At 45.0% G+C, this 72,089-nt stretch overlaps 2 protein-coding genes across 2 annotated transcripts in view; one reads left to right on the top strand and one right to left on the bottom strand.

Moving 5' to 3' along the window:
* Positions 1–25,088: 25,088 nt before the first annotated feature.
* On the top strand, positions 25,089–58,205 carry LOC311111869 (ubiquitin carboxyl-terminal hydrolase 8-like). Its single transcript, XM_084154777.1, has 19 exons — positions 25,089–25,284; positions 28,883–29,059; positions 31,268–31,412; positions 32,065–32,150; positions 32,436–32,565; positions 33,106–33,145; positions 34,013–34,184; positions 34,373–34,535; positions 34,773–34,914; positions 35,736–36,034; positions 36,445–36,906; positions 44,680–44,754; positions 44,999–45,291; positions 45,947–46,168; positions 46,773–46,983; positions 51,515–51,751; positions 52,573–52,715; positions 54,314–54,446; positions 56,149–58,205. The coding sequence occupies exons 2-19, from the start codon at positions 28,956–28,958 to the stop codon at positions 56,305–56,307; spliced, it is 3,216 nt and encodes a 1,071-aa protein (XP_084010903.1). The 5' UTR covers positions 25,089–25,284; positions 28,883–28,955; the 3' UTR covers positions 56,308–58,205.
* A 7,243-nt stretch (positions 58,206–65,448) lies between these two features.
* The window catches only part of LOC311111767 (ubiquitin carboxyl-terminal hydrolase 50-like), a gene marked incomplete at both ends in the record, with an annotated part of 9,054 nt that continues 2,413 nt past the window's right edge, over positions 65,449–72,089 (bottom strand). Inside the window, 4 exons of the mRNA XM_084154590.1 lie at positions 65,449–65,637; positions 66,141–66,273; positions 70,521–70,663; positions 71,213–71,440. Of these exons, the coding sequence (XP_084010716.1) occupies positions 65,449–65,637; positions 66,141–66,273; positions 70,521–70,663; positions 71,213–71,440 (693 nt within the window). The remainder of the gene's footprint in view (positions 65,638–66,140; positions 66,274–70,520; positions 70,664–71,212; positions 71,441–72,089) is intronic.

Below are 72,089 nucleotides of genomic sequence, written 5' to 3'. Positions count from 1 at the left end.
ACCACTCATTTCTCTTGGGAGGTCGTGGATTGGACAGAAACCAATCATTTCTCTCAGGAGGTCACAGATTGGACAGAAACCAATCATTTCTCTAGGGAGTTCATTGATTGGACAGAAACCAATCATTTCCCTAGGGAGGTCATTGACAGGACAGAAACCAATCATTTCTCTAGGGAGGTCATTGATTAGACAGAAACCAATCATTTCTCTCAGTAGGCAATTGATTGGACAGAAACCAATCATTTCTCTAGGGAGGTCATTGATGGGACAGAAACCAATCATTTCTCTAGGGAGGTCATTGATGGGACAGAAACCAATAATTTCTCTTAGGAGGCGATTGATTGGACAGAAACCAATCATTTCCCTAGGGAGGACATTGATTGGACAGAAACCAATCATTTCTCTAGGGAGGTCATTGATGGGACAGAAACTAATAATTTCTCTCTGGAGTTCATTGATGGGACAGAAACCAATCATTTCTCTCATGAGGCGATTGATTAGACAGAAACCAATCATTTCCCTAGGGAGGACATTGATTGGACAGAAACCAATCATTTCTCTAGGGAGGTCATTGATTGGACAGAAACCAATCATTTCTCTAGGGAGGACAATGATTGGACAGAAACCAATCATTTCTCTAGGGAGGTCATTGATGGGACAGAATCCAATCATTTCTCTCAGGAGGTCATTGATTGGACAGAAACCAATCATTTCTCTAGGGAGGTCATTGATTGGACAGCAACCAATCATTTATCTAGGGAGGTCATTGAAGGGACAGAAACCAATCATTTCTCTAGGGAGGTCATTGATTGGACAGAAACCAATCATTTCTCTAGGGAGGTCATTGATTGGACAGAAACCAATCATTTCTCTAGGGAGGTCATTGATGGGACAGAAACCAATTATTTCTCTAGGGAGGTCATTGATTGGACAGAAACCAATCATTCCTCTAGGGAGGTCATTGATGGGACAGAAACCAATCATTCCTCTAGGGAGGTCATTGATGGGACAGAAACCAATCATTCCTCTAGGGAGGTCATTGATGGGACAGAAACCAATCATTTCTCTAGGGAGGTCATTGATGGGACAGAAACCAGTCATTTATCTCGGGAGTTCATTGATGGGACAGAAACCAATCATTTCTCTCAAGAGGCGATTTATTGGACAGAAACCAACCATTTCTCTCGGGAGGCGATTTATGGGACAGAAACCAATCATTCCTCTAGGGAGGTCATTGAAGGGACAGAAACCAATCATTTCTCTAGGGAGGTCATTGATTGGACAGAAACCAATCATTTCTCTAGGGAGGTCATTGATTGGACAGAAACCAATCATTTCTCTAGGGAGGTCATTGATTGGACAGAAACCAATCATTTCCCTAGGGAGGTCATTGACAGGACAGAAACCAATCATTTCTCTAGGGAGGTCATTGATTAGACAGAAACCAATCATTTCTCTCAGTAGGCAATTGATTGGACAGAAACCAATCATTTCTCTAGGGAGGTCATTGATGGGACAGAAACCAATCATTTCTCTAGGGAGGTCATTGATGGGACAGAAACCAATAATTTCTCTTAGGAGGCGATTGATTGGACAGAAACCAATCATTTCCCTAGGGAGGACATTGATTGGACAGAAACCAATCATTTCTCTAGGGAGGTCATTGATGGGACAGAAACTAATAATTTCTCTCTGGAGTTCATTGATGGGACAGAAACCAATCATTTCTCTCAGGAGGCGATTGATTAGACAGAAACCAATCATTTCCCTAGGGAGGACATTGATTGGACAGAAACCAATCATTTCTCTAGGGAGGTCATTGATGGGACAGAAACCAATTATTTCTCTAGGGAGATCATTGATTGGACAGAAACCAATCATTTCTCTAGGGAGGTCATTGAAGGGACAGAAACCAATCATTTCTCTAGGGAGGTCATTGATTGGACAGAAACCAATCATTTCTCTAGGGAGGACAATGATTGGACAGAAACCAATCATTTCTCTAGGGAGGTCATTGATGGGACAGAATCCAATCATTTCTCTCGGGAGGTCATTGATTGGACAGAAACCAATCATTTCTCTAGGGAGGTCATTGATTGGACAGCAACCAATCATTTATCTAGGGAGGTCATTGAAGGGACAGAAACCAATCATTTCTCTAGGGAGGTCATTGATTGGACAGAAACCAATCATTTCTCTAGGGAGGTCATTGATTGGACAGAAACCAATCATTTCTCTAGGGAGGTCATTGATGGGACAGAAACCAATTATTTCTCTAGGGAGGTCATTGATTGGACAGAAACCAATCATTCCTCTAGGGAGGTCATTGATGGGACAGAAACCAATCATTCCTCTAGGGAGGTCATTGATGGGACAGAAACCAATCATTCCTCTAGGGAGGTCATTGATGGGACAGAAACCAATCATTTCTCTAGGGAGGTCATTGATGGGACAGAAACCAGTCATTTATCTCGGGAGTTCATTGATGGGACAGAAACCAATCATTTCTCTCAAGAGGCGATTTATTGGACAGAAACCAACCATTTCTCTCGGGAGGCGATTTATGGGACAGAAACCAATCATTCCTCTAGGGAGGTCATTGATGGGACAGAAACCAATCCATAGTACAAATACACACAGCGAACAGGGTCCCTGAGGATCTGGTCCTGCGTAGACACCTAATAACCCACAGGCAGGGAGACACAAATCACAGATCACTATTTAAAGGCAGGGAGACATATTTCAGAAGGTTATGGATTAAAGGTGCATTCTGTAAGTACAATTTCAGGTCAAAGTGCTGCCCCTGTAAAAAACTTTACACCGTCCTGCGCTCTCATCAGGAAAATTATTATCGTAATTGAGCAAGTTTCAATATCAGGGCGGGATCTCGATCAATCGAATCGAACTTGATCAATTGATTTCGATCAACCAATCAATTGTTCGATCGAAGGAGCAGACGTCTTATTAATCACCCACTCATTAATTTATCAATATAAACAATTAACCAATCTATAAAACTACATCAACATCTAGCATTACTGTCTCAGACAGTTGGGACATTCATTATGCAATAAGGAATTTCCCCTGTACAGCAGGCCTGGTCAATGACGTCAGTGGGTCCCATGCTACATGCTACAGCAGAGCAGAGAGATCAATGGGGCCATTGTCCTGTGTTCCCTGTTCTCTGTCCCCTACAGGGGCCCTACAGTCCCTGGGTGTGTCCCAAATGGCACCCTATTCCCTATTTAGTGCACTACTTTTGCCCAGTGGCCCTATTAGAGAGTAGTCATTCTAGTATTCTACCCTACGGGCCTTGGTTAAAAAGTAGTGCACTATATAGGGGGAAGGGTGGCATTACGAACGCATCCCCTATGACAGTGGATGAGTGTGTAGTTAATAACGGCGTTATCCCGGTGGCCCTATGACAGTGGATGAGTGTTGCTGATGGCAGGAGATCACAGGGGAAGGCTTGGGGCTGTGATGGTAGAAGAAGGACTACTGATCTTCTCTAATGGAGGTCTGAACAGAGCCGTGAGTTTTGGACAGACATCAAAGTCGTCCAGGTGGATCTGAATCGTCACATCTCACAGTCCTTTCTTTCATTCATAACATCATCAATTTATTTTGAATGTCTTGTTGTTTTATGAATGAATTAAACAACTTTGTCATTTGTGACATTTCATATGTAAAGTTGAACATATTAATTAAGAGCATTATAAACTACTGTGTAATTGTTTGCTCCCTTGGAAAAAATAGATTCAAATCTAAATGGGACTCACCTGGTTAGAGAGATAGTTAACCCTGTGGAGGGAGTATCTAAATGGGACTCACCTGGTTAGAGAGATAGTTAACCCTGCGGAGGGAGTACCTTGATCAGGACCTCTACAATGCATGTGTCGTCATGGCTGACCCCTGGCCTCCGTGGTGGAGTACTGACCGTACTGGGCAGACAGGTGGAGGGGGACATCCCCAGCTACACACACAGGTAGAGTACAGAGATCTCAGTCAGACACTCAGTCAATCGATCAATCAGTCAGTCAGTCAAATAATCAGTCATTCAGTCAGGCAATCAATCAATCAATCAGTCAGTCAGTCAGTCAGTCAATCGATCAATCAGTCAGTCAGTCAGTCAGTCAGTCAAATAATCAGTCATTCAGTCAGTCAATCGATCAATCAATCAGTCAGTCAGTCAGTCAAATAATCAGTCATTCACTCAGTCAATCGATCAGTCAGTCAGTCAGTCAAATAATCAGTCATTCAGTCAGGCAATCAATCAATCAATCAGTCAGTCAGTCAGTCAGTCAATCGATCAATCAGTCAGTCAGTCAGTCAGTCAGTCAAATAATCAGTCATTCAGTCAGTCAATCGATCAATCAATCAGTCAGTCAGTCAGTCAAATAATCAGTCATTCACTCAGTCAATCGATCAGTCAGTCAGTCAAATAAGCAGTCATTCAGTCAGGCAATCAATCAATCAGTTAATCAATCAAATGTAAAAGTTTGTCCAGTGACCCAGCCCGCCTGCCCATGTAATCTCAATACTAACCCAGCCCGCCTGCCCATGTAATCTCAATACTAACCCAGCCCGCCTGCCCATGTAATCTCAATACTAACCCAGCCCGCCTGCCCATGTAATCTCAATACTAACCCAGCCCGCCTGCCCATGTAATCTCAATACTAACCCAGCCCGCCTGCCCATGTAATCTCAATACTAACCCAGCCCGCCTGCCCATGTGATCTCAATACTAACCCAGCCCGCCTGCCCATGTAATCTCAATACTAACCCAGCCCGCCTGCCCATGTGATCTCAATACTAACCCAGCCCGCCTGCCCATGTAATCTCAATACTAACCCAGCCCGCCTGCCCATGTGATCTCAATACTAACCCAGCCCGCCTGCCCATGTAATCTCAATACTAACCCAGCCCGCCTGCCCATGTAATCTCAATACTAATGATCTAAAAGGTCCAACTGATCCAAGATCAGCACTTTTAATCTGAGATGCTTTGCTGCGCACCAAATGGCCCTGGTCAAAAGTAGTGCACTAAATAGGGAATAGGGTGACATTTGGGACGCAGCCTTTATGAATAGGGGCCCTGGTGAAGGGAGCTCCGTTTGCCATGAGGATCCCGACCGGACGAGGTCCAGACCTGGCTGCTTCCACTAGCTTCCTCCACAGGTCCACCAGAGACATCTAGTGGTGGGGAGAGAGCATTACAACACACTGCACAGCACACGTCATCATCACTGCCTAACCCTAACCCTGGCTCTGGCGCTGGCTCTGGCCCAAAACCTGACCCTTTATCCCAGGTCCACCAGAGACATCTAGTGGTGGAAGGAGAGCATTACAACACAGCATCACTCTTCATAACCCTAAAGCCTGCAGCATAAACAGCGGAAGACTGGAGGCTGTAATCGCTGCCTAAGGTGCTTCAACAAAGTACTGAGTAGAGGGTCTGAATACTTATGTACAGTAAATGTGATATTGCAGTTTTTTTTTGGGGGGGGGGGGGGGGGGTTTGCAAACATTTCTAAAAACCTGTTTTTGCTTTGTCATTATGGGGTATTGTGTGTAGATTGGTGAGGAAAACAACAACAATTGAATCCATTTTAGAATCAGGCTGTAACTTAACAACATGTGGAAAAAGTAAAGTACTTTCCGAATGCACTGTGTGAGTGCAAAGCTCTCATCAAGGCAAAGGGTGGCTATTTGAAGAATCTCAAATATAACATATATTTTGATTTGTTTAAAAAAAAATTGGTTACTACACGATTCCATATGTGTTATTTCATAGTTTTGATGTCTTCACTATTATTCTACAATGTAAATTTTTTTTTTTACAAATAAAGAAAAACCCTTGAATGAGTAGGTGTGTCCAAACTTTTGACTGGTAGTGTATATATTTACCAAAAAATATGGGGGGTTTAGAAATTATGCAGACAATATAAATACAAATAAATAAATAAACTTTTGCGCATATATTATGACTGAATTTTGTGACGTTTTTGATCGTTTTGGTGTTGGGTTCAGCTGTTATTGCACACAACATTTTTTCTTGAGGCAAATTGAAGTTCGGTAGCCGAAGTCTCTGCCCCTTCATCGGTGATTGGTCAACAGTACCACTCCTAGTAGGAGTGGGAACTATGGCCGAGATTCTTCAGTGAAGTGTTTGTTGTCATTCAATAAGAGACGACTAGTTTTCATGCACATTTTTTCACTTGAGAAATACTGCATCAAACATCTTAGTTAGATGTAAAATTGTGCGACTAAGACCACGGCAAACATTTCTAAATTAACTGCTGATTTGTTTATTTATCTTATCTTTGTTTATTCATTTACGACTATTTTGCAGAAGTTTATACTGGCTATGTTGTTGCTATGGCATCTCAAGAAGGGCAAACAGTAATATTGACACTTTTTTCTTGTTTTTCATGCAAAGGTCTTTTAAGGGAGTATGTGAGGCACAGAGGTTTGCTTTGCCTAGCCAAGTTCTGATAGGAGCAAACTGAACCCAGCGGAGGTGTCATAATACCCATAAAACCTATCGGTCAAACAGGTAAATGGTTCCAATCGTTTTTTCCACAATTCATTTTTCTCATAGGGTTTTTAGAAACACTTAAAATAAGGGCTGTGTTTCGTGTAGGCTTACCCTGGGTTGGCGTTTTGATAACCATGTAAATCTCTCTCAGACAAGGTGACTTTTATCAATATATTTGGCTCTATTTACTCTCAGATTCGATTAGCGTCAAAGTAGACATCATGCAAAACTACAAATCACAGATCTAGCTGATCGTCATCTCTAGTTGATACAATTGCTAACAGGTTGTGTTAATTTAAAACACAAGACAGTTCACAGAATTGTCCATTTAAGTAAATGTAGCCTATTGATTCATTACTACATTTAGCTAACATTAGATAGTTCATCCAGAGATTCTTACCTTTGCCTTGATTCAGCAGTCTCATCCACATCATCATGGCATTGGTAGTTCTTTACGATACCCACATCAGCAGTAATTAGCATTTCATTTTCATTGATAAAAGTCCCCTTTTCCTAGAGAGGTTATCCATGGTTATCAAATCGTCACGTCAGGGTAAACCTACACGAAACACAGCCCTTATTTTAAGTGTTTCTAAAATCCCCTATGTGAAAAATGAATGGTGGGAAAACGATTTGAACCGTTTCCCTGTTTGACCGCTAGGTTTAATAGGTATTATGACTCATACTGTGGTACTGTATGTGGTGCCTTTAGTGGGGAGGCACCCTTAGCAGACTTACCAACAACCGGATGCATCCGGTTTTCAGGGATACAGCTAACAACCGGATGCATCTGGTTTTCAGGTTTACAGCTATCTTCAACCTAGCTTCCTCTACCTCTGAAAACCGGATGTGGGAACTCCGCTCAGGCGTTTCTTTTATGCTTGCTATGTTAGGTTAAGGGGAAGGTGTTGTGGGAGATGATTGGTTGGTAGATTGATTTCGGTATTGGCTAACGAAGGCCAAGTCTGACCCGTTGGTACATCAGACTCTTGGCGCATTTGGGAGGAAGTGTCTGGAAACAAGATTAACCTAACCCTAACCCTAAACCTAAACCTGACCCTAACCCTAACCCTGGCTCTGGCCCTAACCCTGGCTCTGGCTCTGGCCCTAACCCTGGCTCAGGCCCTAACCCTGGCTCTGGCTCTGGCCCTAACCCTGACCCTGGCTCTGGCTCTGGCTCTGGCCCCAACCCCTGGCTCTGACCCTGACCCTGACCCTGACCCTAACCCTAAACCTAACCCTAAGCCTAACCCTGGATCTGGCCCTAAACCTTACCCTTTATACCAGGTTCAAGTGTTTGTCACATTCACCAGTAGGGCCTACAGTGAAATGCTTAACTTGCCAGCCCTACCCAACAGCAGTATTCAATATCAAAATAGTCCAATAAAAACAGGAGAAATAAGAGAGGACGCTAGTCAGGGCTAGTCATAGTCAGGGCCAGTACCACATTTCCAATGTGCAGGGAGGATTGAGCTAGATGAGGACATGTAGGCAGGGATTAGGAGAAAGTGACCGGTAGCAGAATAAATAATAATAATAATAATAATAATAATAATAATAATAGTAGACAGTATGGCAGCAGCATAAGTGGTGGGTGTGTGGTGGTGAGTGTGTGTATGAATGTGTATGTGTCTGTGTGTTTGTGTGTGTGTGTGTGTGTATGTATGTATGTATGTATGTGTGTGTGTGTGTGTGTGTGTGTGTGTGTGTGTGTGTGTGTGTATGTGTGTGTGCGTGCGTGCGTGCGTGTGTGTGTGTTTGTGTGTGTGTGTGTGTGTGTGTGCAAGTGTCAGTGTAGGCATGATAAACGGAAAAGGGCTGAAAAGTGACTGATAACAGGAATATATAAATACTTATGGTAGTTGGGTTGGAGCACGCACGACAGCAGCCATACAGTATGGCGCCATCACCACCAGAGACATCTAGGGGTGGGAGGAGAGCATTACAACCCACCATTACTTTACCTTAACCTTAATTTCGGTTCACCAAGAACTAAAATCGTACATAATTTGGTCGGATGCTCGATTAAGTTCTGGTAACAAACGTGTTAGAAATTGAGATTTCCGCAAAAGGAAACGCTCAGGCAAAGCCCCCCCACTTCCGATAATTTTACATGTGTTTATCACACATGGGCTGGAAATCCCCGCCCCCAGTTTAAGCACCGCCTTTGCCCAATCCTGATTCGTCCAAATAACCAGTGAGGAAAACCAAAACACTGGAACTAATGCTGCTGATTATCGCACACGTCCCACAGCCTGATGACTATGGAGGACTAAAAGTGCCACAATTAAATAAATAAATACACCATTAAATAATTACTTAAATGTGTCATTAATTAATTAAAATTAGAATTAAATACATAAATGTGTTATTAAATGTGTCATTAATTAATTCAAATACCGATTCATTTTATGTAAAATACATATATAATAATTTCACTATTTACATTTACATTTCATGGTCCTGCGTTGGAGTGCTTCCTGAATTACTTAAAACTGTCAAACTGACCCATCAAAAGTTGGTAGGCGGAACCTAACGCCTGATTGGTTACCCTCTGCATCAAGCCAAGACAAATCAATTCCGGATAATGTCAGCAGGTCCTGCTTCTACATCCTCTGCTAAGTTTAAAATGTCTCTAACCAACTCCCTGGAAAGTTCACGGAGATCCTCCATTGTCTCTATCCAGGTTGGCCTACTCTACTTCAGACCAAAGCAATGGATCAGACTAGATTCGCGTTAGCCCCGCCCACTGACTTTGATGGGTCAGTTTGACAGTTTTAAGTAATTCATGAATCACTGCAATGCAGGATCATGAAATGTAAATGTAAATAGTGAAATAATTATATATGTATTTTACATAAAATGAATCGGTATTTGAATTAATTAATGATACATTTAATTACACATTTATGTATTTAATTCTAATTTTAATTAATTAATGACACATTTAAGTAATTATTTAATGGTGTATTTATTTATTTAATTGTGGCACTTTTAGTCCTCCATAGATGACAGACCTACGTCCCACAGCCTGATGACAGACCTACGGTACCATTTACCCTCCTTGTGCCTGTAAGACTGTGAAGAATTATTAGTTCAGTCAGCAACAGTAAAAACAACACTTTTTTTTTGTCACAGAAACCCATGAGAATAAGTACTTTGGTTGTTACCTTTCTGTTTTATTATCATACCAGTAAATACAGACATACTGTAGCTTCCAAAGCAAAAAAAATAAAAAATAAAAAAATAAAAAATAATAAAAACATTGTAAAGTGGTTATCCCACTGGCTATAAGGTGAATGCACCAATGTGTAAGTCGCTCTGGATAAGAGCGTCTGCTAAATGACGTAAATGTAAATGTAAATGTAAGATAATATTGTGGAAACTACAAAAACACACAGATTATGAACTGCAAATACATTAGTTAAAGATTTGATTATATAGACTATAACATCACATCACACTTAAAATGAGACCTCAAAATGTGTAGAGGTTGTTAAAATATGAATATGAATATCACACCACTCCTCCTCTCTCACCAATAAATCCATGCTATAATAACAATCAACATTCCCTTCCTCTCAAGCATTTTATATCCTCCACTGACAGTGTTTGTATGCTTGGTATCAGGGTTGGGTCAATTCGAATTGAAGTCTGTTCATTCATTAAATAAACTGAAATTCGAATTCAATAGCTATTTTCAAAGATTTCTCAATAAACTGAAAAAGAAAATATATTAATTTCAAAAGTTTTTCCATTAGATCTTTTTTTACTCAAATCACTTCCTGAATTGAGTGACTTCAATTTGAATTGACCCCAATCCTTCTTGGTATGTTTAGTCTTTAACTGACTCTTGGAAGATTGTGTTATGATGTGTTAAAAGAGATCCTAACAAACAAACACTTTCAACTTTATTATTGAAATTGGAAATAAAAATGACATTTTAAATGTTATTAAAAATTTGACAATTTATTTAAAACAATACATTATTTAATTAGCAGTAAAGCTTTCCATCCTATTCCATCGAAAATAATTTTACTTATCAATGATAGTGAATTACCGAATCACTCGTAACAGAGGAAGTTCCTCCTCTCCTCACAGTCCCTGGTTCCCCAAAGCTCTCCCTCTCTGCCCAGGGTCCCACAGCGGAGGCGTTGGGCGGGGCAGTGGGGCAGCCTCCCCCCGGACCAGGCCTGGTACTCCAGGGGATCCCCGTTCACCCACAGCCAGAAGCCACTGAAAAAGCGTAGACCGGTCCACACATGGTCCGTCTGGGCCCCCTTTGAATTCATCATTCTCTGGACCTGGAGCTGCTCATTCTCAGACAGCAGGCTGGTGAGGTCAGTGTAGTTCTCCCTGCAGTGCTCCAGAGCCTCCTCCCATGTCTTGTTCTCCTGCACCAGGACCACGTTCAGATCAAAGCACGCGAAAACGTTTATTTGATTGCACAGCCCAGCAGCCATCTCACCCTGCTTCACACTGACACAGTCCTGGTTGACAACAGTTTGGTTTAGCTGGACTTTACTCCAAGACCTGAACGTTGAGTTCCACCCTCCAGACCACTTCCACTCTGTTGAGACATTGGTATCTCTGTACAGACCGATCCAAGCCAAACCAATCCAGTTGAATTTTAAGATGTTGGATAACTGCTCTGCTTCCTCCTGGTCGGTGATGAAGGCCAGGTCAATGTACTTCTCTCTGCAGTACATCTGAGCTTCTTGCCAGGTCAGTTTTTTATCCACATAGTAGAACTGTTTAGTCAGACCAGAGGCTACTGCAAACAGAGCAGTGATGAGGAGGCCAGTGAAGCTGCTCTTCCTCTGCATGATGTCCCAGTACTCAGTCAGTGTGGAGTGGAGCTGAGCTGACCCTGCTGCATCTCTTATGACTGCCAACTACCTGGCGCTTCCTTGGCTCACCTCTAAACACAAAGCAAACCAATCAGAGAGGCTTCATTAACCCACCTGTACCCCCAACCCACCAATCAGAACACTTCCCTAACTCAACTGTAGACACTGGGCTTTCTGCTGCCACTACCCACATATCTGTCTCTGTCTCTCTCTCTCTCTCTCTCTCTCTCTCTCTCTCTCTCTCTCTCTCTCTCTCTCTCTCTCTCTCTTCTCTCTCTCTCTCTCTCTCTCTCTCTCTCTCTCTCTCTCTCTCTCTCTCTCTCTCTCTCTCTCTCTCTCTCTCTCTCTCTCTCTCTCTCTCTCTCTCTCTCTCTCTCTCTCTCTCTCTCTCTCTCTCTCTCTCTCTCTCTCTCTCTCTCTCTCTCTCTCTCTCTCTCTCTCTCTCTCTCTCTCTCTCTCTCTCTCTCTCTCTCTCTCTCTCTCTCTCTCTCTCTCTCTCTCTCTCCCTCTCCCTCTCTTACTGGGTGACGGGCTCATTTGATTTCCATCACTGGATGCCCCCTCCCCTCTCTTTCTTTTTCTCTCTCTGAGTCACTTTCCTTCCCTCTACACTCCTTCTTTAGGTAAATCTCCTCACTGCCTCTCAGTCAAATCTTTCCAGCCATGCAAAGACCCTGGGTTGGGCTGGGTTGGGGTGGTCTGGGCTGGGTTGGTCTGGGTTGGTCTGGGTTGGGCTGGGTTGGTCTGGGTTGGTCTGGGTTGGTCTGGTTGGGTTGGTCTGGGTTGGTCTGGGTTGGGTTGGGTTGGTCTGGGTTGGTCGGTCTGGGTTGGTCTGGATTGGTCTGGGTTGGGTTGGTCTGGGTTGGTATGGGTTGGTCTGGGTTTGGTTGGTCTGGGTTGGTCTGGGTTGGTCTGGGTTGGGTTGGGCTGGGTTGGTCTGGGTTGGTCTGGGTTGGGTTGGTCTGGGTTGGTCTGGGTTGGTATGGTCTGGGTTGGTCTGGGTTGGGCAGCAGAACAACAGAGAGAATTGTCCCCAGTTCATTCCCCCCAGGTCATGGATCAGAGTGACTGTATTGTTTGGTTTGAAATCACCTGAACAGCCAGCCCACCAATCAGAGAGGCTTCCTTAGCTCACCTGTACACCCATCCCACCAATCAGAGAGGCTTTCTTAGCTCACCTGTACAGCCAGCCCACCAATCAGAGAGGCTTCCTTAGCTCACCTGTACAGCCAACCCACCAATCAGAGAGGCTTCCTTAGCTCACCTGTACACCCAACCCACCAATCAGAGAGGCTTCCTTAGCTCAACTGTACACCCAGCCCACCAATCAGAGGCTTCCTTAGCTCATCTGTACACCCAGCCCACCAATCAGAGAGGCTTCCTTTAACAGTGGCATGTATTGAAGGGTAAACATTTACATTTACATTTTCGTCATTTAGCAGACGCTCTTATCCAGAGCGACTTACAAATTGGTGCATTCACCTTATGATAGCCAGTGGGACAACCACTTTACAATATATATATACAGTGAATGAATGGGGCCATGTATCGTAAGATTGAGTGAAAACCTCCTTCCATCAGCAAGGGCATTGAAGATGAAACGTGGCTGGGTCTTTCAGCATGACAATGATCCCAAACACACCGCCCGGGCAACGAAGGAGTGGCTTCGTAAGAAGCATTTCAAGGTCCTGGAGTGGCCTAGCCAGTCTCCAGATCTCAACCCCATAGAAAATCTTTGGAGGGAGTTGAAAGTCCGTGTTGCCCAGCGACAGCCCCAAAACATCACTGCTCTGGAGGAGATCTGCATGGAGGAATGGGCCAAAATACCAGCAACAGTGTGTGAAAACCTTGTGAAGACTTACAGAAAACGTTTGACCTGTGTCATTGCCAACAAAGTGTATATAACAAAGTATTGAGAAACTTTTGTTATTGACCAAATACTTATTTTCCACCATAATTTGCAAATAAATTCATAAAAAATCCTACAATGTGATTTTCTGGATTTTTTTTCTCATTTTGTCTGTCATAGTTGACGTGTACCTATGATGAAATTTACAGGCCTCTCTCATCTTTTTAAGTGGGAGAACTTGCACAATTGGTGGCTGACTAAATACTTTTGTTCCCCACTGTATATCTATTTATATATATTTAAAAAATGTATTTTTAGTTTTTTAGTTTTTTTTTACCAAGAAAAAAGGAAAATGATGTATCTTTCGTCTCTCTGTGTTTCATAATTTTCCTTGAATTCGCAAGAGGCTGAATGTATCTCACCGGAGAACGCATCCCAGTGAACAAAACAGCGCCCCTCTGTCTCCGTATGTGTAGCCCATCTATCTGATGCTGTCTGGTCAGAAAGAGTATGACATTGTTGCCGCATTGAACGTAAGGGAAGCCAGCGAGCATCTGGCCTCCCTTGATAAAATAAAGTATACAATAATAGCCAATCAGCGTTGAGCTAAACTGAGTGAGCCCAACTGTGAATGGTCCTGGTGCACCAAAAAAAATGTGTCAAGGGAAGCCAGTTTGGATTTGGCTTCAGACCAATCACATCACATCAAGCCAAACGTCATTTAGCTAGCTAGCTAAAACTGGCCATTTCTAAATTAGCCATGGATGGAGATAGGGATTTGGACATGGTTTTACTTAATTCTCCGTACTGGCCAATGATTATAACGACGATTCTGATCCAACCATAAATTCCTCTCTGGCCTGAGCTAGATGCATTTTAGCCAGGTAGCCAAGGACAACAAAAACTAAAAGCATGTACTGTATGACAGAGTCATAAACCGTTTCGGCAACATGAAAGAGAGGAGGATGGCATTGGCTTTTCTCTACAAGTAGGGTGAGTCAACATGTTTTTTGTACTTACGCACACACATACACACACACACACACAGAAACCAGTGCCATGGACAACCACATGATACAGTGAGGGAAAAAGTATTTGATCCCCTGCTGATTTTGTACGTTTGCCCACTGACAAAGAAATGATCAGTCTATAATTTTAATGGTAGGTTTATTTGAACAGTGAGAGACAGAATAACAACAAATACATCCAGAAAAACGCATTTCAAAAATGTTATAAATTGATTTGCATTTTAATCTCAATCAGAAAGATTTCTAGCTCCCAGGTGTCTTTTATACAGGTAACGAGCTGAGATTAGGAGCACACTCTTAAAGGGAGTGCTCCTAATCTCAGCTTGTTACCTGTATAAAAGACACCTGTCCACAGAAGCAATCAATCAATCAGATTCCAAACTCTCCACCATGGCCAAGACCAAAGAGCTCTCCAAGGATGTCAGGGACAAGATTGTAGACCTACACAAGGCTGGAATGGGCTACAAGACCATCGCCAAGCAGCTTGGTGAGAAGGTGACAACAGTTGGTGCGATTATTCGCAAATGGAAGAAACACAAAATAACTGTCAAACTCCCTCGGCCTGGGGCTCCATGCAAGATCTCACCTCGTGGAGTTGCAATGATCATGAGAACGGTGAGGAATCAGCCCATAACTACACGGGAGGATCTTGTCAATGATCTCAAGGCAGCTGGGACCATAGTCACCAAGAAAACAATTGGTAACACACTACGCGGTGAAGGACTGAAATCCTGCAGCGCCCGCAAGGTCCCCCTGCTCAAGAAAGCACATATACAGGCCCATCTGAAGTTTGCCAATGAACATCTGAATGATTCAGAGGAGAACTGGGTGAAAGTGTTGTGGTCAGATGAGACCAAAATTGAGCTCTTTGGCATCAACTCAACTCGCCGTGTTTGGAGGAGGAGGAATGCTGCCTATGACCCCAAGAACACCATCCCCACCGTCAAACATGGAGGTGGAAACATTATGCTTTGGCGGTGTTTTTCTGCTAAGGGGACAGGACAACTTCACCACATCAAAGGGACGATGGACGGGGCCATGTACCGTCAAATCTTGGGTGAGAACCTCCTTCCCTCAGCCAGGGCATTGAAAATGGGTCGTGGATGGGTATTCCAGCATGACAGTGGCCTAGCCAGTCTCCAGACCTTAATCCCATAGAAAATCTGTGGAGGGAGCTGAAGGTTCGAGTTGCCAAACGTCAGCCTCGAAACCATAATGACTTGGAGAAGATCTGCAAAGAGGAGTGGGACAAAATCCTTCCTGAGATGTGTGCAAACCTGGTGGCCAACTACAAGAAACGTCTGACCTCTGTGATTGCCAACAAGGGTTTTGCCACCAAGTAGTAAGTCATGTTTTGCAGAGGGGTCAAATACTTATTTCCCTCATTAAAATGCAAATCAACTGATAACATTTTTGACATGCGTTTTTCTGGATTTTTTTGGTTGTTATTCTGTCTCTCACTGTTCAAATAAACCTACCATTAAAATTATAGACTGATCATGTCTTTGTCAGTGGGCAAACGTACAAAATCAGCAGGGGATCAAATACTTTTTTCCCTCACTGTATTTAGCTTATGTTAATTGGACTAAATTGTTTTAGGAATGTTTTAGTTGTCACTGAAATAGACTAAGCATAGGTGATTTGATGATGTTGAAATGTTGAAGTTGAAATGGTGCTGGAATAGTGGAGGCAACGTCTGTTTTCTTTGTGACTTGCGGTAACTCTCTGTGGTTCTAATCAATAGTTTTTTTGTAGTCCAAAAATGTAGGAAACATTAACTTGCGTGACCATGCTGTTGGCTATGTAACTGTTTGTCACATGCAATATGTTTTGTGGACTTCACCAGATAAATGTTGCTCTCCGGTTTTGTGATTAAACAAAGGTTTGGTTGAATTTATTCTGCCACTGTGTCTTCTTATTGTCTCGGCCTTAAGGCCTATATATCACGGTGGCAAGGCATTTGAACTAACAGGTTATAGAGCAAACAACGCAATTATCACAACACATAGATTGTAATATGGCTTTTTTTTTCCTGGCTTGGCTTCCCCAGTGATTTTACCCACGCACCGCTACTGCTTCCTTAGCCCACATGTAGCAAGCTCTGTGTACATAGTAAATGTTGTTCTGGTAAAGTAAACCCACTTGGCAGGGGTTGTTTCCCAATGGCAAAGTCCCTACAGTAGCCTGGGTCTTATAGGAATCTGACGCCATATTTATCCAGATTGATCTCAACTCTGGATGGATATATTGAACTAGCCTGGCTGACGTGACCACACGGCGAGGAAGAGCTGTGACTCACTGGCCTAGAAAGGAGGCAGTTTGTTCATGCAATATTCGCTCAGAAATTTAGCGGACGCATTGATTGGTTCTCTGAAATATATATTTTCCCCTGGTGGGAGACCTCTCATTGTTTGGAAATTTAAAGGAGGACTTCAAGTTTGGTATCAGCCAGACTAATATTAACACTACAACTATATTCTATCAGATTCTCCCCTTACAACACCCTGTAGACACACCCTCTGGCTCCTGCTTCCAAAATATTGTAACCCAACTACATTACTGACAGTAAACACAATACGACAACAGAAAGAGTGAATAAAGACTATGATCCATGACCTTGGGGACATCCTCCCTGTTGTTCTGCTGCCCAACCCAGGCTTGGCTGAAAAGGTCTGAAGGGTTTTTTGCATGGCTGAAAAACATTTGACTGAGAGGCAGAGAGATTTACCTAACGATGGAATGTAGAGGGAAGGGAAGTGACCCTTGATGAAAATGTTTGTCACTTTCACAAAGGTTGGAGTAATAACATGTTCAACTACTTAAGACATTGGCTCGAGTCTACACTGAACAAAAATATAAACGCAACATGCAACAATTTCAACGAGTTTACTGAGTTACAGTTCATATAAGGAAATCAGTCAATTTAAATAAATAAATTGGGCCCTAATCTTTGGATTTCACATGACTGGGCAGGGGCGCAGCGATGGGTAGGCCTGGGAGGGCATAGGCCCACACACTTGGGAGACTGTGGAGCAAGGCCCAGCCAATCAGAATGAGTATTTCCCCCACAAAAGGGCTTTATTACAGACAGAAATACTCCTCAGTTTCATCAGCTGTCCGGGTGGCTGGTCTCAGACGATCCCGCAGGTAAAGAAGCCGGATGTGGAGGTCCTGGGCTGGCTTGGTTACACGTGGTCTGCGGTTGTGAGGCCGGTTGGACGTACTGCCAAATTCTCTAAAGCGGCGATGGAGGCAGCTTATGGTAGACAAATTAACTTAAAATTATCTGGTAACAGCTCTGGTGGACATTCCTGCAGTCAGCATGCCAATTGCACGCTCCCTCAAAACTTGAGACATCTGTGGCATTGTGTTGTTTGAGAAAACAGCACATATTAGAGTGGCCTTTTATTGTCCACAGCACAAGGTGCACCTGTGTAATGATCATGCTTTTTAATCAGCTTCTTGACATGCCACACCCGTCAGGTGGACGGATTATCTTGGCAAATGAGAAATGCTCACTAACAGGGACAGAAATAAGCTTTTTGTGCGTATGGAACATTTCTGGGATATTTTATTTCAGCTCATGAAACATGGGACCAGCACTTTACATGTTGCATTTATATTTTTGTTCAGTATAGGTTGTGCATTTAGATTTCAAGAAGAATTTAGAATAATTCACTTCTCAAACCCCAAACCTGGGCCTGATCTGCGTGTCTGCTTCGCAACCGTTCCCGGAAGTCTGGCGATGCTGCGCCTCTGGATTTATAAACTCTGTGACTGAGGCATCATGCAGAGGAAGAGCAGCTTCACTGGGCTCCTCATCACTGCTCTGTGGATTTGTATTTATTATGGATTAGTTCCTGACAAGGCAGCAGCTACTCTTCCTGGGGTCCAGCAAAATTAAGGCAGTTTATACCGTTTTTAAAACAATACATTCACAGATTTCACAACACAATGTGTGCCCTCAGGCCCCTACTTCACCACTACCACATATCTACAGTACAAAATCCATGTGTACGTGTGTGTATAGTGCGAATGTTATCATGTGTGTGTGTATGCATGTGTCTATGTCTGTGCCTATGTTTGTGTTGCTTCACAGTCCCCGCTGTTCCATAAGGTGTATTTTTATCTGTTTTTTCAATCTGATTTTACTGCTTGCATCAGTTACTTGATGTGGAATAGAGTTCCATGTAGTCATGGCTCTATGTAGTACTGTGCACCTCCCATAGTCAGTTCTGGACTTGGGGACTGTGAAGAGACCTCTTGTGGCATGTCTTGTGGGGTATGAATGGGTGACCGAGCTGTGCACCAGTAGTTCAAACAGACAGATCGGTGCATTCAACATGTCAATACCTCTCATAAATACAAGTAGTGATGAAGTCAATCTCGCCTCCACTTGGAGCCAGAAGAGATTGACATGCATATTATTCATGTTAGCTATCTGTGTACATCCAAGGGCCAGCCGTGCTGCCCTGTTCTGAGTCAATTGCAATTTTCCTAACTCCCTTTTTGTGGCACCTGACCACACAACTGAACAGTAGTCCAGGTGCGACAAAACTAGGACCTGTAGGACCTGCCTTGTTGATAGTGCTGTTAAGAAGGTATTGTAGCGCCTAATTATGGACAGACTTCTCCCCATCTTAGCTACTGTTGTATCAATATGTTTTGACCATGACAGTTTACAATCCAGGGTTACTCCAAGCAGTTTAGTTACCTCAACATGCTCAATTTCCACATTATTTATTACAAGATTTAGTTGAGTTTTAGGGTTTATAGTGAATGATTTGTCCCAAATACAATGCTTTTAGTTTTAGAAATATTTAGGACTAACTTATTCCTTGCCACCCGTTCTGAAAATAACTGCAGCTCCTTGTTAAGTGTTGCAGTCATTTCAGTCACTGTAGTAGCTGACATGTATAGTGTTGAGTCATCCGCATACATAGACACTCTGGCTTTACTCATTAGTAAAGATTGGAAAAAGTAAGGGGCCTAGACAGCTTCCCTGGGGAATTCCTGATTCTACCTGGATTATGTTGGAGAGGCTTCCATTAAAGAACACCCTCTGTGTTCTGTTAGACAGGTAACTCTTTATCCACAATATAGCAGGGGGTGTAAAGCATAACACATAAGTTTTTCCAGCAACAGACTATGATCGATAATGTCAAAAGCCGCACTGAAGTCTAACAAAACAGCCCCCACAATATTTGTATCATCAATTTCTCTCAGCCAATCATCAGTCATTTGTGTAAATGCTGTGCTTGTTGAATGTCCTTCCCTATAAGCATGCTGAAAGTTTGTTGTCAATTTGTTTGCTGTAAATTAGCATTGTATCTGGTCAAACACCATTTTTTCCAAAAGTTTACTAAGGGTTGGTAACAGGCTGATTGGTCGGCTATTTGAGCCAGTTAAGGGGGCTTTACTATTCTTAGGTAGGGGAATAACTTTTGCTTCACTCCAAGCCTGGGGGCACACACTTTCTAGTAGGCTTAAATTGAAGATATGGCAAATAGGAGTGGCAATATCGTCCGTTATTATCCTCAGTAATTTTCCATCCAAGTTGTCAGACCCCGGTGGCTAGTCATTGTTGATAGACAACAATACTTTTTTCACCTCTTCCACACTCAGTGGAAGTAGTTGGCAATATCAGTTGGTTTTGTGTTGAATGAGCCATCTGATTCAATGAATGATGGAGCTGAGTTTGCCTTTTTCCCAAAAATTTCATTTAAGGCGCTCCAAAGCGTTTTACTATAATTCTTTATGTCATTTATCTTTGTTTCATAGTGTAGTTTTCTTTTTCAGTTTAGTCACATGATTTCTCAATTTGCAGTACGTTTGCCAATCGGTTGTGCAGCCAGACTTATTTGCCATTCCTTTTGCCTCATCCCTCTCAACCACACAATTTTTCAATTCCTCATCAATCCACGGGGATTTAACCGTTTTTACATTCATTTTCTTAATGGGTACATGCCTATTAGTAACTGGAATAAGCAATTTCATAAATGTGTCAAGTGCACCGTCTGTTTGCTCCTTATTACACACCACGGACCAACAAATATTCTTTACATTAACAACATAGGAATCACTACAAAACGTATTGTATAACCTCTTATACACAATATTAGGCCCAGCCTTTGGAACTTTGGTTGTCCTAGATATGGCTACTATATTGTGATCAATACATCCGATGGATCTGGATACTGCTTTCAAGCTAATTTCTGCAGCATTAGTAAAGATTTGATCAATACATGTTGATGATTTCATTCCTGTGCTGTTTGTAACTACCCTGGTAGGATGACTGATAACCTGAACCAGGTTGCAGGCACTGGTTACAGTTTGAAGCTTTTTCTTGAGTGGGTAGCTTGATGAAAGCCAGTCAATATTTAAATCACCCAGAAAATATACCTCTCTGTTAATATCACATACATTATCAAGCATTTCACACGTTATCCAGATACTGACTGTTAGCACTTGGTGGGCTATAGCAGCTTCCCACTAGAATGGGCTTTAGGTGAGGCAGATGAACCTGTAGCCATATTACTTCAACAGTATTTAACATGAGATCCTCTCTAATCTTCACAGGAATGTGGTTCTGAATATAAACAGCAACACCTCCACCATTGACATTTCTATATTTTCTGTAAATATTATAACCTTGTATTGCTACCACTGTATCATCAAATGTATTATCTAAGTGAGTTTCAGAGATAGTCAGAATATGAATGTAATCTGTTACTAGCAAATTATTGATTTCATGAACCTTGTTTCTTAAGCTACATATGTTAACGTGGGCTATTTTGAGCACTTTTCTTCTGGGATGCTTACTTGTTTTCATTGCTTTACTGGGAAGCTTAGCAGAAGTAGATATGCTCATGTTATTTATGTTAGTGCAGGGTGAGCTGCACACAGTGAACATCCTCCTAGGGCACACCGGCTCAGTGCTAACAGTATAAATCTGGTTCACAGGCACATGATTACTGCATACAATAGCTGTAGGATCAGCAGAGGCATTCAGGGCAGTTAGAGGGATATACATTAGGTAACTTACATTGTGTCTACCAACGCCCCTGGTGTAATGTACATTTGCTGAAGCATTATGACAACTCTGCGTCACAATGGTAGGGATTAGCTGAGCTGGGCTTGGGTCATTGATAAGTCATTGTCTTAACGCAGCCTTATAATGCTGTGAAAGGATCCAGGAACCCAAATGATTTGGGTGGATCCCATCCTCCTTAGAAAATGTGTTTTGTGTCGAAAAGGTATTGAAATTGTCAACAAAAGTTACACCCATTGAGCTGCAATAATCATGTAGCCAGTTGTGAAGAGAAAGAATCCTGCTAAAGCGTTCAATGCCACGATTCAGAGAGGGCACAGGGCCAGATATGATGGGTATTTTCTTAGTGTCTAGCAGAGAGTCAATCAGCTCTTTAAAATCCAGTTTCAACTGTTCAGAGCTGCCCTTTATAATGTCATTAAAACCCACATGGACTACGATAGAATCGATTTCCATGTCATTTACTCAAGCTCCGGGATAGGACATTGATTTTGCACCAGGAACGGTCACATTTCTTACCACGGAGCTGCCCAAAATCACGGCTGATGAGAAGGACGAGGAAATCCGGCAACTCCCACGCTTCACAGGATTCGGAGAACCCTTTATGGACGGGCGAGAGGCAGGATAACTTGAGCCCGTTGCTCCCGGCGCCTGGTGCAGGCCTCCGACAGATGGAAAAGCCCCACTCGATCCAGAGCAGGGATGGAGGGTTGCCGACGTCAACTTCGAAATCGAAGTAGTAGGCACTGCGGCCTTAGACACTGTTTAGTGGTCTCCTGTGGTCTGATCAAACAGTTCCACTATATAAAATAATACAAGTCCAGAAGCTCAGCAGTACTGCAGAGAGCATTAAACTGACATGGCCTTCATCAGCAACCAGGAGGAAGCAGAGAACTCCTCTAACATATCATCAGTTCCTTTGGCTTGGAACGGTCTGTACAAAGATACCGTTGCGTTGACCCAACAGAGTGGAAGTGGTCTGGAGGGTGGAACTCAACATTCAGGTCTTGGAGTAAAGTCTGTCTAACTAACCATGGCAACGATGACTGTGTCGGTGTGAGGCAGGGTGAGATGGCTGCTGGGCTGTGCAATCAGAAAAATAATTGATTGTGCTTTGATCTGAACGTGGTCCTGGTGCAGGAGAACAAGACATGGGAGGAGGCTCTGGAGCACTGCAGGGAGAACTACACTGACCTCACCAGCCTGCTGTCTGAGAATGAGCAGCTCCAGGTCCAGATAATTATGAATTCAAAGGGGGCCCAGACAGACCATGTGTGGACCGGTCTATGCTTTTTCAGTGGCTTCTGGCCGTGGGTGAACGGGGACCCCTGGAGTACCAGGCCTGGACTGGGAGGAGGCTGGCTCAGGCTGCCCCACCCAACACCTCCGCTGTGGGACCCTGGGCAGAGAGGGAGAGCATTGGGGAACCAGGGACTTTGAGGAGAGGATGAACTTCCTTTGTTACTAGTGATTTGGTAATTCAATGTAATAGTCTTATTGGAATAACATAGGACACAATGTTATGTTTGTCAATTTAAAAAAAGTTCACATGAATTTGTTTAAAAGCCAAAGATGTTGTTACATAAAGAATGATCAGTGGAAAAGACAGCACAGCAGGCACCCGGGTTGTGAAGGAGTGGATGGGATATTTATTAATATACTAGCAGTGATGGAACTTAAAAAGGGATACTTTGGGATTTTGAGGCCCTTTATGTACTTTCCCAGAGTCAGATGAACTTGTGGATACCATATTTATGTGTCTGTGTCCAGTATGAAGGAAAGTTAGAGGTAGTTTCGCGAGCCGATGCTAACTAGCGTTAGCACAATGACTGCTAGCAGATAACAATAAACTTCCAGTCATTGCGATAACGCTAAAAATCCTGAACTATCCCTATAAGGATTTTGTGCACTACAAAAGCTGTTATATATTTTTACATTTTAGTAATTTAGCAGACGCTCTTATCCAGAGCGACTTACAGTTAGTGAGTATACATTTTCATACTGGCCCCCCCGTGGGAATCGAACCCACAACCCTGGCATTGCAAACGCCATGCTCTACCAACTGAGCTACACAGGACCTATGTTGCAACAAAAATAAATCTGAGAAGGAATAACCAGATGTTGTTCCTTCTTTTTTGTCAATCTTTCTAGCCTAGCTTACTAGGCTTTTATTAGCCTACTGGATAGGAATGTGCAGATAGACTAATATAGAGAATCCACTACAGACAGCACTTCGACAGCAGGAGAGCTTGCATGCAAACCATAATGCAAACCCGCAACTCTGCAGCGCACCGACTGCGCAGGGTGTAGAGACTTCTCCCTCTTGTTCAACCAAGATCCCAGCCACCATTTTATTTTGTTGGGAGTCACGCATGACTATATAATATATTCCTAAAAATGTTTGTGTTCTGACTTATAAAACGGTGGGAAATCATGTCATGTAAACACTTTATCCGTAATTACCAGTAAATCGGGAGCTTTAGTCTTAAGAGGTATAAATTCAACTGCAAAATCATTATACAAAGACATAGCTAGCGCCTTAGCACTTGTTCGTAGTTTTGAAAACCTGTTAACAGGAAATCACAAGAATGATCTAGCTTCCGGGGGAAGTGGAAGCATTTTTTTTTTTACAACCGAAAGAGATCCAACTTCCACATCCAGTGGGGCAAAATAAAGCACCCTACTTCTCTCGTAGAATGGCTGCAGACAGTGTGGGGGGTGTATTTTTACACTAGCCCTGCCACCAGAAAGCGCTATTATTACTTACCTCTTTTGTCATTTGCCATTGGAGTCCTGCATTAAACTGCACAGCCGGTAAAACACTGTGTCCCCCATGACCTACTCATACATAAAACATTCTCAATTCAGGCTGCAAATACATCGGTTTCCTCCTTAACTAGCTTTAATGGTGTGCCGGCGGATTTTGTTTTGGGAAATATGCTATTGTCTTAATAAAACACTATTTTCCGCGTTCCGCCAAGCAGGTTACAGCAGTCTGTTGTTTACCCGTGACTGAACGCTCACCCCAACATCAGGAAGTAGCAAATAATATATATTTCCCCCATTTCTGTTTAGCAGCATGGCAGTAAAGCCAGTTAAGTAAGAAACCGATGCCATTGCAGCCTGAGTGGAGGATGTTTTATGTATGAGCAGAGCTTGAGTGTATTACTGGCTGTGCAGCTTAAAGGGATACTTCGGGATTTTGGTAATGAGGTCCCTTATCTACTTCCACAGAGTCAGATGAACTCGTGGATGCCATTTGTATGTCTGTGTCCAGTATGAGGGAAGTTAGAGGTAGCCATAGCATATGTGATAGCACGGGCATCTCCATTTTCTTCTTCAATGGCTGATTGCTCCCAGCTCATAGGAGTCCCCACCCAGTTCAATATTTAAATGATGCAAGCAATGTCCATGCTAAAACGGGTTAGAGTCCTCTATCTATCTCTTAAGAAAACAAGCTTAACTCTGATAGAAAGTAGTTTTTTTTTTTATAACAAAGTGGCCGAAATCCCGCGTCCACTTACATCAGTGCATTCATAACAACTTAACCATTACGAAACTTCTATTCGATCAAATAAGCCTCACGTAGCAAATGTTTGGTGTTTTCTAGCAGTGTTGTATTTTAATCGTTGATAAAAGCTTGGCCGTTTTGAACAAATACGCCCCCTTGAGTTCTTCCGTGAATCAGGAGTCAGCTGTCTAGGGGCCGTCACTAGTTACCACAGCCACAAAGTCATAAACCCCGCCTGTTTCTAAAATGTATCTTCTTCAAATGTGATTGTAAACCTAACCGTAACCATAACCACACTGCTAACCCTACACCTAACACTAATCTATAATCAAGCCCCAAAAGCACATTTTTGTTTTCATAAACTTTTACGATATAGCCAATTTTGACTTTGTGGCTGTGGTAACTGGCGGAAAACACTGTCTAGAAAAAGCTGAACAAGACAACAGTGCAACGTTATGGTAAGTTGTATTATTTCCTCCTTTCAAACGTATTCACTTGCTATCTCATCATTGCAATAACTGTCGGAGGTTATTCGCCGTTATATTTACGGTTATAATTTCTCTGTCGTTACATAGCTAAACATCCTTGAGCTGACGGAGCCTGTTTGAATAAACAACTACAGTGAAAGCTAGCATAGCTTAGCTAACAAGCTAGCTATCCTGCTAACAAACTAACTTGACAAACGGGGGGTAGGCTAGCTACAGGACTTCCTGGGTAAACATTTGAGAGAAATAAGCTTTTTGTGTGTATGGAAAGCTACCTGGCTTGTTAATTTACAGTTTTGCGAACGTGCTAGCTAGTAGCAAGTCCAATGTCACATATATTATATTTACAATTTCGTCAAAGATATTATCTGTGGTTTCGTTTTTGAAAGCCTTGCTAAATTCGCAGTTCATGTTTACATCTTGCTCGGATGGATTACCCCAGCGGAACTGCCAAAGATAATCACGAGTACACTGGAAATTGACCAGCAGGGATACGAATCACAATACAGTACTTTGCTTGGCCATTCGCTTACAACTGCTTACTAACAAAAACGTCAAAAACCTATTGGACAAGGTTCTACAATAAACAAAAATATAAACGCAACCATTTTTTTTATTTTTTTACTGAATTACAGTTCATATAAGGAAATCAGTCAATTAAAATAAATTCATTAGGCCCTAATCTATGGATTTCACATGACTGGGAATATAGATATGTATCTGTTGGTGTCAGATACCTTTAAAAACAAAAAAAGGTAGGGGCGTGAATCAGAAAACCAGTCAGTATCTGGTCTGACCACCATTTGCCTCATGCAGCACAACACATCTCCTTTGCATAGATTTGATCAGGCTGTTGATTGTGGCCTGTGGAATGTTGTCCCATTCCTCTTCAATGGCTGTGCGAAGTTGTTGCGTATGGGCGGAAACATGCTGTCGTACACGTCGATCCAGAGCATCCCAAACATGCTCAATGAGTAACATGTCTGGTGAGTATGCAGGTCATGGAAGAACTGGGACATTTTCAGCTTCCAGGAATTGTGTAGAGATCCTTGCGACATGGGGCCATGCATTATCATTAGGGCTGTCCCCGACATTTAAAAAAACTTGGTCGACCGAGAGTCGTCTGTTCTTTCAACCAATCGGTTGGTCTACATTTTACGACGTATTTTTCCATATATAGACACATCCTATGTGTTCTAATCAAATCAACCATATGCACTGAGCTTGTCTGATGCTTTAAGCGCACTGTTTGATGAAATAATTAAGACAAACAAATGACTAGAGGGAGTCCGACCGCAATTGATTTGATTGTGCTCAGACTTGCTGTGTTAAAAAAAAAAAGACAGCGAGTGACTGTGTGACTAGCACCCATTGCCTGTCTCTCTCTCCATGCTGCATTGACCACTACAGAACTTAAACAGTGTTTATCACGCTGTCCATGTTGCTGAAGCTGCAACATAATGACAGCCATTTCTGACTGAAAAGTTCTGTTACCTCAACCCTTGCTCTCTTTACGTGACACATGTATGCATCGCATGCACGTGATCAATAGGGCCTGACCTATAGCATATCATAATCACATCAATAAATTGGTTATAACAAACTCCGAACACATGTGACATTAAAATTGATGCAGAGGACATGACAAATAAACTGGAAACAGGGTAATGTTTACTGGTTGCTCAGGAGGTAAAGGGGAAGTCAGATGTGTGGAATACATTTGACTAGTTGTGGAAAATACTGGAGATCAAGAAAAAGAAGGTAAGGAGTAAGCGCTGCGTGCAAATTATGTGGACCAAACAGGTGCTGTTAGATTACAATATTTTTCTGACCGTTTGGAACCATGTAACACAACACTAAATCAATTATAAGCATACCAGAGAGTCTGTTGTAATGTTTTTTGTAAAGCCTTTGTTACAGCAAAGACTAAAAACATTCTCATTGGCCGGGGGGGCTTTTCTTGGCTCATCGTGCTCTAGCAACTCGTTGTTCATCAGTTGAATGGTGTTACCTTCGACACATTGGTGCGGCTTGCTTCCGGGTTAAGCGGGCGGGTGTTAAGAAGCACGGTTTGGCGGGTCATGTTTCGGAGGACGCATGACTCGACCTTCGCCCCCCCGAGCCCGTTGGGGGAGTTGCAGCGATGAGACAAGATCGAAATTGGGGAGAAAAAGGGGGTAGAAAAACAAACAAAATACAATAAGCAGGATCAGTCTTATTTCTGTAGATATGGAGGATTTATAAATTCTCTGGCAACAGGTCTGGTGGACATTCCTGCAGTCAGCATGCCAATTGCACACTCCCTCAAAACTGCACATTTTAGTGGCCTTTTATTGTCCCCAGCGCAAGGTGCACCTGTGTAATGATCATGCTGTTTAATCCGCTTCTTGATAATCCACACCTGTCAGGTGGATGGATTATCTTGGCAAAGGAGAAATGTTCACCAATAGGGATGTAAACAAATTTGTGCACAACATTTTAGAGAAAAAGCTTTTTGTGTGTATGGAACATTTCTGGGATCTTTTATTTCAGCTCATGTAACATGGGACCAACACTTTACATGTTGCATTTATTTGTTTGTTCAGTATAATATGACTAACTAATCCGTTTTGCTCTATGACCCCCACAAGAGTCATGGGACTCATCTGAAGTTGGTACCGCTGATCTGCCAACTTCTGTCTGTAGCGTCCGAACAGTTTAGGCTACACACACATGACTCCACCATTGAAACGCGTACATGTCGGTTGTTTTGCTCTAGGATGCCCACAAGCCTCACAAGACGTTTCTGTTGGCAGCCCGGTACCAGTTAAAACATGAATGGAAGTACTTTAGTGCAAAAAAAAAAGACCCAAAAAGTCCAGATCGTACTTATGTCTCTCAGACACAGACACTTCAAAACAACATACTTCCATTTGATTATTTTTCGAATATCTGTTTTGCCATTTATTAATCTGTTATTCAATGTGTTTCTATGGGCTAATAGCAGTAAGGCCAAATTCAATGTTTCATCAAATCATTTTTGGGGTACTTACAGGGGTCCTGAAATTCAAAATCAAATAGCTAAATGATCCTTGGCATGACCATCTTTTAAAAAAATCCATATGTTAGTTTAGTAGAAACCCAGCCCAGGACCACCAGGTTCATCACAGTTGCAACCAACAGATTTTTCAGTTACAACATGTTTCTGGTGGCGTTCGTCCATCATACACAGGTTACACAGGTTCTGAGCATGCTAGATAGGTAATTAGCACAGGTGGTCGCCTCTGTCTTCTGGAAACATGCGCTGTAACATGGAGAAATGGCCGAGTGGGAACCCAAACTCTTTAAAAGTGTGTACTAATTTAACCTTTTTTGTTTTTTTAAAATATTTTTTTTTCCACTGATATGAAAAATATATGTTCCTTAAGTTTCCAAAAGTGTACCACAAGCGATGCATGTTACCGTTCAGACCGAACGTCTGGGCTCTTCATCAATAGGAGCTAAAGGTAGTTGGCGTCTACGACTGGGGTAGACAAGGGGTTAGTAATAATAATAATAAAAGCTATTTGATTAAATTTTTTTGTCTTTCCAGAGATGTGAGGACTGGAATATGTGAACGTTGTACAGTGCTGGTGATCTTTTGATATATAACCCACCATTTGAAGATGCCTGCAGTGTCCAGTGGGGTGAAGGGCTTGTACCTCTCTACTAATCTGGGGGACCTCAACAAGAAAGCTGAAGTCAAGCCTGACAAAATCAACACCAGGAGGTAGGCTATTGTTCTGACATGGATGTCATTCAAATGGCAGTTTTGTTTTAAAATAATGACCTGAAAACTGGTGGTCTAAATAAGGGTTTCCCTAACTCGTTCTATTCTGTGTTGCAGCTATGTCCAGAGTGTATGTAAGATGTTCTATTCTGTGTTGCAGCTATGTCCAGAGGGCCTGTAAGATGTTCTATTCTGTGTTGCAGCTATGTCCAGAGTGCCTGTAAGATGTTGTATTCTGTGTTGCAGCTATGTCCAGAGGGCCTGTGAGATGTTCTATTCTGTGTTGCAGCTATGTCCAGAGGGCCTGTGAGATGTTCTATTCTGTGTTGCAGCTATGTCCAAGAGTGTATGTAAGATGTTCTATTCTGTGTTGCAGCTATGTCCAGAGTGTATGTAAGATGTTCTATTCTGTGTTGCAGCTATGTCCAAGAGTGTATGTAAGATGTTCTATTCTGTGTTGCAGCTATGTCCAGAGGGCCTGTGAGATGTTCTATTCTGTGTTGCAGCTATGTCCAGAGGGCCTGTAAGATGTTCTATTCTGTGTTGCAGCTATGTCCAGAGGGCCTGTAAGATGTTCTATTCTGTGTTGCAGCTATGTCCAGAGGGCCTGTGAGATGTTCTATTCTGTGTTGCAGCTATGTCCAAGAGTGTATGTAAGATGTTCTATTCTGTGTTGCAGCTATGTCCAAGAGTGTATGTAAGATGTTCTATTCTGTGTTGCAGCTATGTCCAGAGTGTATGTAAGATGTTCTATTCTGTGTTGCAGCTATGTCCAAGAGTGTATGTAAGATGTTCTATTCTGTGTTGCAGCTATGTCCAAGAGTGTATGTAAGATGTTCTATTCTGTGTTGCAGCTATGTCCAGAGGGCCTGTGAGATGTTCTATTCTGTGTTGCAGCTATGTCCAGAGGGCCTGTAAGATGTTCTATTCTGTGTTGCAGCTATGTCCAAGAGTGTATGTAAGATGTTCTATTCTGTGTTGCAGCTATGTCCAAGAGTGTATGTAAGATGTTCTATTCTGTGTTGCAGCTATGTCCAAGAGTGTATGTAAGATGTTCTATTCTGTGTTGCAGCTATGTCCAAGAGTGTATGTAAGATGTTCTATTCTGTGTTGCAGCTATGTCCAGAGGGCCTGTGAGATGTTCTATTCTGTGTTGCAGCTATGTCCAAGAGTGTATGTAAGATGTTCTATTCTGTGTTGCAGCTATGTCCAGAGGGCCTGTAAGATGTTCTATTCTGTGTTGCAGCTATGTCCAAGAGTGCCTGTAAGATGTTCTATTCTGTGTTGCAGCTATGTCCAAGAGTGTATGTAAGATGTTCTATTCTGTGTTGCAGCTATGTCTAGAGGGCCTGTAAGATGTTCTATTCTGTGTTGCAGCTAAGTCCAAGAGTGTATGTAAGATGTTCTATTCTGTGTTGCAGCTATGTCCAAGAGTGTATGTAAGATGTTCTATTCTGTGTTGCAGCTATGTACAAGAGTGTATGTAAGATGTTCTATTCTGTGTTGCAGCTATGTCCAAGAGTGCCTGTAAGATGTTCTATTCTGTGTTGCAGCTATGTCCAAGAGTGTATGTAAGATGTTCTATTCTGTGTTGCAGCTATGTCCAGAGGGCCTGTAAGATGTTCTATTCTGTGTTGCAGCTATGTCCAGAGGGCCTGTGAGATGTTCTATTCTGTGTTGCAGCTATGTCCAAGAGTGTATGTAAGATGTTCTATTCTGTGTTGCAGCTATGTCCAAGAGTGTATGTAAGATGTTCTATTCTGTGTTGCAGCTATGTCCAAGAGTGTATGTAAGATGTTCTATTCTGTGTTGCAGCTATGTACAAGAGTGTATGTAAGATGTTCTATTCTGTGTTGCAGCTATGTCCAAGAGTGTATGTAAGATGTTCTATTCTGTGTTGCAGCTATGTCCAAGAGTGTATGTAAGATGTTCTATTCTGTGTTGCAGCTATGTACAAGAGTGTATGTAAGATGTTTTATTCTGTGTTGCAGCTATGTCCAAGAGTGTATGTAAGATGTTCTATTCTGTGTTGCAGCTATGTCCAGAGGGCCTGTAAGATGTTCTATTCTGTGTTGCAGCTATGTCCAGAGGGCCTGTGAGATGTTCTATTCTGTGTTGCAGCTATGTCCAGAGGGCCTGTAAGATGTTCTATTCTGTGTTGCAGCTATGTACAAGAGTGTATGTAAGATGTTCTATTCTGTGTTGCAGCTATGTCCAGAGTGCCTGTAAGATTTTCAAGGCTGCGGAGGAGTGTCGTCTGGATGGAGACGAGGAGAAGTCCTACGTTCTCTACATGAAATACCTGACAGTCTATGATCTCATCAAGAAGAGGCCCGACTTCAAGCAGCAACAGGTACCAACCATGGCCCATTAGCGCACACCGCACCAAGATGTAGCTAAACCAATACAAACCTTTCTTATTAGACACGTTCAGGTTAGACCCTCCCTGTTCTTCCATTTTGTGCCTAGTGAACACCACCCATGTGTTGCTACTCAGACCACCAAGAGGGTTCAAGCCATGCAATGTATTTTAAAGGAGACTGGGAGCTCCGATCTCCCCACGTATTTAATGATTTTTTCAGACAGTAGGAATGTAATGGGGGACACAGCAGGTGGAGGGGAGAACAGGGAGTAGTGGGTGAGGAGGGATTCGACCCTGTGCCGACATGGGCTATGTGCTAAGGAGACTGCAGAACTAGTTATGCGCAACACTCTCACACGGGACTGTTATGATACTGGCCATAGTGAGGGTTCAAACCATACAAAGAATAAACTTACTGCACTGACTATTGATTTTCCGACGGGTGATAGAATTGTACTCTCTTAGTTGAGGTGGATGTTGCAAGTGACACGTTAACGATCAATAAGTAAATGTACTTGATTTCACTGACTTGTGAAATGTCATTCTGTTTGGCAATGACACGATGTATTGATTTAGGCTAGCCTGCTTCTGTTGTTCTTGAGAATGCTTCCATCCAAAGCACCTTTTCTCTCTGTTGTCCAAGGAGTTTTTCCTGTCCATGCTGGGGCCCACCAGCTTTAAAAAAGCCATAGAAGAAGCCGAGAAGCTCTCTGAAAGCCTTAAACTCAGGTTGGTGCCCTGCCCTCTGTGTTGATGTCATTCATTCACAGACATTACATTCACTTTGTGCACTTTGTAACTGAATGTCACCTAAATCAACTGGTATTCTGATGGCATAGGTTTTTAGCTGAACTTCAATACCCCGTGAATGGTTGAAGAAGACCATTTGACTTTTGCCGAAGACGGAGATACGTTGATTTTGAAGCTATAGAATCTCTCCATCAAGCCTAATGTTTCTACGGGTCACGGTTTCTGTTTTCCTGTGTGTGTGTGTGTGTGTGTGTGTGTGTTAAGGTACGAGGAAGTCGAGGTTCGCAAAAAACTTGAGGAGAAAGAGAGACAAGAGGAGAGGAAAAGGAGGGAGGACAGGACGGAGAAAGGAGGAGGGCGGGCGTCTCCAAAAGGAGGGAAAGAGAACAAGAAGGTAGGTGCCTGAATGATGAATGATGACGAGGACAGAAAAGCTTCTGACCCAAGGCTGAGAGGCCGATACAGAAGCAAGTGGTACTGGGAAACGGGGTGTCCTGGTTGATCTTTTCTGTTAATTCATGATCTCATAATTCCCACGTACCTGAAGTGAGTATGTTCACACGTGTGTGTGTGTGTGTGTGTGTGAGTGCTTTTCCTGTGCGGATGACACAGATGAAAGTGGATCAATTTATTCCTTTTAAAAACAATGTTTGGATCCAAAGGTTAATGTTTATTACACTGTATTAAATAGATTGTAATCAGCTTGAATTAACTCCAGTAATGTGCTCAGCTGTTGAATATAAATACATTTTAGATGTCACAACTGAAAGACGCCTTAACAGATCACAGTTTAGTGAAAGCCTGGTGAAGCATGTTTCTGTTCTGTGTGTTATTGAGGTGAACGTTTACACCACCCCTGCCAGCACCAGTTATTGTGGTTGAGAGATGGTATTTTAAGACGCTGTGATCTCAGTTGTAATGTTCTGTGTCCCAGGTGAAGGAGCAGAAGGAGTTGAAAAATGGACCTTCAAAAGGTAAAGATGGTGACCAGTAAACTGACTGAAAAACGAGGCTTTTTAAAAAGTAGTTTTTGCGCTGTGAGAATTTGAGGTAATCTGAAGTTTTGACATGCGTATAAGTTGTTTTACACAGCAGATTGGTGCTGATGTTTATTGATTTCTCCATATTTCTCCCTCTCTCCCTACCGCCGTACCTCTCTCCCTCCTTCCCTCTCTCCCTACCTCCCTACCTCCCTCCCTCTCTCCCTCCCTCCCTCCCTCCCTCCCTCCCTCCCTCTCTCCCTACCGCCGTACCTCCCTCCCTCCCTCCCTCCCTCCCTCCCTCCCTCCCTCCCTCCCTCCCTCCCTCCCTCCCTCCCTCCCTCCCTCCCTCTCTCCCTCTCTCCCTACCTCTCTCCCTTCCTCTCTCCCTACCTCCCTCCCTCCCTCTCTCCCTCCCTCCCTCCCTCCCTCCCTCCCTCCCTCCCTCCCTCCCTCCCTCCCTCCCTCCCTCCCTCCCTCTCTCCCTACCGCCGTACCTCTCTCCCTACCGCCGTACCTCCCTCCCTCCCTCCCTCCCTCCCTCCCTCCCTCCCTCCCTCCCTCCCTCCCTACCTCCCTCCCTCCCTCTCTCCCTACCTCCCTCCCTCTCTCCCTACCTCCCTCCCTCTCTCCCTACCTCCCTCCCTCTCTCCCTACCTCCCTCCCTCTCTCCCTACCGTACCTACCTCCCTCTCTCCCTACTGCCGTACCTACCTCCCTCCCTCTCTCCCTACCGTACCTACCTCCCTCCCTCTCCCTACCGCCGTACCGTCCTCCCTCCCTCTCTCCATCCATCCCTCCCTCCCTCCCTCCATCTCTCCATCCCTCTCTCTCTCACTACCTCGCTCCCTCCCTCCCTAGCTGCAGTGCCAGCAGGAGGGATCACAGCAGAGGGGTTGTTCAAGATGATGAAGGACCAGGCCATTACGGTCATTGTGATGGACGCTCGCTGCCTCCAAGACTTCCAGGACTCACAGATCCAGGTCCCCACACAGACTGTCATCAGTGTCCCAGAGGAGGCTATCAACCCTGGGTACGGAGGGAGCGATGGATGGATGGAGGGAGTTGGGGGGAGGGTTGTTACATGTATGGTTGATCCAGGTCTCCACTCTGACCTTGTATATCGGGCTACAAGCTGTCTTCTCTGGGGCCATTCAGCCAGCGGGCTGTGTGTTGTGAACCCCTGCTCAAGGCTAACATGTTGTTATTCTGTTCCCACAGCATCACAGTGAACCAGATAGAGGCCAATCTACCTGATGCATCCAGAGAGACGTGGAAGAGACGGGGGTTTGTAGATTACATCATCCTGCTGGACTGGTTCAGCTCTGTCACTGACCTCAAACTGGGAACCACCTTACAAAGCCTCAAAGATGCACTCTACAAGGTAAATAACATAGGAATGTGTGTTCCCTGCGATGTTTCCTCAGTCGGTGTGTTTTCCATTGAGGTAATGTGTGTTTCCTCAGTCGGTGTGTTTTCCATTGAGGTAATGTGTGTTTCCTCAGTCAGTGTGTTTTCCATTGAGGTAATGTGTGTTTCCTCAGTCAGTGTGTTTTCCATTGAGGTAATGTGTGTTTCCTCAGTCAGTGTGTTATCCATTGAGGTACTGTGTGCTCCACAGTGGGACAGTGCCACTATCCTGCGTAGTGAGCCCATGGTCCTGGAGGGAGGCTATGAGAGCTGGCTCCTCTTCTACCCGATGTACACATCCAACGCCAAAGTCAGACCGCCCCGAACACACAACTACAACACCCTCCCACAGTGTAAGTACCCCTTAACCCTAACCCTCACCCTAACCTTAACCCTCACCTTAACCCTCACCCTAACCTTAACCCTCACCCTAACCCCCCGAACACACAACTACAACACCCTCCCACAGAGTGAGTACCCCTTAACCCTAACCTTAACCCTTACCCTAACCTTAACCCTCACCCTAACCCCCCGAACACACAACTACAACACCCTCCCACAGAGTGAGTACCCCTTAACCCTTACCCTAACCTTAACCCTCACCCTAACCTTAACCCTTACCCTAACCTTAACCCTCACCCCAACCCCCTGAACACACAACTACAACCCCCTCCCACAGAGTACCACAGTCACACATTTCTGTCTGTACCCCAAACACATCACAGTGCCCAAAACACATTATTTTATTTCATTTCTGAACTATTCACCGTTCAAGCAGGCAGAAATACAGCTGGTATGACGCTGCCTGCTTGAACGGTGAATAGCTCAGATACACATGAAAACATGACCCCAGCAATCGATAGAACATCGCTCAGAGATGCACAAATAGGATATAACATTCAAAATGAGTGGATCTTTCCTTGAAGTTGATATGCTACTTCAGCATGGTGCAGTGGGGGTTTGATGGAATTGATCCCACAGGGTGTCGGTTAGCTCTGCTCCGTGTTAGCGTGGTGTTTAACTTTTGAGATCTCATTTTTCTCCTTGTGTAAATGAACCCAGGGTAGGTTTGTAGTCCTCCATTGGACTCGGTTTGAGAGCTAAACCGTAACCTCAGTAGTAGTTAATGTAATAGTTATTGTAACATTACCAGTTCATGTTTTCTGTTGAGCAGTGAACTTCAGCTACCCGTCACTGGAGGAGCCCAAACCTCCATCCCCCCCTCCCCCCGAGCCGGACCCTGAACCCCAGGTTCCCCCTGCCTCCCTGGGTAGCGTACAGGTGAACGGTGCCCCCCCGGAGGACCTGGCCCACTCCCACCCTGAGACCCCCTCCACAGGGATGGAGGCTGACGCCACAGACTCACCCCGCACAGGGCCCACTCAGCCTGGAGTGGGCCACAGCAAGAAGGGCCCTGGATCAGGACCAGGCACAACCAGCCAGCCTGGAGGGACAGCCAAGCACATCCCACAGGTAACTGCATGAGGTCATGTATTTGTTTGTTTTATCATGTACCTCTGTTGTTGTTGTTGTTTTTATCGCACTGCTTTGCTTTATCTTGGCCAGGTCGCAGTTGTAAATGAGAACTTGTTCTCAACTGGCTTACCTGGTTAAATAAAGGTTAAATAAAAAAAATAAAAAAAATCAATAAATATTTATCTTTAAATATATTAAAGGGATAGTTGACCTAAATTACAAACTGACATTGGTTTCCTTCCCCTGTCAACAGTCTATGGACAAGGTAGGACTGCAATCCACAATTAGGTTTTTCCTAGTTGTCATAGTGAAGAAAGACTGTTACTGTCACCACTTCCATTTATTGTTCTTCAAATGTTGAATTAAACCCTTAATCCTCCCCGTCCTCGTCTTCCTCTCTCCCCCAGATCGACCGCACCAAGAAGCCATCAGTCAGGGTCTCAGACGGGTCTAAACCCCCCCTGGATGCCCTCCCAAGGGACCTGCCCCCCTCCTCCCAGAATGGCCTGTTTGTACCCCAACCCAACCGCTCGGTCAAACCGGCCGTTGACCCTTCGGTCCCGCTGACGGATGAGGAACGCAGTCAGATCCACACGGAGACGGCTGCTCTGATGGAGAAGGCCCGGAGAGAGCAGGAACAACGCAAACAGGAACGCCGCACCGAGGAGGAGTGGAGAGAGAGGGAACGGCGGGAAAACCAGGAGAAAGAAGAGCAGGAGAGGCCTGAGGAGGAGGAGGAGAAGAGGAGGAAGGAGAAGGAGAACGGGGTTGGGGAGGAGCGAGAGAAGAAGGGGGAGAGGGAGGATACGCCGACAAAGAGTGCTTCCCTGGACTCGCCAGCTCCCAACCATATCGTCACTGAGATTAAGGTCAGTGTCTCTGTCTGCCTCTCTGTCTGCCTCTCTGCCTGCCTCTCTGCCTGCCTCTCTGTCTGACTCTCTGTCTGCCTCTCTGTCTGCCTCTCTGTCTGCCTCTCTGTCTGCCTCTCTGTCTGGCTCTCTGTCTGTGGCTGCGTTCCGATTCTCTACCCTTCTCATAGAAGTTGTTCCCTCCCCCTCATAGCATTGGATTGGTGCAAGCATGGGAGGAGGGAGTTTCCACCATATCCCACACACCAGTCCATTCCTTTTAAAGCCATGAGAGGGAGTGAACACTATGGGAGAATGGGAATCTAGTCTGTCTGTCTGTGGTAGTGTCACCTTTATTAATACAGGTAAGTCAATTAAGAACAGATTCTTATTTACAATGACGACCTTTCAAACAAATCAATAAACATAAATTACACTATACACATCAATTACACTATACACATCTATATACACATAAATTACACTATACACATCATATACACTATACACAACTATATTCACATCAATTACACTATACAGTGCATTCGGAAAGTATTCAGACCTCTTGACCTTTTCCCATTTTGTTACGTTGCAGCATTATTCTAAAATGGATTAAATAAAAAAAGTCCTCATCAATCTACACACAATACCACATAATGACAAACCGAAAACAGGTTTTTAGAAATACCTTATTTATAGAAGTATTCAGACCCTTTGCTATGAGACTCGAAATTGAGCTCAGGTGCATCCTGTTTCCATTGATCATCCTTGAGATGTTTCTACAACTTGATTGGAGTCCACCTGTGGTAAATTCAATTGATTGGACATGATTTGGAAAGGCACATACATGTCTATATAAGGTCCCACAGTTGACAGTGCATGTCAGAGCAAAAACCACGCCATGAGGTCGAAAGGAATTGTCCGTAGAGCTCCGAGACAGGATTGTGTCGAGGCACAGATCTGGGGAAGGGTACCAAAAAAAATTCTGCAGCATTGAAGGTCCCCAAGAACATAGTGCCTCCGTCATTCTTAAATGGAAGAAGTTTGGAACCACCAAGACTCTTCGTAGAGCTGGCCGCCCAGCCAAACTGAGCAATCGGTGGAGGGCCTTGGTCAGGGAGGTGACCAAGAACCCGATGGCCACTCTGACAGAGCTCCAGAGTTCCTCTGTGGGGATGGGAGAACCTTCCAGAAGGACAACCATCTCTGCAGCACTCCACCAATCAGGCCTTTATGGTGGAGTGGCCAGATGGAAACAACTCCTCAGTAAAAGGCACATGACAACCCGCTTGGAGTTTGCCAAAAGGCACCTAAAGGACTCTCAGACAATGAGAAACAAGATTCTCTGGTCTGATGAAACCAAGATTGAACTCTTTGGAAACCTGGCACCATCCTTACGGTGAAGCATGGTGGTGGCAGCATCATGCTGTGGGGATATTTTTCAGGGGCAGGGACTGGGAGACTAGTCAGGATCGAGGGAAAGATGGACAGAGCAAAGTACAGAGAGATCCTTGAAGAAAACCTGCCCCAGAGCGCTCAGGACCTCAGACTGGGGTGGAGGTTCACCTTCCAACAGGACAACGACCCTAAGCACACAGCCAAGACAACACAGGAGTGGCTTCGGGACAAGTCTCTGAATGTCTTTGAGTGGCCCAGCCAGAGCCCGGACTTGAACCCGATTGAACATCTCTGAAAATAGCTGTGCAGCAACTCTCCCCATCCAACCTGACAGAGCTTGAGAGAATCTGCAGAGAAGAATGGGAGAAACTCCCCAAATACAGGTGTGCCAAGCTTGTAGCGTCATACCCAAGAAATTTGCAAAAATGTCAAAAACCTGTTTTTGCTTTGTCGTTATGGGGCATTGTGTGTAGATTGATGAGGGGAAAAAAACAATTGAATCCATTTTAGAATAAGGCTGTAAAGTAACAAAATGGAAAAAGTCAAGGGGTCTGAATACTTTACGAATGCACTGTACATAAAATCAAACACAAAAAGCAAAACCCAATCGTTTGAGAACACCACATTCTTCAGTTAAAAGGCCCTCTAACATCTGCCTGAATTGCCCTAGAGGCACCAACTCCACCAACTTTAAGGACTTTTGGAGATCAAATCAAATGTTATTTGCCACATGCGCCGGATACAACAGGTGTAGACCTTACAGTGAAATGCTTACTTACAAGCCCTTAACCAACAATGCGGTTTTTAAGAAAAGAAAAACAAAGTGTTAAGTAAAAAATAAAAAATAGCAAATAATTAAAGAGCAGCAGTAAAATAAAGTAATAGTAGGGAGGCTATATACAGGGGGGTACTGGTACAGAGTCAATGTGCGGGGGCACCGGCTAGTCGAGGTAATTGAGGTAATATGTACATGTGGGTAGAGTTAAAGTGACTATGCATAAATAATAAACAGAGTAGCAGCAGCGTAAAAAGAGAGAGAGGGGGGGGAGGGGGGGGCAGTGCAAATTGTCTGGGTAGCCATGATTAGCTGTTCAGGAGTCTTATGGCGTGGGTGTAGAAGCTGTTAAGAAGCCTTTTGGACCTAGACTTGGCGCTCCGGTACCGCTTGCCGTGCGGTAGCAGAGAGAGCAGTCTATGACTAGGGTGGCTGGAGTGTTTGACAATTTTTAGGGCCTTCCTCTGACACCGCCTGGTATAGAGGTCCTGGATGGCAGGAAGCTTGACCCAAGTGATGTACACTGTGGCAGTGTGTGTGTCTGTCTGTCTGTCTGTCTGGCAGTCTGTCTGTGGCAGTCTGTCTGGCATTCTGTCTGTGGCAGTCTGTCTGGCATTCTGTCTGTGGCAGTCTGTCTGGCAGTCTGTCTGGCAGTGTGTCTTTCTGTCTGTCTGTCTGTCTGTGGCAGTGTGTCTGTGTGTTTCTGTGATGCTAAAAAACCGCTAAGCATCTAACCATTTCTCCCAGTCACTACTGTACCTTTTCTCCCAGTCTTAACTGTACCTTTTCTCCCAGTCACTACTGTACCTTTCCAGCCCAACACCAATAAGCCCATATCCAACCCATCTCTTAATATAAACCCCATCCATCCATCCAGAAGTTAATACTATCCATTAGCCATCCATCTGACCCGTCTGATAACATCCAGAAGTAATACTATCCAATAGCCATCCATCTCACCCGTCTGATAATATCCAGAAGTTAATACTATCCAATAGCCATCCATCTCACCCGTCTGATAATATCCAGAAGTTAATACTATCCATTAGCCATCCATCTCACCCGTCTGATAACATCCAGAAGTAATACTATCCATTAGCCATCCATCTCACCCGTCTGATAACATCCAGAAGTAATACTATCCAATAGCCATCCATCTCACCCGTCTGATAATATCCAGAAGTTAATACTATCCATTAGCCATCCATCTCACCCGTCTGATAACATCCAGAAGTAATACTATCCAATAGCCATCCATCTCACCCGTCTGATAATATCCAGAAGTTAATACTATCCATTAGCCATCCACCTCACCCGTCTGATAATATCCAGAAGTTAATACTATCCAATAGCCATCCATCTCACCCGTCTGATAATATCCAGAAGTTAATACTATCCATTAGCCATCCATCTCACCCGTCTGATAACATCCAGAAGTAATACTATCCAATAGCCATCCATCTCACCTGTCTGATAATATCCAGAAGTAATACTATCCAACAGCCATCCATCTCACCCATCTGATAATATCCAGAAGTTAATACTATCCATTAGCCATCCACCTTGTCACGCCCTGGCTCTGGGGACTCTCGTATGTTGAGCCAGGGTGTTTATTTTGTTTAGGTTCTAGTCGTTGTCTATCTATGTTGGCCTGAGTGACTCCCAATCAGAGGCAACGAGTGTCAGCTGGTTGTCTCTAATTGGGAGCCATATTTAACTGTCTGTCTTTCACTTTGTGTGTGTGGTTTCTTGTTCGTGTTGGTGTGTGTTTAACCATAGACGTCACGTTTTTCGTTTGTTGTTTTGATCGTGTGATCATTTAATAAATATAATATGTTCACCCGCAACGCTGCGCCTTGGTCTCTCCATGACGATCGTGACAGAAGAAACCACCTAAACCAGACCAAGCAGCGTGTCCAGGAGCCATCGCTGGCAGATCTCCGTGGCAGCCTCGACTGGGTCAAGCCTAGTGAGGAGCAGAGAGGGTGGACTTGGGACCAGTTGAGGAGGAGCTTCGACTGGGTCAAGCCCATTGAGGAGCTGAATGGCGAGAGTTGGAGACAGAGGAGCGAGAGTTGGGCGAGAACGATGGAGGCCTGGCCCACGGGGAGGAGAGACCCCCAGAAAATTTTTAGGGGGGGGCTCACGACGTCGGGGCAGCAGGAGGCCGCGATAGAGCGGTCCAGCGGGTTGGCAGAGGAGGCCGCCAGGTTACGGGAGTCACTGGTCACCAGGGGGAAGGAGGTTGTAGAGGCACGGCGAGAGGTACTGGCGTGTGTTGCCAGTCCGGTCCGGCCTGTTCCTGATCCCCACGTAGGGCCAGTGGTGTGTGTTCCCAGTACGGTCCGGCCTGTTCCTGCCACTCCCACCAAGTCAGTGGTGCGTTTCGTCAGCCCGGCGCGGCCCGTTCCTGCTCCCCGCACCAAGTCAGTGGTGCGCGTCGTCAGCCCGGTCCGGCCCATTCCTGCTCCCCGCACCAAGTCAGTGGTGCGCGTCGTCAGCCCGGTCCGGCCCATTCCTGCTCCCCGCACCAAGTCAGTGGTGCGCGTCGTCAGCCCGGTCCGGCCCATTCCTGCTCCCCGCACCAAGTCAGGGGTGCGCTTCGTCAGCCCGGTCCGGCCCATTCCTGCTCCCCGCACCAAGTCAGGGGTGCGCTTCGTCAGCCCGGTCCGGCCCATTCCTGCTCCCCGCACCAAGGCAGTGGTGCGCTTCGTCAGCCCGGCTCGGCCCGTTCCTGCGCCCCGCACCAAGTCAGTGGTGTGCTTCGTCAGCCCAGTCCGGCCTGTCCCTGCTCCACGCACCAAGCCTACGGTGTGCGTCGTCAGCCTGGTAAGGCCCGTTCCTCCTCCACGCACCAAGCCAGGGGTGCGCGTCGTCAGTCCAGCACAACCCGTGCCTGGGTCATGTCCGGAGCCGGATCCGCCGCCGAGGCGGAGTGCCCACCCGGTCCCTCCCCTGTTGTGGTTGGTTGGCGCGGTCGGAGTCCGCGCCTTTTGGGGGGGGTACTGTCACGCCCTGGCTCTGGGGACTCTCGTATGTTGAGCCAGGGTGTTTATTTTGTTTAGGTTCTAGTCGTTGTCTATCTATGTTGGCCTGAGTGACTCCCAATCAGAGGCAACGAGTGTCAGCTGGTTGTCTCTGATTGGGAGCCATATTTAACTGTCTGTCTTTCACTTTGTGTGTGTGGTTTCTTGTTCGTGTTGGTGTGTGTTTAACCATAGACGTCACTTTTTTCGTTTGTTGTTTTGATCGTGTGATCATTTAATAAATATAATATGTTCACCCGCAACGCTGCGCCTTGGTCTCTCCATGACGATCGTGACACACCTCACCCGTCTGATAATATCCAGAAGTTAATACTATCCATTAGCCATCCACCTCACCCGTCTGATAACATCCAGAAGTAATACTATCCATTAGCCATCCATCTCACCCGTCTGATAACATCCAGAAGTTAATACTATCCAATAGCCATCCACCTCACCCGTCTGATAACAACCAGAAGTTAATACTATCCATTAGCCATCCATCTCACCCGTCTGATAACATCCAGAAATGTAAGTAATACTATCCATTAGCCATCCACCTCACCCGTCTGATAACAACCAGAAGTTAATACTATCCATTAGCCATCCATCTCACCCGTCTGATAACATCCAGAAGTAATACTATCCATTAGCCATCCATCTCACCCGTCTGATAACATCCAGAAGTAATACTATCCAATAGCCATCCATCTCACCCGTCTGATAATATCCATAAGTTAATACTATCCATTAGCCATCCATCTCACCCGTCTGATAACATCCAGAAGTTAATACTATCCATTAGCCATCCACCTCACCCGTCTGATAATATCCAGAAGTTAATACTATCCATTAGCCATCCACCTCACCCGTCTGATAACATCCAGAAGTAATACTATCCATTAGCCATCCACCTCACCCGTCTGATAACAACCAGAAGTTAATACTATCCATTAGCCACCAGTTAATAAGTCGTCTGTCCCCAATGACCAGCGGACATTTGATAAGCCCATCCCATGTGCAACCCATATCCTACTACATTGGTTCTCAAAACTCTCCTCTGCGACCCCCAGCCGTTCCAAACCTCTCCTCTGCGACCCCCAGCCGTTCCAAACCTCTCCTCTGCGACCCCCAGCCGTTCCAAACCTCTCCTCGGGGACCCCCAGCCGTTCCAAACCTCTCCTCTGCGACCCCCAGCCGTTCCAAACCTCTCCTCTGGGACCCCCAGCCGTTCCAAACCTCTCCTCTGCGACCCCCAGCCGTTCCAAACCTCTCCTCTGCGACCCCCAGCCGTTCCAAACCTCTCCTCTGCGACCCCCAGCCGTTCCATGGATTTGATCTATTCCAGAGCTAGCACACCTGATTCAACTGGTCAACTAATCATCAAGCCCTTGACTAGCTGAATCAATAATTTACATTTTAGTCATTTAGCAGACGCTCTTATCCAGAGCGACTTACAGTTAGTGCATACATTATGTTTTATTCCCTCGTGGGAATCGAACCCACAACCCTGGTGTTGCAAACGCCATGCTCTACCAACTGAGCTACATCCCTGCCGGCCATTCCCTCCCCTACCCTGGACGAATTGTGCGCCACCCCATGGGTCTCCCGGTCGCGGCCAGCTACGACAGAGCCTGGATTTGAACCAGGATCTCTAGTGGCACAGCTAGCACTGTGATGCAGTGTCTTAGACCACTGCGCCACTCGGGAGACATGTCATCAATCATCAAGCCCTTGACTAGGTGAATCAATCATCAAGCCCTTGACTAGGTGAATCAATCATCAAGCCCTTGACTAGGTGAATCAATCATCAAGCCCTTGACTAGGTGAATCAATCATCAAGCCCTTGACTAGGTGAATCAATCATCAAGCCCTTGACTAGGTGAATCGATCATCAAGCCCTTGACTAGGTGAATCAGCTGAGATAGTTCAGGGCTACAATACACTTGTGAAACGTCTGGGGGTTCCTGAGGAGAGGTTGGAGAACGACTGTCCTAATATACAGCCAATTCAATCTCACCGATACCCATATAGCTTGATCTGCGTAGTCAAATGATGTGAGCTGTGTTGTGTCCCTCCCTCCCTCCCAACCCCCAGGCCCCCTCCCCCATGAAGCTTAGTAGTGCTGGAAAGAGGAGGAGCTATCAGACTGGGATATTAAACCACAGAACAGCTGATGACTATGACATACCCAAGGTATATAATCAACACTCAAAACAACCCAACGTGTTGCTCATCATGGCATGTTGTTGTTTTAAAAAAAAGCTTCAGTGGTATTTTTATTTCCGCATCCAGAGTGCATGTTCACGACCGCTTGGAAATTGTGGGACACAAAACGGCACTTGGGACGTTTTGACCCCGAGTTTGCAAGTTCATTTTTTTGTTCTTCTACCATTGCCTGCCCAGAACATTCTAGTGAAGCAACAGAAGAACCCTGCATTGAAATACTACTGCTAGCTACCCCCCCCCTTTGACTGGGCAGAATTCTCCTTACATTGGCTGTACGCTGTTTGTGTAACGTGTATGTAATATGTGTGTGTGTGTGTGTGTGTGTAACGTGTATGTGTTGTGTGTAATGTGTCTGTTGTCCCACAGCGTGAGCTCCTGACCAGAGCCAGGAGTGAGGAGATGGGTAGACGTGTACCAGGCCTGCCTGTCGGCTGGATGAAGGTAAACAAACCAACACTAAACTGACACATCAAACTATTTAACCCATCGTTTCTTGATGTTCAAAGAGAACTGCTAAGTAGCCAGCAAGGGGAAAGCATTGAAGTGGACATATTCTATCAGCGTAAATGGATAACTACATTGCACACAAATACAATGGAGAGTGTTTTCACACACAACCATCATTGTGAAGAAAAAGAAAATTGGAGAAAGGATAAAAAACTCCCCTCTATCCTCTTTCCACCAGTTCTTAGACACGGTAACCGGTACCTACCGTTACTACCATTCCCCAACCAACCGGGTGCACCTCTACCCCCCTGAAGTCAGCGTGCCCCAGACGCCCCCCTCCACCCCCCCTACGGCCAAACACAAGCAGCCCCGCCCCGCTGAGCCAGACAAGACCATGGACCGCGACCAGGAGCAGTCCAAACTGAAACGCTCCTACTCCTCTCCAGACATCACCCAGGACCTGAGGGAGGAGGGGATAAAGAAGGTTACCGCCCCCATAACTGCTGCCCCAACCTTTAACAGGGAGACCAAGTAGGTGACATCATCATCACATGGATGGGCCTCGTCAATATATAGGTTTCACTCACTCAGATTAAGCCTAGTCCTGGACTAAGAAGCTATTTTTCACTAATCTCCACTAAGAATGTTTTTAAATCCTGGGGTGTATTCATTAGTTGGATTCCGTTGCAAAATGTTTTGTCTGTTGCGAAACGTTTCGCAACGGAAACCGTTTACCGTTTACTCTAGGAACCAAACGAAAGCCAACAGAGAAAAAAACGGAACGAAACGGGGGAGGGACCTAGCTGAATTTGTCCAATAGTAACAGTTTCCGTAGCAAAATGTTTTGCAACGAAATCCGACTAATCAATACACCCCTGGACTATCAATACACCCCCTGGACTACACTTCATCTGAGTCTGGGGAAACGTGACTTTAGGATTTACACTCAGATAAAATCAACCCTTGGACTAAATTGCATTTAAATGTATCTAGATAATTTGGATTCATGGATATGATTAAAATACTATTGGATTATGACAGAACTTGATTTAACATGTTTGAAACACGTAAGTATTTAATTCACATTTCTAGATGAAAGTTGATTAAATCACATTAGCTATCTGCTTTATAATACGGTGTATTTGACTGTACTGTTTCTAACTTCTCACTGCCATACCTCTCCCAGACCCCCCACTGCTAACGTCTATGCCAAGGTGGAGATTGCCCGTCCGTCTGCGGCTAAGATCCGTAACCTGAACCCTGTGTTCGGCGGTCTGGGCGCGTCGCTCACCGGCCTGCGTAACCTAGGCAACACCTGCTACATGAACTCCATCCTGCAGTGTCTCTGCAACACCCCGGCCATGGTCGACTACTTCAACAAGAACTACTATCAGGAGGATATCAACAGGTCAGTCATGTAGTGGTAATGATAATGTAGTGATTATAATGTAGTAACACCCCGGCCATGGTCGACTGCTTCAACAATAACTACTATCAGGAGGATATCAACAGATCAGTCATGTAGTGGTAATGATAATGTAGTAATGATAATGTAGTGATTATAATGGAACAACCCGGCCATGGCTGACTACTTCAACAAGAACTACTATCAGGAGGATATCAACAGATCAGTCAGATGATAATGTAGTTCTATTGATAATGTATTAATACCACTTCAACAAAAATGACTACCAAGATAAGATAAGTCCTCTGTAGCTCAATTGGTAGAGCACGGCGCTTGTAACGCCAGGGTAGTGGGTTCGATCCCCGGGACCACCCATACGTAAAAATGTATGCACACATGACTGTAAGTCGCTTTGGATAAAAGCGTCTGCTTAAACATTTTTAATATTTAAAAAGATCTCTCTCTCTGCAACCCTCTCTCTTTCTCTCTCTCTCTCTCTCTCTGCCACCCTCTCTCTCTGCCACCCTCTCTCTCTCTCTCTCTCTGCCACCCTCTCTCTCTCTCTCTCTCTCTCTCTCTCTCTCTGCCACCCTCTCCCCCCCGACAGGGCTAATATCCTGGGTCATAGGGGCGAGGTAGCGGAGGAGTTTGGTGTGATCATGAAGGCTCTGTGGTCGGGCCTGTATAAGTTTATCAGCCCCCGCGACTTTAAGATCACCATAGGGAAGATCAACGAATCGTTCTCTGGCTTTGAACAGCAGGACTCCCAGGAGCTACTGCTGTTCCTAATGGACGGACTGCACGAGGACCTCAACAAGGTAGGGAGACTGGAGAGCGAGCAGGAGAAAAAGGAAGGAAATTGATTGAAAGAAAGAAAATAGTTTTGAAGATTACCTAGTGCCTCCAAAAGTTACGTAATGGTGTAGAATTCTGGAATGGAACAATGAGAACTCCCTCCTGCAAGAGTTGTTAGTCAAATATGCCTAGTTAAAGCTCAGCTGGGGTTGACTACAGTAGTAATTGTACTGCAAAGTGCTCCTCTGTAGCTCAGTTGGGAGAGCATGGCGCTTGCAACGCCAGGATCATAGGTGCGATTCCCGGGACCACCCATACGTACAATTTAATGCACGGATGACTGTAAGTCGCTTTGGATAAAAACGTATGCCAAATGGCATATATAATATTATTAAAGTTAACTTGTAATTTATGGAGATGTCAGTGCAGTTTCTGATCAGTTGGAAATAGAGAAGCACATTCTATCTTTGGATATAAAACACTTTTTGAGCACAGCACTGGTTTAGCTTTAAAATGGTTAAAGGTGAAGGGACTTGTATTGAGGCTAGTTGTATTGATGTTCATTCACTTGACCACATTTTATTATCAATTTCTAATCTCTCTGTTTTTGGGTTTCATTTTGATGGGAAAATTAGAGAGTAAGTACGTCTGTTGTGTCTCGTCTGTCCTGAAGCTGTGTGTGTTGCCTCGTATGTCGGGGGAGGGATGGTGTCGGTTTTGTGTTTGCATCTGTCCAGTTTGATGCTGTGTCAGTCAGAACCCTTTTGCATGTGAACCAGAACATGCTTCATCACCTGTCCTGTTCTGACCCTGTCCTATACCGTCTTCATGGTTTACAGGAGTTAATGTGCTAGAGACAGAAGGACCGGTCCTGTCCTGGTCCTGTACCGTCTTCATGGTCTACAGGTTACAGTGGGGGAAACAGTATTTAGTCAGCCACCAATTGTGCAAGTTCTCCCACTTAAAAAGATGAGAGAGGCCTGTAATTTTCATCATAGGTACACGTCAACTATGACAGACAAATTGAGAGAAAGAAATCCAGAAAATCACATTGTAGGATTTTTAATGAATTTATTTGCAAATTATGGTGGAAAATAAGTATTTTGTCACCTACAAACAAGCAAGATTTCTGGCTCTCACAGACCTGTAACTTCTTCTTTAATAGGCTCCTCTGTCCTCCACTCGTTACCTGTATTAATGGCACCTGTTTGAACTTGTTATCAGTATAAAAGACACCTGTCCACAACCTCAAACAGTCACACTCCAAACTCCACTATGGCCAAGACCAAAGAGCTGTCAAAGGACACCAGAAACAAAATTGTAGACCTGCACCAGGCTGGGAAGACTGAATCTGCAATAGGTAAGCAGTTTGGTTTGAAGAAATCAACTGTGGGAGCAATTATTAGGAAATGGAAGACATACAAGACCACTGATAATCTCCCTCGATCTGGGGCTCCACGCAAGATCTCACCCCGTGGGGTCAAAATGATCACAAGAATGGTGAGCAAAAATCCCAGAACCACACAGGGGGACCTAGTGAATGACCTGCAGAGAGCTGGGACCAAAGTAACAAAGCCTACCATCAGTAACACACTACGCCGCCAGGGACTCAAATCCTGCAGTGCCAGACGTGTCCCCCTGCTTAAGCCAGTACATGTCCAGGCCCGTCTGAAGTTTGCTAGAGTGCATTTGGATGATCCAGAAGAGGATTGGGAGAATGTCATATGGTCAGATGAAACCAAAATAGAACTTTTTTGTAAAAACTCAACTCGTCGTGTTTGGAGGACAAAGAATGCTGAGTTGCATCCAAAGAACACCATACCTACTGTGAAGCATGGGGGTGGAAACATCATGCTTTGGGGCTGTTTTTCTGCAAAGGGACCAGGACGACTGATCCGTGTAAAGGAAAGAATGAATGGGGCCATGTATCGTGAGATTTTGAGTGAAAACCTCCTTCCATCAGCAAGGGCATTGAAGATGAAACGTGGCTGGGTCTTTCAGCATGACAATGATCCCAAACACACCGCCCGGGCAACGAAGGAGTGGCTTCGTAAGAAGCATTTCAAGGTCCTGGAGTGGCCTAGCCAGTCTCCAGATCTCAACCCCATAGAAAATCTTTGGAGGGAGTTGAAAGTCCGTGTTGCCCAGTGACAGCCCCAAAACATCACTGCTCTAGAGGAGATCTGCATGGAGGAATGGGCCAAAATACCAGCAACAGTGTGTGAAAACCTTGTGAAGACTTACAGAAAACGTTTGACCTGTGTCATTGCCAACAAAGGGTATATAACAAAGTATTGAGAAACTTTTGTTATTGACCAAATACTTATTTTCCACCATAATTTGCTAATAAATTCATAAAAAATCCTACAATGTGATTTTCTGGAATTACAGGCCTCTCTCATCTTTTTAAGTGGGAGAACTTGCACAATTGGTGGCTGACTAAATACTTTTTTCCCCCACTGTAATGTGCTAGAGACAGAAGGACCTGTCCTGTCCCTGTCCTGTACCGTCTTCATGGTCTACAGGAGTTAATGTGCTAGAGACAGAAGGACCTGTCCTGGTCCTATACCGTCTTCATGGTCTACAGGAGTTAATGTGCTAGAGACAGAAGGACCTGTCCTGTCCCTGTCCTGTACCGTCTTCATTGTCTACAGCAGTTAATGTGCTAGAGACAGAAGGACCTGTCCTGGTCTTGTACCGTCTTCATGGTCTACAGGAGTTAATGTTCTAGAGACAGAAGGACCTGTCCTGTCCCTGTCCTGTACCGTCTTCATGGTCTACAGCAGTTAATGTTCTAGAGACAGAAGGACCTGTCCTGTCCTGTCCTGGTCCTGTACCGTCTTCATGGTCTATAAGAGTTAATGTTCTAGAGACAGAAGGACCTGTCCTGTCCTGGTCTTGTACCGTCTTCATGGTCTACAGGAGTTAATGTTCTAGAGACAGAAGGACCTGTCCTGTCCCTGTCCTGTACCGTCTTCATGGTCTACAGGAGTTAATGTTCTAGAGACAGAAGGACCTGTCCTGTCCCTGTCCTGTACCGTCTTCATGGTCTACAGGAGTTAATGTTCTAGAGACAGAAGGACCTGTCCTGTCCCTGTCCTGTACCGTCTTCATGGTCTACAGGAGTTAATGTGCTAGAGACAGAAGGACCTGTCCCTGTCCTGTACCGTCTTCATGGTCTACAGGAGTTAATGTTCTAGAGACAGAAGGACCTGTCCCTGTCCTGTACCGTCTTCATGGTCTATAAGAGTTAATGTTCTAGAGACAGAAGGACCTGTCCTGTCCCTGTCCTGTACCGTCTTCATGGTCTACAGGAGTTAATGTGCTAGAGACAGAAGGACCTGTCCCTGTCCTGTACCGTCTTCACGAGTTAATGTTAATGATGGAGGAAAGAAAGATGGATAGAGGGATAAGTGTGGGTAGTGAGAAAATGAGAGCGAAGAAGAGATGGTGTGAGAGAGTGAGAAATAGAGAGGGAGAAGAGGAGCTGGAGTGAGAAATGGAGAGAGAAGAGGAGATGGAGTGAGAAGAGGAGATGGAGTGAGAGAGAAGAGGAGATTTAGTGAGAGAAGAGGAAGGGGGAGGAGACCCCTAGCACCTACCCCCCCCCCCCCCCCCCCTTTCATACTCCAGAAGGGGAAGGGGTTAGGGACTGAATTGGAACAGGGCCCTTTGTAGTGTGCTCATCTCATGACATCATATCCTGCCGTGTGACCTGTGGATGTGTCTGTGACATCATCAGCCTTGCCCAGCCCCAGACCACCCTGAGTGCGTCCCAAATGGTCCCCTATGGGGGCTCTGGTGAAAAGTAGTGCACTATAGCAGGAATAGGGTGCTATTTAGGACGCACACTCCGTCTGTCTCCACATCAACACTAATTAATGTAATATTAATTAGTTAATTAACTCATGTGCCTGTTGAACCTCTCCCCCACCGTACCGTACCGGACATGAGTGAAGCTGATACTCTAGACTTTCTCTCTCTCTGTCTCTCTCTCTCTCTGTCTGTCTCTCTCTCTCTCTCTCTCTCTGTCTCTCTCTGTCTCGCTCTCTCTCTGTCTCGCTCTCTCTGTCTCGCTCTCTCTGTCTCGCTCTCTCTGTCTCGCTCTCTCTGTCTCGCTCTCTCTCTCTCGCTCTCTCTCTCTCTCGCGCTCTCTCTCTCGCGCTCTCTCTCTCTCTCTGTCTGTCTGTCTCTCTGTCTCTGTCTGTCTGTCTCTCTCTCTCTCTCTCTCTCTCTCTCTCTCTCTCTGTATGTCTCTCTCTCTCTCTCTCTCGCTCTCTCTCTGTCTCTCTCTCTCTCTGTCTCGCTCTCTCTCTGTCTCGCTCTCTCTCTGTCTCGCTCTCTCTCTCTCTCGCTCTCTCTCTCTCTCTCTCTGTCTGTCTGTCTTGTCTGTCTGTCTTGTCTGTCTGTCTGTCTGTCTGCCTGTCTGTCTGTCTGTCTGTCTGTCTGTCTGTCTGTCTGTCTGTCTGTCTGTCTCTCTCTCTCTCTGTCTCTGTCTCTCTGTCTCTGTCTCTCTCTGTCTGCATGTTGTATTGACCTGTCCTCCCTCTGAAGGCTGATAACCGTAAGCGCTACACGGAGGAGGACAATGATGATCTGGATGACCAGCGGGCTGCTGACCAGGCCTGGAGCAAACACAAGATGCTCAACGAGTCTGTCATCGTAGCGCTGTTCCAGGGACAGTTTAAGAGCACTGTTCAGTGTCTCACCTGCCACAAGAAGTCACGCACCTTCGAGACCTTCATGTACCTGACCCTGCCGCTGGCCTCGACCAACAAGTGCTCCCTGCAGGTAAGACCACACACGTGGACACATACGGGTCGTTCCACCAAATGAGGACCTTTTCTGTCCCTTTGATATTTTAAGTAGAAATTGGGCAGAAATATTGCATTTTAAAAGCCTGTTATATTAAATTAAGTGCCCATATGGAAAATGCAATGAATACATTTTTGTTTATATGAATAAAGACTAGCTAAATGCCAAAATGTGGCATTTTGAATTTTAACCCATTAAACCCCAACATCTATTTTATTGCTTTGAAGATGATTAATATTATTCATTTCATGTGATTAATCTAATACCATGAAATGTCTGTCCCTCATTTTAAGGTCAAACCTTTTACATGAACTGAACTCTCGTTTTAATATGGTGAAACTATTCCTTATTCTCTCTCACTCTCTCTCTCTCACTCTCTCTCTCACTCACTCACTCACTCACTCACTCACTCTCACACACACATATATATATATATATATATATATATATCTAACCATGTTTTACTGTGTTCCAGGACTGTCTGAAGCTGTCTAATCTAACCATGTTTTACTGTGTTCCAGGACTGTCTGAAGCTGTCTAATCTAACCATGTTTTACTGTGTTCCAGGACTGTCTGAAGCTGTCTAATCTAACCATGTTTTACTGTGTTCCAGGACTGTCTGAAGCTGTCTAATCTAACCATGTTTTACTGTGTTCCAGGACTGTCTGAAGCTGTCTAATCTAACCATGTTTTACTGTGTTCCAGGACTGTCTGAAGCTGTCTAATCTAACCATGTTTTACTGTGTTCCAGGACTGTCTGAAGCTGTCTAATCTAACCATGTTTTACTGTGTTCCAGGACTGTCTGAAGCTGTTTTCTAAAGAGGAGAAGCTGACCGACAACAACAAGGTGTTCTGTCGACACTGTAAAGCTCTCAGAGACTCCATCAAGAAACTGGAGATCTGGAAGGTCCCGCCCATCATACTGGTGCACCTAAAACGGTACCTACTTAGAACACCATGTCCATTTGAAATGGCACCTACAGTTGAAGTCGCAAGTTTACATATACTTAGGTCGGAGTCATTAAAACTCGTTTTTCAACCACTCCACAAATTTCTTGTTAACAAACTATAGTTTTGGCAAGACGGTTAGGACATCTACTTTGTGCATGACACAAGTAATTTTTCCAACAATTCTTTACAGACAGATTATTTCACTTATAATTCACTGTATCACAATTCCAGTGGGTCAGAAGTTTACATACACTAAATTGACTGTGCTTTTAAACGGCTTGGAAAATTCCAGAAAATGATGTCATGGCTTTAGAAGCTTCTGATAGGCTAATTGACATCATTTGAGTCAATTGGAGGTGAACCTGTGGATGTATTTCAAGGCCTACCTTCAAACTCAGTGCCTCTTTGCTTGACATCATGGGAAAATCAAAAGAAATCAGCCAAGACCTCAGAAAAAAATGGTCTGGTTCAGTCTGGTTCATCCTTGGGAGCAATTTCCAAACGCCTGAAGGTACCACGTTCATCTGTACAAACAATAGTACGCAAGTATAAACACCATGGGACCACGCAGCAGTCATACCGCTCAGGAAGGAGACGCGTTCTGTCTCCTAGAGATGAACGTACTTTGGTGCGAAAAGTGCAAATCAATCCCAGAACAACAGCAAAGGACCTTGTGAAGATGCTGGAGGAAACAGGTACAAAAGTATCTATATCCACAGTAAAACGAGTCCTATATCGACATAACCTGAAAGGCCGCTCAGCAAGGAAGAAGCCACTGCTCCAAAACCGCCATAAAAAAGCTAGACTACGGTTTGCAACTGCACATGGGGACAAAGATCGTACTTTTTGGAGAAAAGTCTGATGAAACAAAAATAGAACTGTTTGGCCATAATGACCATCGTTATGTTTGGAGGAAAAAAGGGGTCGCTTGCAAGCCGAAGAACACCATCCCAACCGTGAAGCACGGGGGTGGCAGCATCATGCTGTGGGGGTGCTTTGCTCCAGGAGGGACTGGTGCACTTCACAAAATAGATGGCATCATGAGAAAGGAAACTTATGTGGATATATTGAAGCAACATCTCAAGACATCAGTCAGGAAGTTAAAGCTTGGTCGCAATTTGGGTCATCCAAATGGACAATGACCCCAAGCATACTTCCAAAGTTGTGGCAAAATGGCTTAAGGACAACAAAGTCAATGTATTGGAGTGGCCATCACAAAGCCCTGACCTCAATCCTATAGAAAATGTGTGGGCAGACCACAAGGCTACCTGAAACGTTTGATCCAAGTTAAACAATTTAAAGGCAATGCTACCAAATACTAATTGAGTGTTTTGTAAACTTCTGACCCACTGGGAATGTGATGAAATAAATAAAAGCTGAAATAAAGCATTCTCTCTACTATTATTATTATGACATTTCACATTCTTAAAATAAAGTGGTGATCCTAACTGAGTTTAAATGTATTTGGCTAAGGTGTATGTAAACTTCAGATTCAACTGTATAAGGCCACAACACACACACACACACACACACACACACACAACGATAACAGTGTGTATTAACCCCAGTACTGCTGTCTCTTGTAGGTTCTCGTTCGAGGGCCGTTGGAAGCAGAAGCTGCAGACGACAGTAGACTTCCCTCTGGAGAATCTAGACGTCAGTCAGTACGTCATCGGACCCAGAGCCAGCCTCAAGAGATACAACCTGTTTGGGGTGTCTGTAAGTACCGAAGCATCTTACACCTGCCTGGAAACACTGCAGTCAAATACTTCCCTGTGTGGCTCAGTTGGTAGAGCATGGGTCTTGCAACGCCAGGGTCGTGGGTTCCATTCCCGCTGTGGCCACCCATACGCTACTGTCACTTTGGATAAAAGCCTATGGTAAATTACATATATATATATATATATACAAAAGTATGTGGACACCCCTTCAAATTAGTGGATTCGGCTATTTCAGCCACACCCGTTGCTGACAGGTGTATAAAATTGAGTACACAGCCATGCAATCTCCATAGACAAACATTGGCAGTAGCATGGCCTTACTGAAGAGCTCAGTGACTTTCAACGTGGCACCGTCATAGGATGCCACCTTTCCAACAAGTCAGTTTTTGTCAAATTTTTTGCCCTGCTAGAGCTGCCCCCGGTCAACTGTAAGTGCTGTTATTGTGAAGTGGAAACGTCTAGGAGCAACAACGGCTCAGCCGCGAAGTGGTAGGCCACACAAGCTCACAGAACGGCACCGCCGAGTGCTGAAGCGCGTAGCGGGTAAAACTTGTCCGTCCTCACTTACAACACACACTAGCGAGTTCCAAACTTCCTCTGGAAGCAAGGTCAGCACAATAACTGTTTGTTGGGAGCTTCATGAAATGGGTTTCCATGGCCGAGCAGCCGCACACAAGTTTAAGATCACCATGCGCAATGCCAAGCATCGGTTGGAGTGGTGTAAAGCTCGCCGCCATTGGACTCTGGAGCAGTGGAAACGCGTTCTCTGGAGTGATGAATCACGCTTCACCATCTGGCAGTCCGTCGGACGAATCTGGGTTTGGCAGATGCCAGGAGAACGCTACCTGCCCGAATGCATAGTGCCAACTGTAAAGTTTGGTGGAGGAGGAATAATGGTCTGGGGCTGTTTTTCATGGTTCGGGCTAGGCCCCCAAGTTCCAGTGAAGGGAATCTTAACGCTGCAGCATACAATGACATTCTAGACAATTCTGTGCTTCCAACTTTGTGGCAACAGTTTGGGGAAGGTCCTTTCCTGTTTCAGCATGACAGTGCCCCCGTGCACAAAGCGAGGTCCATATAGAAATGGTTTGTCGAGATCGGTGTGGAAGAACTTGACTGGCCTGCCCAGAGCCCTGACCACAACCTTTGGGATGAATTTGAACGCCAACTGCAAGCCAGGCCTGATCGCCCAACATCAGTGCCCGACCTCACTAATGCTCTTGTGGCTGAATGGAAGCAAGTCCCCGCAGCAATGTTCCAACATCTAGTGGAAAGCCTTCCCAGAAGAGAGGAGGCTGTTATAGCATCAAAGGGGGACCAATTCTATGTTAATGCACATGATTTTGGAATGAGATGTTCGACAAGCAGGTGTCCACATACCTTTGGTCATGTAGTGTATATTAATGACACATAATTAATCAGTGCTTGACTTATTACAATGGAGCCAATGGAAAAAGTCCAGAAACTCCCAAGCTTTAAAAGTGTTTGACATGTACTTCACCAGGTCTGAAGGAGTTATCAGATTTGTTTATCTTGTGTGATTGTTAGATATATATAAAACAGGCCGTTAACCCTCTGTGTCCCTCCCTGTCTGTAACAGAACCATTATGGGGGTCTGGATGGTGGTCACTACACAGCCTACTGTAAGAACGCCGTGAAACAGGCCGTTAACCCTCTGTGTCCCTCCCTGTCTGTAACAGAACCATTATGGGGGTCTGGATGGTGGTCACTACACAGCCTACTGTAAGAACGCCGTGAAACAGCGCTGGTACAAGTTTGACGACCACGAAGTCTCCGAAATCTCCACCTCCACCGTCAAGTCCTCCGCAGCATACATCTTCTTCTACTCCTCCCTGTGAGGGAGAGTTCCTCCGCAGCCTACATCTTCTTCTACTCCTCCCTGTGAGGGAGAGTCCTCCACAGCCTACATCTTCTTCTACTCCTCCCTGTGAGGGAGAGCTGCAGCGCTGCTCGGAGCTATGAGGCTACATACAGGCTAACTAACATACAGGCTGCTTTGACTCAGCTTCCTCTGCTGGTGGGAGAAAGGAACTGAACTGGCGAGGTGTGGAGGTTTTGGTAAACTGAACTGGCGAGGTGTGGAGGTTTTGGTAAACTGAACTGGCGAGGTTTGGCGGTTTCGGTTAACTGAACTGAACTGCCAGGGACCATACTTGTGAACTTTTGCTTAGACCATGGTTTAAACCATTAGTCTAAAATGACTAGCTGCTAGCTTTTTCTCTCAGGCCAACCTGGCCAAATTAGCCACGATGCTGAGGAAGGCCATCTGAGCAGATCATTATATCCGGTAGCAAAATAACGAATCAACCTATCAGAGAACTTAAACGGTAGAGCCACCATCCAATCACATTTGTTCAATAGGTACATTTGCTTCCAACTGCTTGGTTTAATTTGTTACCCCATGGTGTAAGTGGAGTGTCTCAATATATTTGCAAAATGACGGTTTTCGCATATATGACCAAATTACAAATTTTTGCTTATCCATTTAACACACATCCATGTGCTTTCACTGAAAAATGCAGGAGGATTATATTGTAACTTTGTTATTCATACATTGTAAAAGTAAAAGGCGAGGACTCGCGGTGTTGTCAAATAGCAGTGATTTACCCTCTACCGCTAGCCGGAGTGGTGGCGTGATTTACCCTCTACCGCTAGCCGGAGTGGTGGCGTGATTTACCCTCTACCGCTAGCCGGAGTGGTGGCGTGATTTACCCTCTACCGCTAGCCGGAGTGGTGGCGTGATTTACCCTCTACCGCTAGCCGGAGTGGTGGCGTGATTTACCCTCTACCGCTAGCCGGAGTGGTGGCGTGATTTACCCTCTACCGCTAGCCGGAGTGGTGGCGTGATTTACCCTCTACCGCTAGCCGGAGTGGTGGCGTGATTTACCCTCTACCGCTAGCCGGAGTGGTGGCGTGATTTACCCTCTACCGCTAGCCGGAGTGGTGGCGTGATTTACCCTCTACCGCTAGCCGGAGTGGTGGCGTGATCCACTAGTGTGATCTACTCCACGGTGTCGGCATATGGTGGCTGTGAGTTCGAATACCATTCGGGGGCAAGATTATTTTTAAGGAGAAAACCCTCCCACTGCTGGTCCTCGAGTGAAATAGCCAAATGTGACGAAGTAGACGATTTAATAAAAATGCTAATAAATAAAGCCTTATACAATGAAGTGTACACATCTATGTCATTTCGCCTGTGCTCATTGTAGTGACTAATATTTGGGTATTAGGCTGTATATTTACTACATGATGTCTGCTCTTCCATTCACAATACAACCACAATTAGAGTAGATTTAATACATATTTGAAGTGTAGGCTACACTGCAGTCCCATATGCAATAGGTTGTAGCAAGGAGGACACTATCTGGTGTGAATGGTAAGAAATTCATTCTTAATCTTAATTTTTAACGGGATGACTGCACTTTCCTTCTTAACACAATACCAAAATGAATGCAATTCCATATGTCAGGATAAAATGATGACCCCGCGGGGGTTTTTCCAACTTACGTTGCAAGTGGTGAGAAATGTCAGGAACTAGGCGTTTTTATACTGTGAGATCGTTGTCCAGACACATTCTTGCATGTGATGCTTCAGTGTTGTATCGCGTCCAACTACGTGGACGATTTTAATTGGCTGAGACGGAATTTGCTACCGGATATAATTATCTGCTCAGCTGGCCGTCCTCAGCATCGTGGCTAATTTGTCCAGGTTGGCTTATGAGAAAAGTTATCAGCTAGCCATTTTAGACCAATGGTTTAAACCATGGTCTAAGCGAAAGTTCGCAAGTATGGCCCCGCAAGTTTTTTTTTTTAGGTTTTGGTTAACTGAACTGACAAGAGGTTGACGTTTGGAAAGATAGGGATATAGTGTGTGGTGGAAGGGTGTGTGTGTGTGTGTGTGTGTGTGTGTGTGTGTGTGTGTGTGAGAAGGAGAGGGAGAAATGCAGGCACTCAAATGCTTCAGCTCATAGGGGACTCAATAGCTTTTAAAACGCAACATCTATTCATATTACAACAGAGAGCAGGGAGAGGGTTCCTTTAACGCTTCCATCACCCAGACTTCAATACTGTTCTATGTAATAATGGAATGTACTGGAAAACCCTGTTCTAAACACCGCAACGTTGGAATTCTGCTATTTCTGGGTTTCAGTTGAGTCTCCGTGTGGAGTGGACGGCCTTTACTTAGTATACACAGACCTTATTTAAACTTCCCTGTATTGTGAATCTTCTAGTGAAGAGTTAGGAAGAGTGACGTATAGGAACATTTAGTTAGGAAGAGTGACGTATAGGGACATTTAGTTAGGAAGAGTGACGTATAGGGACATTTAGTTAGGAAGAGTGACGTATAGGGACATTTAGTTAGGAAGAGTGACGTATAGGGACATTTAGTTAGGAAGAGTGACGTATAGGGACATTTAGTTAGGAAGAGTGACGTATAGGGACATTTAGTTAGGAAGAGTGACGTATAGGGACATTTAGTTAGGAAGAGTGACGTATAGGGACATTTAGGTAGGAAGAGTTACGTATAGGGACATTTAGTTAGGAAGAGTGACGTATAGGGACATTTAGTTAGGAAGAGTGACGTATAGGGACATTTAGTTAGGAAGAGTGACGTATAGGGACATTTAGTTAGGAAGAGTGACGTATAGGGACATTTAGGTAGGAAGAGTGACGTATAGGGACATTTAGGTAGGAAGAGTGACGTATAGGGACATTTAGTTAGGAAGAGTGACGTATAGGGACATTTAGTTAGGAAGAGTGACGTATAGGGACATTTAGTTAGGAAGAGTGACGTATAGGGACATTTAGTTAGGAAGAGTGACGGACAGTGCCTTCGGAAAGTATTCAGACCCCTTGACTTTTTCCACATTTTGTAACTTTACAGCCTTATTCTAAAATTGATTAAATTGTTTTTTTTTGCCTCATCAATCTACAAACAATGCCCTATAATGACAAAGCAAAAACTGGTTTCTATACATTTTTGCTAATTTATTCAACAACAAAAAATGGAAATATTACATTTACATAAGTATTCAGAGCCTTTACACCTTTGGCAGCGATTACAGCCTCAAGTCTTGGGTATGATACTACAAGCTTGGCACACCTGTATTTGGGGAGTTTCTCCCATTCTTCTCTGCAGATCCTCTCAAGCTCTGTCAGGTTTGATGGGGAGCGTTGCTGCACAGCTATTTTCAGGTCTCTCCAGAGATGTTCGATCAGATTCAAGTCCAGGCTCTGGCTGGGCCACTCAAGGACATTCAGAGACTTGTCCCGAAGCCACTCCTGCGTTGTCTTGGCTGTGTGCTTAGGGTCGTTGTCCTGTTGGAAGGTGAACCTTCGCCCCAGTCTGAGGTCCTGAGTGCTCTGGAGCAGGTTTTCATCAAGGATCTCTCTGTACTTTGCTCTGTTTGTCTCTCCCTCAATCCTGACTAGTCTCCCAGTACCTGCCGCTGAAAAACATCCCCACAGCATGATGCTGCCACCACCATGCTTCACCGTAGGGATGGTGGCAAGTTTCTTCCAGACGTGATGCTTGGCTTTCAGGCCAAATAATTCAATCTTGGTTTCATAGACCAGAGAATCTTGTTTCCTTTTGGCAAACTCCAAGCGGGTTGTCATGTGCCTTTTACTGAGGAGTGGCTTCCCTCTGGCCACTGTACCATAAAGGCCTGATTGGTGGAGTGCTGCAGAGATGGTTGTCCTTCTGGAAGGTTCTCCCATCTCCACAGAGGAACTCTGGAGCTCTGTCAGAGTGAACATCAGGTTCTTGGTCACCTCCCTGACCGAGGCCCTTCTGCCCCGATTGCTCAGTTTGGCCGGGCAGCCAGCTCTAGGAAGAGTCTTGGTGGTTCCAAACTTCTTCCATTTAAGAATGATGGAGGCCACTGTGTTTTTGGGGACCTTCAATGCAGCAGACATTTTTTGGTACCCTTCCCCAGATCTGTGCCTCGACACAATCCTGTCTCGGAGCTCTACGGACAATTCCTTTGACCTCATGGCTTGGTTTTTGCTCTGACATGCACTGTAAACTGTGGGATCTTAAATGGACAGGTGCGTGCTTTTCCAAGTAATGTTAAATCAATTGAATTTACCACAGGTGGACTCCAATCAAGGTGTAGAAACATCTGAAGGTGATCAATGGAAACAGGATGCACCTGAGCTCAATTTCGAGTCTCATAGCAAAGGGTCTGAATACTTATGTAAATAAGGTATTTCTTTTTTTTGTGTTTAATACATTTGCACAAATTTCTAAAAACCTGTTTTCGCTTTGTCATTATGTGGTATTGTGTGTAGATTGCTGAGGATTCTTATTTTTATTTTTTAAATCCATTTTAGAATAAGGCTGTATGCAACGTAACAAAACGTGGAAAAAGTCAAGGGGTCTAAATACTTTCTGAAGGCACTGTAAATGTACGTATAGGGACGTTTAGTTAGGAAGAGTGACTTATCTGTACATCCAGTAATATGAACAGCTTTCTGCTGATGTTGCACATGAAACATTAAACACATTGTACATGAACATGCTGCCGAGGAGAGGGGGATTCTCCTCTGTTTATAAACTCCCCAAATACACTTTTATTTTCTCTTTGTGAGAGAGGCAGCTGGCATGATTGATTGAATAACTATTTGATGAAGGAGGATTCTAGACTACATACTTAAGAGTGTGTCCCAAATAGCACCCTATTCCCTATAAAGTACACTACTTTTGACAGGGCTCTGGTCAAAAGAAGTGCACTTTATAGGGGGAAAAGGGTGTCATTTGAGACTCAGCCTTCTCCTGGTGATGTGTTTCAGATGTTTTTAGTGTGCTCTTATAGGAGAGGGGACGAGAGGTTTAAAAACCCTTCCCTTCACAGTGCACTGCTTTTGACCAGGGCCCATTCTGCTCTGATCTAAAGTAGTGCACTATTAAGGGAATAGGGTGTCATTTCAGATTGACCCTTTTGAGTTTAGGGAGTTCTAGCTTGTTTATACTGGACACATTCTATGGAAACCAACAGCACAATGCACTTGCGGTGTTTCTATAGAACACATTAATTTAGTCAACAGTGTTTGTATAGAACACAGTAATTTAGTCAACGGTGTTTGTATAGAACACAGTAATTCAGTCAACGGTGTTTGTATAGAACACAGTAATTCAGTCAACGGTGTTTGAATAGAACACAGTAATTCAGTCAACGGTGTTTGTATAGAACACAGTAATTTAGTCAACAGTGTTTGTATAGAACACAGTAATTTAGTCAACAGTGTTTGTATAGAACACAGTAATTCAGTCATCTGTGTTTGTATAGAACACAGTAATTTAGTAAATCGACCAACAGACTTTTGATTTGTAGGGTGTCTCCCAAATGGCACCCTATTCCCTATATAGTGCACTACTTTTGACCAGAGAATATTAAGGGAATGGGATGCCATTTGGGGTGCACACGTAGCCTTTTGGGACAGATTGAAAATGGTTGAGCCTGATACTGAGACATAAATCATTTGGCCTAATCAATAATGTAATCAATCAGTGTCATTTAACTAACCTGGAAAATAACCTATTCAGTGTACACTAGTCTACTGCACTCCCTTGCTATTAAAAAACTTGTTTTGATCTAAAATACCTGACTAAAATACATGACTTTACCTTCAGTACCAATGTTAAGGAAATATATAATCAATACATGACTTTACCTTCAATACCAATGTTAAGGAAATATATAATCAATACATGACTTTACCTTCAATACCAATGTTAAGGAGATCTATAATAAATACTTGTATAGGTTAAGCCGTATCAGATAGATTGTCATAATCTGGTTGTTTTGACAACGTCAACTGATTGTTATTTGTGATATGTCGCTCTTCTGTTCTCCTTTTCTCTATTTGGTCCTGGAAGAAGCATATGTACACTTATGATTTTGACATTTTTAAAACATGTCTCGAGCTGAATTACTGTTGTTCTCTCTGTGTTGGTCTGTCTGGGGGTTAGAGACTGTTCTCTCTGTGTTGGTCTGTCTGGGGGTTAGAGACTGTTCTCTCTGTGTTGGTCTGTCTGGGGGTTAGAGACTGTTCTCTCTGTGTTGGTCTGTCTGGGGGTTTGAGACTGTTCTCTCTGTGTTGGTCTGTCTGGGGGTTAGAGACTGTTCTCTCTGTGTTGGTCTGTCTGGGGGTTAGAGACTGTTCTCTCCGTGTTGGTCTGTCTGGGGGTCTAGGTTTAAGCACAACATTCAGTAGGGAGAGAGGGAGGGGGGCTGTGGGAGGTAGAGAAGGAAGGGAGGGGGTGACATCATAACAGTCCCAAGATTACGTTACAACATCACCGTGAACATTGGAGCCAAATCGTTTCTACGTTCGAGTCCCAAATGGCACCCTATTCCCTACACAGTGCACTACTTTAGAACGGAGACCTCTGGGTGTCTATTGGAACCCTAGGGTGCCATTTGGGATGCATCCTAAAGATAGATCACTCAAGGTAGGTAGAAGTTGCTTCTTACCACAGATCTAGGATCAGGTAACTTTATCTCGAAATCCTAACTGTAACCATAAAGGGAATGTAGATAGATCTGATCCCAGACCATCGGTTAGGAGCAACATCTACCTCCTCACAGATTAAGTCTGGAGGAAGCACAAATCACACTTCAGGGCCTGTCTTGGAGTAGGAGTGCTGATCCTGGATCAGGTCCCCCCCTGTCCATATAATCTTGTACATTATTATCCAAAAGGCAAAAATGATCTTAGATCAGCACTTATACTCTGAGACACTTAATGAATACTGGCCCAGTCGCTCTCTAGGGGGAGATTAATAGAAATCTTAAATGTGACAAAAATAGATATCACTTAAAATGTCCCTCTGAAAAGCATTTCCTGGCATGAAATCATTCTAATGTATTTCTTATTTTCTGGTGTTGTATGTTGATTGATTTTCAATTTTTATTTTATTGCTATGAAGTTTCCAATAACACTTGTATTAACCTCAAACATATGAAAATGTAGCTATTTATCAAAATCCTCAAAATAAAGTAGAAAACCTGGTGTTGCGTGTCGTTTTCCCTCTCTGCCACTAGATGGCACTATATCTATTATATTGGCGGCATCTGGGTCCTAGTAATGTATGTATGCCATTTAGCAGACTAACAGTCATGTCTGCATACAATTGTTAAGTATGGGTGGTCCCGGGAATTGAACCCACTGTGCTTGCTTAGCAAGCACCATGCTCTATCAACTGAGCTACAGTGAACCACAGTAATATTTTCCTAGTAGTAGCTTACCTGGGGTGTATTCAGGGATGGGAAACGCTCTGAACGTTGCAGATAGAAATAGAATGAATAGATCTGGCACGATTCCCTATCCTGTCTGAAAGACAATCACTTCTGTTCTACATGATACATTTCTATCAGGACATTCTGTAACGTTACATCCTCTGAACATTTCCCTGGTGCCTCTGCGTATCCATGGGAACCTGCATTCATTCACATTTCATTCACGTTGCCTTGCAATTCATTCACGTTTATTGAAGAATTGCAGAAACACCAGAATCCGTTTTCTCCGGGTGGCCCGCACACTCCAGAGGGGTTCTGATAGTTCACCCAGCACCTTCTGTAGGTTGGCCTGTAGCCATGTCCTGGACCAGCCCCAAGCCCACCTAACTGGGTCGGAGGAAGCTTCACTAAGCCCATTGGACAGCGAAATGGAGCCGTCATCTATCCAATTACCTCTGACCTGCAAACATGAACGGGCTGTGTTCTAGACTAGGGGTTGGTTTGGCACTTTGTGGGCTAGCTCTGTGGGCTCTACCAGTGTGAGTCTAAGAGCCACGGTATGTTTTTGACCTGTGGTGGGTCAGATATGGGGGATGATGGGTAAGTTGGGTCTGTGGTGTGTCAGATATGGGGGATGATGGGTAAGTTGGGTCTGTGGTGTGTCAGATATGGGGGATGATGGGTAAGTTGGGCCGGTGGTGTGTCAGATATGGGGGATGATGGGTAAGTTGGGCCGGTGGTGGGTCAGATATGGGGGATGATGGGTAAGTTGGGCCGGTGGTGGGTCAGATATGGGGGATGATGGGTAAGTTGGGCCGGTGGTGGGTCAGATATGGGGGATGATGGGTAAGTTGGGTCTGTGGTGTGTCAGATATGGGGGATGATGGGTAAGTTGGGTCTGTGGTGTGTCAGATATGGGGGATGATGGGTAAGTTGGGCCGGTGGTGTGTCAGATATGGGGGATGATGGGTAAGTTGGGCCGGTGGTGGGTCAGATATGGGGGATGATGGGTAAGTTGGGCCGGTGGTGGGTCAGATATGGGGGATGATGGGTAAGTTGGGCCGGTGGTGGGTCAGATATGGGGGATGATGGGTAAGTTGGGCCGGTGGTGGGTCAGATATGGGGGATGATGGGTAAGTTGGGCCGGTGGTGTGTCAGATATGGGGGATGATGGGTAAGTTGGGCCGGTGGTGGGTCAGATCTGGGAAATGTTTGGTAAGTTGGGTCTGTGGTGGGTCAGATCTGGGAAATGTTGGGTAAGTTGGGTCTGTGGTGGGTCAGATTTGGGTAAGTTGGGTCTGTGGTGGGTCAGATCTGGGAAATGTTGGGTAAATTGGGTCTGTGGTGGGTCAGATCTGGGAAATGTTGGGTAAGTTGGGTCTGTGGTGGGTCTCAGAAGGTATGCTGGGCCTAGAGCCATGGTCAATTGGGCCTGTGGAATGAGTAGTGGCTAGGAGAGCATGGGTCCCAGTTAGATCCTGGGACTGGGTATGTTTTTGGTCTGTGGTGGGTCAGATCCGGGGTATGGTGGGTCTGTGGTGGGTCAGGTCCGGGATATGTTGGGTCTGTGGTGGGTCAGGTCCGGGGTATGTTGGGTCTGTGGTGGGTCAGGTCCGGGGTATGTTGGATCTGTGGTGGGTCAGATCCGGGGTATGGTGGCTCTGTGGTGGGTCAGGTCCGGGGTATGGTGGGTCTGTGGTGGGTCAGATCCGGGGTATGGTGGCTCTGTGGTGGGTCAGGTCCGGGGTATGGTGGCTCTGTGGAAGGGCTGACGGCTGTACAGCAGAATGTAGGCGTTAGGAGACTGCACCAAGAAGTCCACTACCTCGCTCACGGCCGTGTCGTCAAAGTGGTGCCAGCTGTTGGACAGGGTACTGTGGCACAGGGCTGTGTAGTGACCCATGTCTAGGTCTCCTGTGTGGTTCTGGAGGGGGGGGGTGAAGACACACACACACCGGTGGATTCATGTGTGTTCATGGTTATCTGTGTGTTCATGGTTATCTGTGTGTTCATGGTTATCTGTGTGTTCATGGTTATCTGTGTGTTCATGGTTATCTGTGTGTTCATGGTTATCTGTGTGTTTTTCAAGACAGGAGCATCAGGTGTATGAATGTGTGTATGTGCGTTCACATGTGTAGGTGTGTGTGTGTGTGTGTGTTTCTATGTGTGTGTGTGTGTTGTGTGTGTGTGGGTGTATATCACAGGAGGTTGGTGGCACCTTAATTGGGGAGGACGGGCTCGTGATAATGGCTGGAGCGAAATAGGTGGAATGGTATCAAATACATTAAACACATGGTTTCCATGGTTTCCATGTGTTCGATGCCGTTCCATTTGCTCCGTTCCAGCCATTATAATGAGCCGTCCTCCCCTCTGCAGCCTCCTGTGGTGGATATGTGTGTGCGTGCCTGTGTGTGAACAGAAACTCACCACCACCGCGTAGAGAGAGTAGCTGGTGTGATTGGCTGAGGGGCTTGACAGGAAGGGGGTCAGGTCCAAACTGTCCAATGAGAACAACACATTGGTCCTCAACTTCCTCTTCTCGCTCCCATGGCAACCAAAACTGTAATGTCACACAGGTTCAGCGGTTTTTAGTTTGAAATAATGAACCGTTATTTATACAGGTTTGTCTCATTGAGATGCATGATAGCAGCAGAGGTGAAGCTGATTTATTTCCTGTTGAACAGACTGACGAGTTTCAGAAGAAAGTCATTTGTTTCTGGCCATTTTGAGCCCGTAATCGAACCCACAATTGCTGATGCTCCAGATACTGAAATAGTCTCAAGAAGGCCAGTTTTATTGCTTCTTTAATCAGCACAACCGTTTTCAGCTGTGCTAACAATAATTGCAAAAGGGTTTTCTAATGATCAATTAGCCTTTTAAAATGATAAACTTGGATTAGCAAACACAACGTGCCATTGGAACACAGGACTGATGGTTGCTGATAATGGGCCTCTGTACGCCTATGTAGATATTCATTTACATTTACATTTACGTCATTTAGCAGACGCTCTTATCCAGAGCCACTTACAAATTGGTGCGTTCACCTTATAGCCAGTGGGACAACCACTTTACAATATGTTTATTTATTTTATTTTTTTGGGGGGTGGGGTAAGGGGGGGTAGAAGGATTACTTTATCCTATCCCAGGTATTCCTTAAAGAGGTGGGGTTTCAAGTGTCTCCGGAAGGTGGTGAGTGACTCTGCTGTCCTAGCGTCGTGAGGGAGCTTGTTCCACCATTGGGGTGCCAGAGCAGCGAACAGTTTTGACTGGGCTGAGCGGGAACTGTGCTTCCGCAGAGGTAGGGGGGCCAGCAGGCCAGATGTGGATGAACGCAATGCCCTCGTTTGGGTGTAGGGACTGATCAGAGCCTGAAGGTACGGAGGTGCCGTTCCCCTCACTGCTCCATAGGCAAGCACCATGGTCTTGTAGCAGATACGAGCTTCAACTGGAAGCCAGTGGAGTGTGCGGAGGAGCAGGGTGACGTGAGAGAACTTGGGAAGGTTGAACACCAGACGGGCTGCGGCATTCTGGATGAGTTGTAGGGGTTTAATGGCACAGGCAGGGATCCCAGCCAACAGCGAGTTGCAGGAATCCAGATGGGAGATGACAAGTGCCTGGATTAGGACCTGTGCCGCTTCCTGTGTAAGGCAGGGTCGTACTCTCCGAATGTTGTAGAGCATGAACCTACAGGATCGGGTCACCGCCTTGATGTTAGCGGAGAACGACAGGGTGTTGTCCAGGGTCACGCCAAGGCTCTTCGCACTCTGGGAGGAGGACACAACGGAGTTGTCAACCGTGATGGCGAGATCATGGAACGGGCAGTCCTTCCCCGGGAGGAAGAGCAGCTCCGTCTTGCCGAGGTTCAGCTTGAGGTGGTGATCCGTCATCCACACTGATACAGTGGGGGAAAAAGTATTTAGTCAGCCACCAATTGTGCAAGTTCTCCCACTTAAAAAGATGAGAGAGGCCTGTAATTTTCATCATAGGTACACGTCAACTATGACAGACAAATTGAGAAAAATAAATCCAGAAAATCACATTGTAGGATTTTTAATGAATTTATTTGCAAGTTATGGTGGAAAATAAGTATTTGGTCACCTACAAACAAGCAAGATTTCTGGCTCTCACAGACCTGTAACTTCTTCTTTAAGAGGCTCCTCTGTCCTCCACTCATTACCTGTATTAATGGCACCTGTTTGAACTTGTTATCAGTATAAAAGACACCTGTCCACAACCTCAAACAGTCACACTCCAAACTCCACTTTGGCCAAGACCAAAGAGCTGTCAAAGGACACCAGAAACACAATTGTAGACCTGCACCAGGCTGGGAAGACTGAATCTGCAATAGGTAAGCAGCTTGGTTTGAAGAAATCAACTGTGGGAGCAATTATTAGGAAATGGAAGACATACAAGACCACTGATAATCTCCCTCGATCTGGGGCTCCACGCAAGATCTCACCCCGTGGGGTCAAAATGATCACAAGAACGGTGAGCAAAAATCCCAGAACCACACGGGGGGACCTAGTGAATGACCTGCAGAGAGCTGGGACCAAAGTAACAAAGCCTACCATCAGTAACACACTACGCCGCCAGGGACTCAAATCCTGCAGTGCCAGACGTGTCCCCCTGCTTAAGCCAGTACATGTCCAGGCCCGTCTGAAGTTTGCTAGAGTGCATTTGGATGATCAAGAAGAGGATTGGGAGAATGTTATATGGTCAGATGAAACCAAAATAGAACTTTTTGGTAAAAACTCAACTCGTCGTGTTTGGAGGACAAAGAATGCTGAGTTGCATCCAAAGAACACCATACCTACTGTGAAGCATGGGGGTGGAAACATCATGCTTTGGGGCTGTTTTTCTGCAAAGTATTGAGAAACTATTGTTATTGACCAAATACTTATTTTCCACCATAATTTGCAAATAAATTCATAAAAAATCCTACAATGTGATTTTCTGGAATTTTTTTTCTCATTTTGTCTGTCATAATTGACGTGTACCTATGATGAAAATTACAGGCCTCTCTCATCTTTTTAAGTGGGAGAACTTGCACAATTGGTGGCTGACTAAATACTTTTTTTCCCCACTGTATGTCTGCCAGACATGCAGAGATGCGATTCGCCACCTGGTTATCAGAAGGGGGAAAGGAGAAGATTAGTTGTGTGTCGTCTGCATAGCAATGATAGGAGAGGCCATGTGAGGATATGACAGAGCCAAGTGACTTGGTGTATAGCGAGAATAGGAGAGGGCCTAGAACTGAGCCCTGGGGGACACCAGTGGTGAGAGCACGTGGTGCGGAGACAGATTCTCGCCACGCCACTTGGTAGGAGCAACCGGTCAGGTAGGACGCAATCCAAGAGTGAGCCGCGCCGGAGATGCCAAACTTGGAGAGGGTGGAGAGGAGGATCTGATGGTTCACAGTATCAAAGGCAGCAGACAGGTCTAGAAGGACAAGAGCAGAGGAGAGAGAGTTAGCTTTAGCAGTGCGGAGAGCCTCCGTGACACAGAGAAGAGCAGTCTCAGTTGAATGACCAGTCTTGAAACCTGACTGGTTTGGATCAAGAAGGTCATTCTGAGAGAGATAGCAAGAGAGTTGGCTAAAGACGGCACGCTCAAGAGTTTTGGAGAGAAAAGAAAGAAGGGATACTGGTCTGTAGTTGTTGACATCAGAGGGATCGAGTGTTGGTTTTTTGAGAAGGGGTGCAACTCTCGCTCTCTTGAAGACGGAAGGGACATAGCCAGCGGTCAAGGATGAGTTGATGAGCGAGGTGAGGTAAGGGAGAAGGTCACCGGAGATGGTCTGGAGAAGAGAGGAGGGGATAGGGTCAAGCGGGCAGGTTGTTGGGCGGCCGGCCGTCACAAGTCGCAAGATTTCATCTGGAGAGAGAGGGGAGAAAGAAGTCAAAGCATAGGGTAGGGCAGTGTGAGCAGGACCAGCAGTGTCATTTGACTTAACAAACGAGGATCGGATGTCGTCAACCTTCTTTTCAAAATGGTTGATGAAGTCATCCACAGAGAGGGAGGAGGGAGGAGGAGGGGGGGGGGGATAAAAAATATTATTCCATTAAAAATCAGCCATTTACAGCTACAATAGCCATTTACAACAGTAACAATGTCTACACTGTATTTCTGATTAATTTGATGTTATTTTAATGGACTAAAAATTTGCTTTTCTTTCGAAAACAAGGACATTTCTAAGTGACCCCAAACTTTTGAACGGTAGTGTATTTCTAATGAAGTGTTACATTATTACTGCCATTGACCTCTAGTTAGGGTTACATTGACCTCTAGTTAGGGTTACATTGACCTCTAGTTAGGGTTACATTGACCTCTAGTTAGGGTTACATTGACCTCTAGTTAGAGTTACATTGAACTCTAGTTAGGGTTACATTGACCTCTAGTTAGGGTTACATTGACCTCTAGTTAGGGTTACATTGACCTCTAGTTAGGGTTACATTGACCTCTAGTTAGGGTTAAATGTTAATGTGGTTAAAACCGCCGCTAGTGGAGCACATGGGGACGTGTGAAACGTACTCCTCAGCCTGAGGTGAACCCACTTGCGCCAGCGATAAGCTAGCTCTCCGCGTGGCACCGACGGGTAAGACGCTTCAGAAGGGCGGTCACGTGTGCTGCTAGCAAGGCAAAGGTTCTGGGTTGGAGCCTCTGTGTGAGCCGAATAAGGAGGAGGCGGTACTCGCTAAGCAAGCAGCGTGACGTCCTTTACATTAGCACTAATACATCTGTACTATAGCGTGATAGCATGGCCATCTAGTGACTACCGTGGGGAGGGCTGGGTTGGTAACTACCCACCGTTTGAGGTGCAGCGCCAGTATCTCAGGTGGTTTGGCCATGCTGGTGAGGACAGCTGTGTCTCTCTTCACGCCACACTCTGGACACAACTTCTGGTCTCCACACGTCAATGTACTCTGCTGGAAGAACAGCGACAGGCAGTCCTACAGGAAGGAGGAAGGGAGCGAGAGAGAGAGAGCGGGAGAAGAGAGTGTGGTTGCTGGCCTTATCTGAAAGAAGTATTGTACTGTCTGTCTGTATGTGATTAGTCTGTATGTGTTTAGTCTATGTGGTTAGTCTGTACGTGTTTAGTCTATGTTTTTAGTCTGTACGTGATTAGTCTGTACGTGTTTAGTCTGTACGTGGTTAGTCTGTACGTGTTTAGTCTATGTGATTAGTCTGTACGTGGTTAGTCTGTACGTGTTTAGTCTATGTGTTTAGTCTGTACGTGGTTAGTCTGTATGTGTTTAGTCTGTACGTGGTTAGTCTGTATGTGGTTAGTCTGTACGTGGTTAGTCTGTACGTGGTTAGTCTGTACGTGGTTAGTCTGTACGTGGTTAGTCTGTACGTGGTTAGTCTGTACGTGTTTAGTCTATGTGATTAGTCTGTACGTGGTTAGTCTGTACGTGTTTAGTCTATGTGTTTAGTCTGTACGTGGTTAGTCTGTACGTGTTTAGTCTGTACGTGGTTAGTCTGTATGTGGTTAGTTGTACCTGTAGGGAGCACTTGAATGAGTCAGCTGGTATAGGCAGAGACAGGATGGTGAAGACCTGGTTGCTGTGAGAGTGTCTGTCGCAGTTCAGACACATCATCTGGTAGCTGAGCTGTCCCTCGAAGAGACGTGTCACCACCGTAGAATCCCCCGTCGCTGGCGCCGAGCTGAGGGACTTCCTGCCCAGACACAACCGCTGGGAAGAACGTGTCTGACGCCTCTCCCCCTTCTGTAGCAAGGGAATCATATACACATACACACAAAGGATAAACACACTATCTGAATACCAAATCATCCCCTAGACACTTATCCCCTAGACACTTATCCCCTAGACACGTATCCCCTAGACACTTATCCCCTATCCCTTAGGCACTTATCCCCTAGACACGTATCCCCTAGACACTTAACCCCTTAGACACTTATCCCTTATCCCCTATACACTTATCCCCTATCCCCTAGGCACTTATCCCCTAGACACGTATCCCCTAGACACTTATCCCCTAGACACTTATCCCTTATCCACTTATCCCCTATACACTTATCCCCTATCCCCTAGACACGTATCCCCTAGACACGTATCCCCTAGACACTTATCCCCTAGACACTTACCCCTTATCCACTTATCCACTTATCCCCTATCCACTTATCCCCTATCCCCTAGGCACTTATCCCCTAGACACTTATCCCTCAGGCACTTATCCCCTATCCTTTTATCCCCTAGACACTTATCCCCTATCCCCTAGGCACTTATCCCCTAGACACTTATCCCCTAGACACTTATCCCTTAGGCACTTATCCCCTAGACACTTATCCCCTAGACACGTATCCCCTAGACACATATCCCCTAGACACTTATCCCCTGGACACTTATCCCATAT

This window comes from Coregonus lavaretus, assembly GCF_964263955.1.
Source record: "Coregonus lavaretus genome assembly, chromosome: 37".
In the NCBI taxonomy this organism is placed as follows: Eukaryota; Metazoa; Chordata; class Actinopteri; order Salmoniformes; family Salmonidae; genus Coregonus; species Coregonus lavaretus.
Note: the sequence above shows the minus strand (reverse complement) of the source record. Positions and strands in the feature narration are given on the sequence as shown.

Excerpts from the sequence above, each read along its gene's own strand:
- LOC311111869 (XM_084154777.1), top strand. The coding sequence starts at position 28,956 with ATGCCTGCAGTGTCCAGTGGGGTGAAGGGCTTGTACCTCTCTACTAAT. Across the intron at positions 36,035-36,444 it reads CAGCCAAGCACATCCCACAG|ATCGACCGCACCAAGAAGCC; the intron begins GTAACTGCATGA and ends TCTCTCCCCCAG. Across the intron at positions 44,755-44,998 it reads TGCCTGTCGGCTGGATGAAG|TTCTTAGACACGGTAACCGG; the intron begins GTAAACAAACCA and ends TCTTTCCACCAG.